Genomic DNA, 56,970 nt, shown 5'->3' with positions numbered 1-56,970 from the left:
CCCCTGGGGTGTCCGGGGCGCGGGCTGGGTGGGAGAGCCTGGAGGCAATCCAACTTAGGGTCGCTAAGCCTCACCCCAACCTTGGACCGGAGAGAAGACACGGGTTGAGAGGTGAACTCGCCTGCCGAGAGCTACGGCGACCAAGTGGCGGAGCCTGGACCTGAGCTGGGTTCTTCTGATAGCAACTGGTCACTTGCGAGGGGAGGGGTGTCCTTGCTGACCTGGTTGTCACTCAGCTGCGAGCAACCCCCCGCTTTAAACTAAGGGACACCTTTTGGTTCCCCCTAGCATTTTCAGAGTGAGAGGAGAGACTTGGAGCCCTGCTTCACGGAGCAAAACACTCGCTTACCTAATAGTCCCTGGTACATAGTATTATCATAAGTATTATGATTATCCCAGTTTACAAATGACAAAAAAGAACGTGAGAGGTGAAGTAAATCAGGACTGGACCAAAACCCTTGTTCATTCGGGGTGGGATTGGAGGCTTCTGGTGACAGTTTCTGACTGCATCAAGGATTTTTTAGTCCACAGCTGAGGTCTGATCGGGTCCAAAGGGGTTCTGAAGTTCCCTGACACGGATTTGAGGCCCCCCTCCACTGTTTAGACTAGCCCAGTCCAATAGAAATTAAAAATGAGCCACAAATGCGAGTCACATATGTAATTTCAAATTTTCTAGTAGCCACATTAGAAAAATAAAGAGGTCATAAGTTTAGTGATATTTTTATTTAACTTCATATATCCAAGATATTATTCCAACATATAATCAATGTAAGAAATTATTAATGAGATATCCCTCTTTTTTCGTACTAGGTTTTAAAAATCTTTTGTGTGTTTTACACTTACAGCACATCTCAATTTGGACTAGCGACATGCAGATTTAATCTATCTCCCTTAAGACAAATCCACAAGCCACTTAAAACTAGATTTCTCGTGGGTGGTGACAACACTGAGAGAGGAAGGAAACAGGCTTAATTTCTTGGGTCCTGTCTACACCCATGATTCTCTAACTTTAGAATCATGTGGAGGGTTTGGTCACTAAGTCTGGGATGGAGCCCAAGAATGTGTTTCTTACAAGTTCCCAAGTGATGCTGACGTTGCTCGTCCAGATACCACACTTTGAGAAATGCTAGCCTACATCGACCTCATGGCTCTCAAACTTGGCTCCATGTTAGAAGCACCTGGGTAGCTTTACTGATGCCAAGGCCTCTATCAGATTCTGATTTATTTGGCATAAGGGTGCCTCAGGTAATTTTAATATGCAAGAAAGTTAGAGAACCCAGGCCTACACTTAAGCAGTTCTGTCAACTCTACATACTTAATTCTTAGCTCCCCTGCCAGGGATTAAGAACAGGTTCTTGGCGTTTCTATTTTCCACTTTGGCAGTGCTGGCTCTTTCCTGCTTTTCTCTCCGTACCTCCCAGAGTCACGGTCAACCATGTGGTCAGTGTGCTGATGATGGGGTCAGGGGTGGGTCCTTGGGCTGAGCTACTGTTGGGGTGCAGTGCTGTGTGAGCTAGACCCAGGGCATACAGAATTGGACAAATCCAGGAGTTTAAACAATGATTCTAAAAGTCTTTCCTGGGTCTCAGCGCACCTCTAAGAAGCTGATACACTAACACCGCAGAATATACTGCACAGATGCAGTCTTACAGCTTATCTTGAATCCCATCCAGGGGAGCCTTGGACCCCTTGTCTTGGGACAGAGGGAAATTAAGGAGGGCTTGCCAACTGACAGCCATAAGCCCTACTGCAAACAGGTGTTGCTTGCTGTCCCCTCCTGCCCCCCACCAATTAAAGTTTTCTAAATAGTCACAATTAAAGTTTGGTAGATTTCTCTCTTAAAGCCTGGACTTCCAGTTGCTTTGGGGTTTTTTTTTTGTTTGTTTGTTTGTTTTTTATTTTTTTGGCCGCACCATGGGGCTTGTGGGATCTTGGTTCCCAGACCAGGGATTGAACGCAGGCCTTGGGCAGTGAAAGCACAGAATCTTAACCACGGGACCACCAGGGAATTCCCTCCAGTTGCTTTTGGAAAGCAGAAGCTTGACACCACTGAGCTCACTCACTCATAGCACTGGTGATATGGAAGAACACCGACCTGCCTGTTGAAATGAGGCATTTGTTTTACAGCACACCCTGTCTCTCTCTTAATATCTGCCTAAGGTCTGTAGGCATGTGAGGTTTGCAATTGCTAGGCAGATTATAAATGGCCTTGCATGCCCTACTAAGGAGCTTGAACCAACACCACTCCCTTTTTTTTGTAGCCATTGTTTATGTCCCCAGGGCGGGAACAACCTCTTATCACCTCTGTCTAGCCAGCACCCTGCGCGGGGCATGTGGTTTGGCACCAATAAATGTTGACGAAATCTGGAAAGGGTGGGCATGAGTTCGTTTGTCCCAACGCCGCAGTTCGCGCCCGCGTCGCCAGGGGGCACTAGGGCCCCGGCCGGGCAGGGGGAGATAGGGGACATTCTGCATTCCGACCGGCGCCTCCGGCGACTTTCTCAAGCCTTGCTCTTCTCGCCGCGCTCCCGCCCCACCCACCCCACCGCAGACGAAGAGGACCCAGAAAAAAGCAGCCTGCACTGCCCAGAAAGAAGGGGCTTTATTGGGGAGTGGGGACAGCCGAGGAGGTGACCCCTATATAACAGTCAAGGCCGGAAGGAGAGGCTAGCTCCGTTTGCAGTTAGGTGGAGAAGGGCGGGGCAGTTTTACTGGCGGGGTTGTGATAGTGGTGTTTCCCAATTGGGACTAACAGTTTTATGGAAGATTCTGGTCAATTTCACAAAGTCAGGTTCGAGGAGGGGCTGATCGATTGCGTCTTTCCTGGCTCAGACCTGTAGCCCCTCTCTAGGTCTTCCGCCGATCCGGAGGGCACTCCTGGGCGCCCCTGCCTGGGTCCTGTGACGGGCATGTTACCTTCGTCCGGGGACCCCAGCCGGCTCGAACCTCAAGGCTTCGGCTCCTCCTGGAGAGAGGGGCCAGACCGAAGGCATGCCTCGGGGGCCCGCGCACCGCGAGTGGGGACACCCAGGCCCCGGGTGGGGCAGTTTGGGCCCCAGGACCACCGCCTTCTCGACACCCCTGGGCCACGTCCGGGACTTTGGGTCCTAGCGCAGAGTGACTTCCCAGGGGGTCCTTTCCCCAGCCCAGCGTTCTCGCACGCAGAGGGTTGGGGTGGGGGGCAGCGACAAACGCCTGAGGCAGGAGGGGAAAGGGGTTCCCACCTGCTCCAGACAGTTCTCCGAAGCCTTTCTGCGGGGAGGCCAGATCACCGCCAGCTTTCCGTCGCCCCTGCTCGCTGCGGGGGAAGGGGCGCTCAGCCGAGATTGCCCCTCCTCTCACCAGCTGGAGGCGGCCAGGACGAAGGAGAGCGGCCGCGCCCCTTAAACACACACAGGCGTTCACCCCCCTCCTCCCCATGGAGGCCTCCATCATGAGGGAGGAGGGAGGAACCCGAGGCAAGAGAGAGGCAAACAAACCCAGGGTGGGGAGGTAGGAACCCGAAAATTCAGAGGGAGGATCCAGGTGTGCCAGAACCCAGGGAGGGTTCCCTGGAACCCGACAAAGACATGTGGGATCCTCCTCCCTTCCCCCACCACGAGCCTAGGGGGGCTGGATCTGGGAGTCCGACGGGGGCCGGGGGTGTGGAGCATAGGGATGGGCAGCCCAGAAGAGGTGAGTTGAGAGGGGCCCGAGGAGTCTGGGAGCCAGGAAGGGGGACCCTGAGGATCAGAGGGCCACTGGAGTTGGGCAGTCGGTGAGAGCGGCTGGAGCCCTGGGAATTCCCAGCGTAGGGGCGCCAGTGGCTTACCAGTTAGGCTGGGCGCGGGCTCCTTGAACTCGGCGGTGCCGTAGACGCTGAGGCGCTGGCGCTGCAGTTCCCGCTCGCGCTCATTCACCTCGCGCACCTCCTGCTCCAGCAGCGATGGTGCGATGGGCGGCGGGGCGCGGGCCAGCACCGGACACCGGCTCTGCACGACTGAACGTGGCCGGCCTCCGGACTCAGGCAGCCGCTGCGGGTCCGCGCTGCCCTCCGCCGCCAGCGAGGAGCCGCACCCGCCGGCAGCCTCGAAGAAGCGCTTGAGCTCGCCCAGCGGCTGAGGCGGCTGCCGGGCGCGCTGCTTTGGGACCTCGGGACGCGCTAGCGCCGCCTGCCGATGGGCCTCCCGCTCGATGTCTCGCTGCATCTGCGCGCCCGCCCGAGCGCGCTCCAAGGCGCGCGGGAGCGCGGAGCCGGGGCCCGGCAGGCTGAGCACCGGCCGCACACGCAGTTCGACGAGTTCGCGGCCCGCGCGACCTGGGCTCAGGCCCCGGCTCCGGCGCAGGCTCTCCTCGCGTTCGCAGCTGCGCCGGATTTCGCGCTCGATGGGCGTCTCCATGAGCGGCTGCTCTGGGGGCTGTTGTGGGGTCTCGGAGCGCAGTAGAAAACGCAGCTGGGGGGATTCCGAGTTTGACTCAGAGGAGGTTTCCGGACCTTGAGAGGGACACTGCTCCAGGAGCCCCGCGCCTCGCGCTTCACACGGTTCAGCGTCGTCGCTGCCTCGCCCAGGACTCTCAAAGCCCTCAGCTGCGGTCGGTCCAGGGCGCTCTGCCTCCTGCCCCGCTGATGGCCCGAGGACTTCGCTCTCTTGCTCGGGGGTCTCCGCGCCCTGGTCTGGGGAGGGCACGGGGACCTCGCCTCCTGGCCTGGGGACCTCGGTATCCTGCTCTGCGGCAGGCCCGGGAATATCTCTGTCTAACCCGGGGGGCTCAGGGCCCCGCTCTTCGGACGACCCCAGGGCTTCGCTCTCCGGCCCGAGGGCCTCGGTGTCCAGGGTTGGGAGCAGCTGGGAAGCCTTAGCTCCCAGCGCTGGAGTTTTGATGCCCAGAGCTGGGACACACTGCCCTGCGCGGCACCTGCAGTCGCCGTCCGCGGGTTCCAAGGCGTAGCCTGCACCGGCCGCTTCTCTGACCCGCCCCTGGCCTCCAAGAACTGTCCCCGGGGGCAGGGCCGGGCAACGCCCCCTGCACCTGCAGGCAGGACTCCGGGCTCCGCCCTGGCCCCGCCCTCGAGACGGGGGCGCCTCAGCTGGGCGCTGGATTTCTTCCACTAGCACGCCTCAAGTCAGCTCAGGGCATTGGCCCGTTTAAAAGAGGACTTCCCTAGACCTAGCCCGCTACCTGGGACGCCAGTCTGGGTGCAGTGTTCACTCAGGGGGCGCCACCCTAGAACCTTTTCGGCCTCACGTCCCCGGCATTGCCAGGAGGCTTGGCCCTAGCTGCACGCCTGGCTGGGCCTCTGAACGCTGTCCTCTGGTGGGGTGTCCCCCGAAGCCATCTTTCCAGGGCCTTGCCTGTCCCGCGCAGCAGCAACGCCCACGGCCTCTGGGCTGTCCTTCCACCTTCCACCCCTGCAGCGCACAGCTCGGGCTGGAGGGGGCGCCAGGAACCGCCTCACCGCCCGCCCCAGTCTCCCTCCCGGTGCCTGGGTTCAGCAAGGTTCCGAGCGGTGAGCCAGCGCCCGCGCCAAGCCCAGAGGGCCCTTCCCCTCACCCTCTCCAGGAAAAGTACGCGAGGCGTCCACCGCCAAGTGCACTCCCAGATCGAGGGACGAGGGAGGGACGCACACACAGAACGCCCAGGGCTCAGCAGAGCGGCTAAGGTTTGAAAGGCGGTCACCTTGGACCCAGGCGACTGGGAAGGCTCAGAGAGGTATCCAGACTTGCGGGAGGAAGTTGCTCCCTGCAGCTGGGGCCAGATTGTGACGTTCAAGGCCAGGATCGATGCCGGGAGCAGGCGACCTACCCCCAGGGACATTTTCCACTCTCTTCCCCTGGGCTCTCTCCAAAACCTGCCTCCACCCCCCACCATTTTAGGGTGACCAGTAAGAAAGATATAGTTACCTAAAGAAAGTGGGGGGCTACCCAGCCTCAGGAGCCCCAATAATCCCCCAACTCTCTGCCTACCCTGGTGACTCCCCTTTCTGTCCACCCTCCCACTCTACTCTCTCCTTGATCCCAATCTCAAGCTGCTACCCTCCTCCCTCTGACCATCTGACCTCCTTCCTTCCTCTGACTCTGTTGACCCAGTTGGAATCAGGCCCACCTGATTCCCGCCCACTCAGAACCTAAGTGTCAGCCTTCTCCAAGGCTCAGTTTCCTTGTCTGTAAAATGGGAATAATAGTGCTTACTCCCTCGGGAGGTGATGAGGATGAAAACTATACTTCTGGAATGAGTTGTCTCTACAGTGGACTCTATCACCTCCTGTCCCTCTTCTAGCCATGCTTACTGGGCTCTTGGTTCCACCATGCCACTGAACCTTCTCTGTCCAAGGACCTCCGTGACCTCCATTTGCCAGACCTGATCACTGGCTCCTCCCTGATTCCCTCTCCATTAGCTCCTTGGTCTTGGAGGACACCATCCTCTCCTGATTTCCCTCCTACCTCCCAGGCACCCCTTCTCAGACTTCTGGTTCACCTGCATCAATGGGCTTCCTTCCCCTCTGGCTTCCATTGGGTTTGGCTGATGGGAGAGAGGTGAGTGAGGTCAGGATGTTTATCCCATGCCCCCTTCCTCCAAGCTTTGTTGGCTGTGTCCCTCCACAGCAGGCAGCAGCTCCACATAGCTCTCTCCCTCCAGGTCCATGGGGTGGTAACAGCTCCTGGCTGTGGCGAATCCAGGGTATGCACTATGCCTTGATTATTTCCTTCTACTGAGTTCTCATCAATTACTTGGTTCAAGTACACAGTCTCTTTCCTGCCAACACTCAGACCTTGACAAACTCCAATGTCATGCTTTAAATACCACCTCTATGCTGATGTCTCCCAAATTTATGTCTCTAGCTCTGACTTCTCCCCTGGGTTTTGGACTCATATCCAACAGTCCCTAGTCTAATAGATATGCCAAAATGAACACTTTAGAAACTGAACTCTTGGTTTCCCCCAACTCTATTCCTCTCTACTATGTATAGCAACTCACTCATTCTGTTTTTCATGCCCAAAATGTAGAAGTCAGCCTCAATTTCTCTTTTTCCCTCAGCCCCTGCCCCAATCCATTCATATATTGGATTGCTGTTTGCTCTGCCTCCAAAATGTATTCTGAATTCGTCCACTTCTCGCCACCCTTGTCCCAGACATTCACTGTCCTCCAGTGACTCCCCACCAGACTTAGAAGAAAAATCCAAATTCCCTACCCTGGCTCAGAAGGCCCTTCCCACTTCTCAGATCTCATCTCCTGACATCTCCCTTGATCACTTCTCCATCCCAGCCTTCATGCTTTCCTCAAACCCCCCAGCTGCATTCCCACCCCCAGGGCCTTTGCACTTGCCTTTCCCTCTGCTTGGAATGACTCATCACATGGTTGGCTTCTGCTATTCAGGTCTTGGTTCTTCAGAGAAGTGGTCTCTGATCACCCAGCCTACATCAAACACAGCTCTTCTTTAACCCTATCCCTGTTATTTTCTGTAACTCACCCAATACTGCAGTTATCATCAATTACCTTTATTTCTTCCTTTATTTGTATATTATCTGTCTCCCCCAACCCCAGGCTGCAAAGTGAGCTGCATTACAGCATTTTCTGTTTGTCATGCTCACCCAACTCCCCCACGCCTAAAACAGTGCCTGACACATAACACTTGTTTAAGAATGTTCCCAACGCTGGGAACAAAGAGATAAACCAGACCTGGAAGTTGCAGTTGAGCTTGGGAGACAGACACAATTATAAACAGAACAATCTTGCCTCAAGGTGGAACGCAGGACAAGGGTACAAAGGGAAGCCTATATATTATACATCCAAATGGTTAACAGTTATAAAATCAAACTACAAGCAATGAAGTAAAAAATATTCTCTCCTCCAAAAGGTGGAAACAACCTAAATGTCCATCAACAGGTGAATGGATAAACAAAATGTGATCCATCCATACAATGGAATATTACTTAGCCATAGAAAGGAAAGAAGCACTGATTCATGCTACAATGTGGATGAACCTTGAAAACATTATGCTCAGTGAAAGAAGCCAGACACCAAAGGCCACATACTGTATGATCCCATTGATAGAAAATGTCCAAAATAGGTAAATCTATAGAGACAGATGCAGATCGGTGGTTGCCAGGAGCTGGGGGTAGGAGGGAATGGGGAGTGACTGCTTAATGGGTACCGGCTTTCCTTCTGGGGTGAGGAAAATTTCTGGAACGAGACAGTGGCAAAAGTTGCACAACACTGTGAATGTACTGAATGCCACCAATTGTAAATTTTGTCGTGTGTATTTTACCGCAATTAAAAACTAATTTTAAAAAATATGTTCTCTCGGGGCTTCCCTGGTGGCGCAGTGGTTGAGAGTCCGCCTGCCGGTGCAGGGGACGCGGGTTCGTGCCCCGGTCCCGGGAAGATCCCACATGCCGCGGAGCGGCTGGGCCCGTGAGCCACAACTACTGAGCCTGCGCGTCCGGAGCCTGTGCTCTGCAGCAAGAGAGGCCGCGACAGTGAGAGCCCCGCGTACCGCAAAAAAAAAAAAAAAAAAAATGTTCTCTCAGGGGAATTTCCTGATGGTCCAGTAGTTAGGACTCGGCCCTTTCACTGCCGAGGCTCGGGTTCAATCCCTGGTCGAGAAATAGATCCTGCAAGCCGTGTGGCCTAGGAGTTTTGTACTTGAATGTGGGACACAGGAAAACCCCAGCCCTCAGTCTGGCCCCTTTTGCTTCCCACCCCCAACTGTCCTACACAGCGAGGAGCCTTGTGCACGCACCTAGGGAGCCCCTCCCACATGCCCATGCTGTTTCCTCACCCCTCTGCCCACAGCTGCCCTTGGCCACTTCTTGGACACCCTGCGTAGGATCTAGAGCAGGGAGGGACGATTTAGCTGGGTACATTCCCTTTGCCCCATGGGGAGCAGACCCTCTAAAGCAAGGGGCCCAGGGGACTTCCCTGGCGGCCAAGTGGTTAAGACTCCGTGCTTCCATGCAGGGGGTTTGATCCCTGGTCGGGGAACTAAGATCCTGCATGCAGTGCGGTGTGGCCACAAAAAAATAAAAAACAAAAATAAATGAATTTAAAATTTTAAAAAGTAAATAAGTCAAGCAAAGAGCCCAGGACAAGGGCTCTTCTCATTGAGGTTTATGTCAGAATTGCCCAGTGCGACCAGGGCTGTGATAAGGGAAGCACTGGGGACTGCAGGATACCAGCCTGGAGAGTAAAAATGATTTCCCCAAGAGAGTGGTTGGATGAAACTTATAATCAGCTGAGAAAAGGGGTGCTGGCCCTTTAAGAATGGGATGTGGGGTAGAACAGGGACCCTCAAGATTTAGGTAGGAAGCTCTCTAGACCTTTCCCATCACCACACTCCCCCAATAGTTATCACATCTAAGGGGTGTCCAGGGTCCTGGAGGCTGTTTGATCTAATTCTCTTATTCTCCCAAAGGGGAAACCGAAGCCTAGAAACCTAGGGGAAGTTGCCCAGAGTTGTCCAGAGCCCAGACGTTCTGGTTCCCATGGGGCACAGGCTCTGGTCTCCAGAATCCTCTAGCTGGATCAGCCCTTCCTCCTCGCCCCAGAACCAGGGTCCAAGAAGGGAGGGCAGTTAGCCTGTAAAAGTATCCCTTGTGTGGTGTTCAACAGTACTCAAAGGCGGGTGACCCTTGGTGGGCAACTGGACTAGAAAGGTCTAGGGTGGCAAGTGGAGGTGCCATTGTCTGAGGGGGTCAGGGACTGCAAACGTCCGTCCACCCGCTAGACCACACATGTGAGAGTGTGTTTGCCAGGAGGCAGCTGAGTGCAGCAACGAGGCCACTGGCTGGTAAATAATTGATCAGGACAGCTGATAGTACCTCCCCAGAACTGCCCCGCCAGCCCCCGGCCCCCCTCGCCCCGGCCCATGCGTCTCCCGCCTCCTGGCCCAAACCAGCTGGACCAGCTCTCCCAGTGCCCGCCTGCAGCCCCCCCCCACTCCCGACAGCCAAGTCACAGCCTCCAGGGCACCTTTCGGCAAGCGGGTGGTGGGTCCTGGACTCAGGGACCAGAACGTGGGCTTCTGGGCAGAGATGGCCCTGCAAAGCCAGGTGTGGTCTCCGGCCACACCCATGTAAGTGTCTGGGGTCAGGGGGGCCAGTGGGCAGGGCCTGGGAGGGGCTCATGGAAGACACTGGCCTTTCCACGGAGCAGGGGAGGTGAGAGCTCCAGCTAGCCTCTCCTAAGGGGGCCAGGGAGAGTGAAGGGCGGCCGGCAGCCAGCCCCCCAGGCTCTTCAATGCCCCCCCTCCCCAGAAAGTCGGGTGGGAGGTGTGAACCCTCACCCCCTTCTTTTTTGGGGACTTTCCGCTGGCAGGCCCAAGCCCAAAGTCCAGCCTGGGGGGTGGGGCTATTACTTGGGTGAGGGGCAGGGAATGTCAAGGTCTCTGACTCCTATGTTTTGCCTCTAGAATCATCCCTCAGTGTCCAGGGTGGGAGGAAATGCTTGAGATCCAACAGGAAAAAGTTAACAGCTCCCAAACTGGGAAAGAGAATGGGAAAATGGAAATGATCACCTGCTTAATGAAATGACCACCACCTGTTCTTGGTGGGGCAAAAAGCCACCACTGTGAATGTTCTTCTCGCAGAGTTAGAGACAAGCAACATCTAACGAAATGTGCAGATTATTTTAATATTCGAGGTGTGAGGGCTTTTGAAAGTAAGAGGGTGGAGGGGCTCCAGAGGTTTGTAAAGAGTTCTGCAAAAGGGGCTCCCCCCAGGGACCCCAATTTGGTTCTTCACTCTTTTGGGTTCCCCGTTGCATTATTCACCAACTACAAACCTGGTTGCCTAGCAATGGGAATCTGATCCTCCCCCCAGCAAGGAAGAGGCAGGGAGATTACATCTTGGGGGTGGGAGAGCAGAGGGGGGACTTTAGCCTTCCCCCCAGGGGCAAACTTATTAACAGGGGGTCTGAGCTTCCTTTGGGATACCTTGGAAAGCATGACTTCAGCATCCCGCCCCAACTGGAATTGGGGACACCCCAGTCAGATCTCTTGTCTCCTGGCCGTCAAGAAGAGGATGCCTAGACTTCCCTCTTCCCCACAGTGTTCCCAGTATTTGGGATCTGAGAGCCTTGAGTTCCAATCCTGACTCAGGGACATTAGACAAGTCTTTTTGCCACTTCCTGGAGCCCCAGTATTCTCATCCGTCAAATGGGGACAGTACTACTATTGGTACTTACCTTCTAAGATGGTAGAGAGGGTTAAATAAGTTACTGTGAGTAAAGCATTTAACAGTGCCTGGCACCTGGTGTGCACTGGCTAATGGTTGGCTGATTTTCTTCTCAGTTGGAATGTCAACTCAGCAAAAAGTTGACTACAGTGTCTCAAGATCAGGGCAGGGAGGGGGAGGGGGAGGTGGCTGTGGGAGCCTAGCGAAAGCCCCATAGAGCACTTAGAGTGCTATAGATAGTAAGTGCTAAATGTGAACTCACTATTATACCTTCATGGTGAGGCCAGAGAAGATCTGGGAGGCCCCACCAGAGTTTGGGCAACGAGGTTAGTTAGTGGTCAACTTAATAAATGTTTGAGGGCTTGCTCTGTGCCCACCCTGGGCTAAGCGTCAGGGCCAACAGGCAGACAGATATATCCTTCTAGTTATTGGCCTGTGAAGTACCTGCACACAGTCAGTGCTCAATGCATGTCTCTGATGAGAGGCTGATGTAATGATGACTGTCCCTGAAGTGCCCTGCAGTACCAGTCAGCCTCCAGCTTCCAGGGGGAGCCCAAACGGACTAGGGGTGGCCCTGGTGGCTGGGAATTGGGGATCCTGGGGTGCTTTGAGGAGGACAACAATGGGGGTAATCGCAGGTTAAACCTTAAACGGCGAGTCCCCCTCCCCCTCCTCCCAGTTCAGAGTCCAGCACTTGGCAGTGTGACCTGGTGACCCTTGCCCCCAGGGATGGTGGCTTGCAGGTGGAGGAGGCAACTCCGGAGTTACCATGGCAATGGCATGTGTCCATGGTGGGATGGACACTTTTCTCCCCAGACTCCCTCACCCCCCAGCACTTAAGGGATGCTGTGTAGGAGCCAAGGTCCAGAAAGGACCTTGTTCGGGTTTGGTGGGATTCGAGAGTTTCTGGGAATGGTTATTATAATTAATCAAAAACAATATTAGTCGTGGGAATTATTTAAATTTTTTTCTTTTTGGCTGAGCTACACAGCTTGTGGGATCTTAGTTCCCCGTCCAGGGATTGAACCTGGGCCCTCGGCAGAGAGAGCACGGAATCCTAACCACCGGACCACCAGGGAATTCCCTAAAATTATTATTAATAATAAACTATGCTACTGTTTTTGGAGCACTAAGTCCTAAGTTTTTTCCTGCATGGATACTTCCTTGCAAGGCCATCTCTCTCTGCAAGGTGAAGGTCAACCTATCCTGGTCCATTTTACAGATGGGGAAACTGAGGCTCAGAGAGGTGTTGTCAAGCCTAGGAAGGGATTTAGCTCAGTCTGTCATGGTCTCTGCTCCCTCTCCCTCACAGAACCCCTGCCCTCTGCCCCGACCCCTCCCAGGTGCCAAGGGGAAAGAGAGGAAAGTGCTGGGTTTTGGTTGGCTTCCAAGCAGCTCAGGGATCTTGGCTCAGAGAGGGGTATTCGAGGGGTGAGCCTGCTGAGGTGTGGGCCCCTGGGAGACCCCTTTGGCAGCCGCCTCCCTCTCCCCGCAGGCCCATGGCAGAGAGCTCCCTCTACCGGCAGCGGCTAGAGGTCATCGCGGTAAGTGAAGCCCTACCAGTGCGGTCAGCCTGGAGCCCTGGGCAACCCTAGCCTTGCCCCAAGCCCTTTCCTCTCCTCCCTCCTATCACAGGGAGCAGGCCTAGGGCTCTGAAGGTGCGGGAAGCACCCTCAGCTCCAGCCTTTCTCGGGGCGCCCCACCTAAATCCTCAGGCCCCTCCGCTCCCCAGTTTCTCTGATCACTGACACCCCTAGAATGGAGAGCTGCGAACTCCGCACTCTTGAAATCTATAGCATCCGATGCTCCATTCTTGAACCCCGGTCTCCAAGATACCCCATGTCTGAACCCCATCTCTCAGACCCCCATATCTGAACCTCATCTCTCTAAACTCCCATATTTAAATCTCCATCTCTGTGGACCACATCTCTCTGAACCCCTCATCTCACTAACCCCCATCTCTCTGGACCCCTTCTCTACATCCTAGTCTCGCTGGATCCCCATGACTGCACCTCCATTTCCGACCCCCCCATCTCACTAGCCCCCTCCCTTTGATCTTCATATCTGGACCCCCATCTCTCTGAATCCCGTCCCTCTTAACCCCATATCTCAGACACCCCCTACCCCCGGATTCCCATTCCAAGGCCCTCCCACCCACAGACCCCAGTTCCGCGCGGGCGAGGCCTCTGCAGCATCCCGGGCGCGGCCGGCCCCGCCCCCGCCGGCCCCGCCCCCACCCGCTGCTGAGTCAGGGCCTCCGCAGCCCCCTCCCGGCCCGGGGCCCAGACTTGTGTTCCGCCCCCGGCGCGGCTTGCAGTCCCGGGAGTCCCGGGAGCCCCGGGAGCCCCCGGGAGCCCGGCGGAGGAGGGAGGGAGGAAGGGGGGAAGGCGGCCCCGCCCGGCCTCACCCGGCCCGCGGGCAGCTCCGGGTCCTCTGTGCGCAGGAGAAGCGGCGGCTGCAGGAGGAGATCAGCGCCGCGCGCCGGGAGCTGGAGGAGGAGAAACTCCGTGTGGAGCGGCTCAAGGTTGGGGGCGGGCAAGGGCGCCTGCTTAGCCCGGGCAATGAAGTGGGGGTGTCTGTGAGAGTCAGTTCTGGGAACCAAAGGAGGCTCTGTCTAAACATGGGGGGGCATTGGTTCCAGCTTTGGGGGTGGGCGTCCTCCCCAGCTTGGGAGAGTGGGTGGTTGTGATGGGGACATTTGTTCCACCTTTGGGAAGAGTATGGGGACAATGGAGGTGTTTGTTCCTCTTTGGGGTAGGGAGGGGCTAATAGGGACATTGAGTTCCCCTTTGGGGGTGTTTGTCCCATTCTGGAAAGGTTGGGGAGATCGATGGGTGTTTTTTTTCCAGCGTGGGAAAGCTATAGGTTGGTAACGGGGTGTCTGCCCCACCTGGCATCGTTGGGGCACGTATCCCAGCCTGAGGGAGAAATGTCTGTCCCATCTGGGTGGTCGTAGGGCAATAAGAAATCTGCCCAGGGTGGGACATCCAGAGGGGGGCGCTGCATGAGATGGGGTAGTCCATGTGCCCCTTCCCATGCCCAGAGGAAGTCTCTCCGGGAACGCTGGCTAATGGACGGGGCAGCTGAAGAGCTGGAGCAGCCCCAGGACCCTGCCTCACAGGACCCCCAGTCACCTGAGGACCAGGCTCAGGCCCGCATCCGGAACCTGGAAGGCAGCTTGTTCACGTGAGTAGGGCCCCTGCCTGACAGCTTTGCCCCAGCCTGACTAGGCCAGGCCCCTCAGCCCACTCCAATTGACACTTCGGGTGGGGTTGGTCCATAAGCCCGAGGTCCAGGCTCCCAGCAGCCCCTTCTCTTCCCCAGACTCCAGTCCCAGCTGCAGCTGTTACAAAGTGCATCCACAGGTGCCCAGCACAAGCCCACAGGCAAGCCCACCTGGCGCCGACAGGTGAGGAGCTAGGGGAGCGGGCGGTGGGAGGAGGGGGTGTGGCAAGCAGAACCCAAAGCAGGACCTCTCCAAGCACAGTTTAGATTCTGGGTCCTCTGCTCTGTGGTCTTGGGCAAGTCGCTTTCCTTGCCCAAGCCTCAGTTTCCCCATCTCTAAAATGAACATAACAACAGCACACACCTGGAAGAGGTGTGAGAGAGGGTTGGTGAGATCATAGCTTAGTACCTGGAACAGGCACAAGGGACCGTTTTGATATATGGTTGCCAATATGACCTGAGTGAGGAAAGCAGTCAGCAAATGTGGGGAAGTGTTCATGGAATTCAGTCTCAAAGGTGGGAAAGGGTCATCGTGAGATGCTCTCATGATTTGGGGCATCTACGTGGCTTTTGGAGTTTTGGGGTTTGTTTTGGTAATGCCTCTATTAAGATACAACGCAGGCCATACGACATACAGGTTTTTGAAAACCAAGACAACTTCACATTAAAATCTGGCTCTCCGTTGTTGTCCTTGAAGTCCAAAGATCCAGTAATATTTGCACCTGGCCATGGTGATGTGTGGGTTTTCCACAGTCCCCACCTCTCCCTGATGCGTTACCTTGGCTCCCAGGTGCCTGTTTCAGGACAAAAGAGGAGAGGAGACCTTTAATTGGGATAGGAAGCACTTGTTGGGTTTTTAGTCTAAGCCGGGAATTCCCTGCTAGAGACGCGCAAGACATGATTCCTGGCCCAAGAGAGCTCACGGTCGAGATGAGGAGATGGGGTGCAAAGAGTCTGTGAGGGGGGAGCCCAGGATATAGGGGAAGCTCATAAGAAGCACCTGAGTGAGGTTGGGGGCTCAGGGACGGCTTCATGGAGACAGTGACATCTATGCTGAATCTGGAAGGGAATCAGGAACACAGGCAGAGGAAACAGCCTGGACAAAGGCCTAGAGGCTGGAAAGGGGAGGGTAGGATAGGAGATCTGTGGGGTTTGGCATAGGTGGCCTGCAGGGCTGTCCTCAGCTCCCCTCCCTTGGGCTCATCTTTCCCTTGATCCCTTCCTTCACTCCACTCTAGCCACCCTGACCCTCTGTTCTATTCCTTGAACTTGCCTAAATCACTGTAGCCCCAGGGCCTTTGCATTTGCTGTCCCCTCCGCCTGGAATGCCCTTTCCTACCTTTTGACTCAAGGCTGGCTCTTCTCACCTTTCAGGCCTTTGTTCAATGTCACCTCCTCCAAGAGGCCCTTCTGCATCTTATACCTAAAGGAGGCACCCCATCACCTCCCAGGCGTTCCCCAGCCCCTTATCCTGCTTTTCTTTTCTTTTCTTTTTTTCCTATCATAGCCCTTCTCACTCCCTGAATTACAGATTTGTTTTATGTTTATTACCTGCTTCCTCCCACTGGAATGTAAGTTCCATTAGCAAAAGGCTTAAGTGTCCCTTAAGTAACCTCAGTAGCTGGCAGAGTAGGTCCCCAATACAGAGGGATTGGCTGCATGGCCACAATATTGATTGAGCACCTACTGTGTACAACGCAATGGAGCAGAGGGAGATGAGACAGGTGAGGAAGGCTGAGGTACGACAGAGGGTTTGGTCCTGAAGGTAATGGGGAGCCATCGATGGTGTTTGAGCAGGGGAGGGGTACTGGCATGCAGGAGGCTGGAAGTGGAGATGTGGGCCGGCCTGACCTTGTTTCTTCCATCCCTGCAGGGCCACCGTCCTCTATCCCAGCCCACCGTGGAGGCAGGTCCTGCAGGTGGGTGTATTGAGGTCTGGGGGTCGCAAGAGGAAGGACCTGAATCTCACTCTGTTGCCCCATCTCTCCTTTCCCCTTCTCCCCTCACGCCCCCAGGCCAGACTGATCTAAACAAGAGAGCCTCCATACCAGCCGGACCAGTGGGCACATACCCAGAGTCCCCCTCTAAGTCCAGAGACGAGTCTGTCGGGGTTCCACCAGCCCCAAGGAGGATCCCTGGGGCAGCAGTGGCCTCCTCAGAAGCCAATGGCCCCTGCCCTGGATCCAGCCCCCCTCCGGAACAGGCGCCGAGTCAGGGAGTGGCAGTGTCTGACGGGGGAGTGAATGAGGCCAAAGGGGGAGGCACGGTGAAGGTGGTCTGGGAGGGGCTGAGGGCCACGGAGGACTGTACCACGGGGGCCACAGGCCCAGAGCTGGAAGCTAAGGTGGAGGAGATGGTCATGGAGGCCATCGGGGACAGACAGGAAGCTGGACGCCGAGAGCTCCCTTCATGGGTCAGGGAGGACAGGGATATCGTGGAGGTAGTCTGGGAAGGGGTGGGAGGCACAGAGGGCAGCGACTCAGAGGCCATGGGGGAGGCGGGCAGAGGCCTGGAGGCTGCACAGACCAGCTCACTGAGGCTCCAGGAGGGACCGGGGGGAGCAGCTTCTGGAGAAGGGGAAGGTGCCCCCAGGGGCAGCGCTGATGGTGATGGGCAGGGGGGCTTTGGAGGAGAGGAGGGGTCCTTCATTTGGGTGGAGAGAGTGACCCTCGGTGAGCAGTGGGAAGAGCTGGTGGTGGAGGGGTTGGAAGGGCCAAAGGCACTGGGAAGGGAGGGAAAGGATGACAGTCCACTGGGGGCAGGCGGCAGAAGCGGGGAGGAAACGTGGGAGGCGGAGAGGAGGTGGGCAGAGGAATTAGCGGGGAAGAGAGGTAGTGAGGGAACGGCAGGCGCAGAGCCAGAAGGAGCAGAGATGTCACTGGCAGTGGAGAGGAAAGGAAGCGAGAAATCCTTGGAGCCGGAGAGGAGAGTTGAGGAAAAGGTGGAGACAGAGATGGGAGGAGGTGACGAACCACTGTCGGCAGAAAGAAAAGAAGTTGAAGGACCTCTGAGGGCAGAGAGGGAAAGAGGGGAGGAGCCATTGGGAGTACAGCAGAAAGGAGGTGAGGAAAAGTTAGAGGCAATTAAAGAACCATTGGTGACAGAAAGGAAAGAAGGTGAGGAATCACTGATGGTAGAGAGAATAGGAGGTGAGGAAGCACTGGAGGGAAAGGAAAAAAGAGACGAGGAGTCACTGAAGGTACAGAGAACGGGCGGTGAGCAGCCGTCGGAGGCAGAGAAAAAAGGAGATATATCACTGAAGGTACAGAGAACGGGCGGTGAGCAGCCGTCAGAGGCAGAGACAAAAGGAGATGAGGAACCACTGAAGGTACAGAAAACGGGCGGTGAGCAGCCATCCAAGGCAGAGACAAAAGGAGATGAGGAACCACTGAAGGTACAGAGAACGGGCGGTGAGCAGCCGTCGGAGGCAGAGACAAAAGGAGATGAGGAATCACAGAAGGCAGAGAGAATGGCAGGTGAAGAGCCATTGCAGACAGAGAAGACTCAAGGGGTCGAGGGAGATCTGAGTCCTGAAGAGCAGAGAGAGTCAGGAGGAGGAAAGGAGTGTCAGGCAGAGGAAGTGAGTGAGGAAGTGGCTCCCCTGGGGGCCAAGGAGGAGCCAAGGCCGGAGGAAGAAGGACAGCAGCCCCAGGAGAAGCAGGAAGGCTCTCCAGAAGCAGAAGCAGTGAAGCCCCAAACCTCTGATGAGGGCCAGGACCCCTCTGGGGATGCCACCCCCCTCCTGGCAGAGACCCCATCTCAGGAGCAGCCTGCTGAGTGCCAGCCACTGCTTCAGGTGGAGGAGCCCAGGGCCAACCCCAGTGCCCAGGCTGTGCCCACCTACGCGCCTGCCCAGCAGCCGGAGCCATCTGCCCCTCCTGAGGGCGAAGAGGCGAGTGGCCCTAAGCAGAAGACGTGCCAGTGTTGTGCGGTTATGTGAGCCCACGCCCTCTACCCCACTCCCAGCTCCTCTCACAGCTACCTCGGCCTCTTGGCATCAGCAGATGGTCCCAGGCGCAGACAGGGCACCACGGGACTGGTGATGGCACCTGGGAGCCAGCTGGTCCACATGTCCATCTCCACCTGGGCTCCTGGACCCCTTGCACACTGCCTGTGACCCTGGCCCCTTTCTGTGACAAAGCCTTTATACTTGAAAATAAAATGTCGAGCATTTGGACGGTGTGAGTGTGTGTGTGTTGTTGGCACAGAGCCACCTCACCGTCTCCTGGTGGGAAGTGGAGGGCTTCACTCTGCTAGAATCAAAGATTATGAATCAGTGAGAGTGTAGATATGGCTGCTGTAACAAAAAGACCTCAAGCTACAGTAGCTATCAAAACAGAAAGAATTTATTTCTCTGGGCACTTCTGATCCATGCAGTCACTCGGGAACTCTGGTTCCTTTCCATTTCTTGCTCCACCTTCACCTTGGGTATAGCCAAAGCTGGATCACAGGGCACACCAATGCTCCAGCTCATGGGAAAGGGAAGGGAATGTGGAAGAGCCTCCACGCAGACCCACTGTAGGCCCATGTCACTTCTGCTTATGTTCCACTCATAAGAACTCAGTCCATGGCTGCACCTAGCTGCAAGGGAGGCTGGGAGTGTACCCAGCTACAGTTCTGTTATAGCAGCAGGACAGATTTGGGAAGGCAGCTGCCACTCTGGATTTTATATATTTTTCTTTGCCCCCTCATCCATCCGTATATTCCCTGTAGGGCCAGGCCCTTTTCTGTAGGGGTCCTTCAATCTCAGCTCTTCCTTGGCTGGGTGTCCTCAAGCAAGTGACTCAGCTTCTCTGAGCCTCAGTGTCTTCATCTGTCAAATGAGCACCCCTCTCCCCTCCTGGGGTTGGTTCAGTCCATAACCTGGAACCGGGGGTGTGGCCCAGAAAGCCCAGCTCCTCGGGTGTGGGCAGGAAGTGTTTCTCATATCCAGAGTCCAGTGGGGCTGAGGCCTGGGGGGCCTCCGTAATCGGTACCTGCTCTATCTCCTCCACTTCCAGGATGGGCAAGTCCCCAGGGGGCTGGGCCTGGGGCACCTCCTGGGAAGAGAAGAGGCTGAGATTCCTCCCCTCATACCCGCCAATTCTCACCTACTCCCCACTGTCCGAGGTTTCCCCAATCCCCCAGAGGGCCCTGATAAGCCCAGCTTTCTGCTCACCTTCATGTGGGGCAGGCTGAAATTACTGTTGGCAGGATCAGGAACCTTCTCCCAGACCCAGTGGGGTAGTACCTTGTGCCGCAGGTGGACACACCTGGCAAGCAGGTAAGAGTCAGGGCAGGGAATCCAGGCGGCTGGACACCCATGTCCAGATCGTAGGGTCCAGGAACGTCACAGAGCCCTGAAGCATCATCCCCTTACCACATCTCTCCCCAAGCTCAGCTAACGTCCAGCTGCCCTCCCAACCTGGGCAGAGACCCATGTGTCTGACAGCCTCACCTTCTGGAGGTAGCTAGGCTCACGCCACAGCCCGTCAGGAGCAAACCCCATACGAGAAGGACAACTGGCAGAACTTTCCATTTCAGGGTGTTATCTGGAGGGAGGGGGGAGGGGCAGAAGAACATCTGGACACCAGGGAGGTGGGGAGGGGGTCAGGTAAGGCTCATGGGTGGAGCTGGGAATAGGTAAGGGAGGTGGATAAAAGGGCAGGGCCTATGAATGGGTAGGGGCTAAGGGTGGGGGAAATCTTGGGGTGGGAGTGGGGCTTGTGAAAAGGTCAAGGTCAGGGATGGGGTGAAAGGGTCAGAGACACACATTGCTTGATAATCCACAGCAGTATTTAGCAGAATCAAAATGCATCATCAACATCCCGAAGTCTAAATGTCCACCCCCTGAAGTTCAGTAATGATTATATAACCCCCTCCAATGCCCCTCCCTCCGGGACCCCTCCCATGGCAGTCCTGCCCCAGGCCCATACCTGGTAGGTGAAAGCGGAGGCTTGGACCCGGTGGGCCCTGTCCTGCGATGGTGGACGCGGTCACCCACAGCTCACAGGTACCCCAGTGAAGGTCGGGCAGGGTGATGGTCCGGGTGCTGCCACTCACTGAAGGACACACCCAGAGCGGTTGGGGAGGCAGTCAAGTCCCATCTCAGGACTTTTGCACGTGCCATGCTGTCTGCAACACTCTCCCCCAGACATCCACATGGCTCCTTCCTCATCTCCTTCAGCTCTTTGCTGCAAGGTCACCTTCTCAGTGAGGCCTTCCCTGACCGCCCCCGCCCCGCGAGTAAAATAGCGCCTGCTTCACCACTCATCTTCCTTGCTTTATTCTCTATCCACCACTTATCACCATCTGACACACTGCTTAGACCTTATTTACTTTGTCTATACCTTCATGTCCCCCATTAGAAAGTTAGCTCCACGAGGGCCATATTCCCAGCACCTGGATCAGCGCCTGCACATAAAAAGCACTCAAAAATGATATACAGGGGACTTAACCTGGTGGCACAGTGGTTTAGAATCCGCCTGCCAACGCAGGGGACACGGGTTCAAGCCCTGGTTCAAGCCCTGGTCCGGGAAGATCCCACATGCCGTGGAGCAACTAAGCCCATGCGCCACAACTACTGAGCCTGCACGCCTAGAGCCCACGCTCCGCAACAAGAGAAGCCACCACAATGAGAAGCCTGTGCACCGCAACAAAGAGTAGCTCCCGCTCGCCGCAACTAGAGAAAAGCCCGCGTGCAGCAACAAAGACCCAACGACACCAAAAGATATACAGTTGACCTTTGAACAATGCAGAGGTGAGGGGTGCCGACCCTCCACTCTTTAAAAAATCGAAGTACAGTATAATTTATAGTCCACCCTCCTTATCTGTGGTTCCTCTGTATGCCCAGTTCCACATTTGCAGATTCAACCAAACGCAGATAGTACTGGACTATTTACTATTGAAAAAAGTCATGTATAACTGGACCTGTGCGGTTCAAACCTGTTGTTCAAGGGGCAGCTGTATATTTGAATAAATAAAAGGATGCATGAAAATCATATCCCTCACCTGCACAGAATCCAGTGAAGGGAAATTCACCCCAGACGAGGGGAATACATTTGCATCTCCCGGAATTGGTTTTGTTTACTTTTTAACTGAATTGCCCTTTTTGGTTTTTAAGCCAAGAGAGGAAGCAGCTTTTTGGTTTGTCATAGGATTACAGGAGACATGAATACGGATCAAGATATACTGCCACAGAAAGATGTCCAAGTTAAATCAGGTGAGAAAAAGAAAGTTGCAAACCATCACGTTCATAAGCTTCAGGGGCCTATAACATAGTCCTCTTTTAATTATCGGTACACGTACACATAAATATATATGATTTTTAACCTAATGATATCTGTATACTTGTGCAAGGTGCAATCATGGCAAAGTATCTATGTTAAAAAAAAAAAGGCTTTATCGGTTAGAGACAAATGCTGAAGTACCAAATTATTTAGGGGTGAAATGATGCCAAAGGCTCTAGAAAAAAAAAGTGGGGGGATGAATTGAAACAAGATTGATAAAATGCAGAAAACCATTGAAACTGGATGGTGGGTACACAAGGATTTGTTATACTATTTTTCCAACTTTTTTTTTTTTTTGTGGTACGCAGGCCTCTCACTGCTGTGACCTCTCCCGTTGTGGAGCGCAGGCTCAGCGGCCATGGCTCACGGGCCCAGCCGCTCCGCGGTATGTGGGATCTTCCCGGACCGGGGCACGAACCCGTGTCCCCTGCATCGACAGGCGGACTCTCAACCACTGCGCCACCAGGGAAGCCCTTTTTCCAACTTTTGTTTGTGCTTGAAATTTTCTATAATAAAAAAGTTTAAAATTTTCAAAAAGCACAACTCCTATCTCTATGTTAACGTACACATGGCAAAATATGGAAGCTGCATTGTCAGTATCAGTGAAATGACGAGAATGACGATATACTCGAGTATACGTCAATGTGTCAGTTTTTAGAAAAAGAACAGATAACTTTGGTAATTAGAAAAAAAGGGTATTTTGAATTTTATTATTGTTCTGCTCTTTCTTTTTATTGTATCTATATGAGATGATGGATGTTAACTAAACTTATGGGAATCATTTCACAATATTCGTAAGCCAAACCGTTACACTGTATACCTTAAACTTACACGGTGATGCTGTCAACTACATCTCAATAAAACTGGAGTGGAAAGGGTAAAAAAGGTATTTTAAAAAGGAATTTGTGCTCAGAGTAAAAATTTGGCCTACACCCAAATGTATGAAAAAGAAATAAAAGTCATCTTTAGGGACTTCCCTGGTAGTCCAGTGGCTAAGACCCAATGCAGGGGACCTGGGTTCAATTCCTGGTCAGGGAACTAGATCCCACATGCCACAACTAAGACCCGACGGAGCCAAATAAATAAATTTTAAAAATCATATGTAGGGCTTCCCTGGTGGCGCAGTGGTTGAGAGTCCGCCTGCCGATGCAGGGGACACGGGTTCGTGCCCCGGTCCGGGAAGATCCCACATGCCGCGGAGCGGCTGGGCCCGTGAGCAGTGGCCGCTAAGCCTGCGTGTCCGGAGCCTGTGCTCCGCAACGGGAGAGGCCACAACAGTGAGAGGCCCGCGTACCGCAAAAAAAAAAAAAAAAAAAAAAAATCATACGTAATCCTACAGTCCCTATTGACATCGTGGGGGAATTTCTTTTCATATTTGTGCCTCTGCTTCACTCAGTGCTGGGTTTATTTTACAAAAATGGAACCCCACAAAGTTTTACAATCCTTTTTATCTTTTTCACTTAATAAAATATGACAGGCATCTTTCAATGTCAATAAATATAGATCGGAGTCTCCATTTTTAATAGCCAAATGACAGTCTATTACATTGATAGCCACCGGGGTTATTATCCACTAGGGAACCCATGATAGTGTGTGTTCTCCCAGGGGCTGAGAGGGAGCCAAAGGGGCCCATCTGGGGGTAAGGGGAGGGGTAGGCTGATGGGTGGGTCTTGTGGGGGCTGGGAACAGGGGCAGGCGGCAGTGGGGCTCACCATTCATGCAGACAGAAGGCCTGGTCCCACTCTGTGCACACAGGGTGTAGTGGGTGAGATGGCCCCGAAGTTGGTACCTTGGGACCTCTCCCCACGCTACAGCAGGGGTCCCTGGGGGGCTATCCTGGAGTCGCCAAAGCACTGGCCCTGCCAGGGGTACTGGTGAGAGAAAGTCAGCGGGTCAAGTTCTGTCAGGGTTCCAGGACCCTCCATCCTCCAGCCCCACCACTTACCTAGTTCCTCTCTGAACTTCCAGACTGAGGGGGCAGGGGCCAAGCCCCAAGGAGAGACTGCTGTCACCGTGATTTGGTAGGGCACCCCTCCTTCGAAATCCCCTGAGTGGGGGAGGAGCAAAGACCAGTTAGAGTTGGCTCCCCTCCCCGACTCATTTCTTATTTTGTAGGAATCTTCATTCGTGTCCCCAGAAGGACACCTTGATATAAGACTTTGAATAAATGTAACTGATCTGGGAGGCAACCCCAGAAAACACCAATAGGGCAGTGGGGAAGTGAAGCAGGGAAGGAGAATCACCCAGTAAATATGTGTTAGAGAACAAGTTCCCAACATGGCCAACCAAGGCTCAGTCCTGCTGGTGAACTCTGTGTGGCAGCAGAGAGCACAATCCTGAGCACCGTCCCACCCGAGGAGGGTGGGAGCTGGGGTATTTATCCATCAACCATTATCAGTCATTGGTAGAGGGCCGCATCTGAGGGGCTTTGATTCCCCGGCACTTCCAGCTGTCCAGGCAGGCAAAATGCTTCAGATCAGAAAAAGCCCTCAGGCCAGGAATGCAGGTGCCAGAGGCTGGGAGATAGTCAAATGCTGGACTCTGAGTGCGGCCCTGACACCGCCCATCACAGTTAAGTAAGGCTCCTGAAATCCCTTCTCAAAACCTAATGCTATTTAAAAAAAACAAAAAAAACAAAAAACCTAATGCTGCCATATGGGCTTCCCCAACTGGGAATTTTCCAGAATTGGGGCTCCTCTTCTTTTGTCCATATATACTTATGGGTCTTGGGACTCTGTGCTAAATCTCTCGCTCAATGCCTTCCCATGCTCTCCCAAGTTCTTTACACCAAGGACAGACTCCCCAGTGTTAAATCTCCGCCTAGAACTTATTGCTAGACCTGAGACTTGAGTATCTGATAGTCCCATGGACAATTCCACTTGGATGAGCATATGAGGTGCAACATATCCAAACGGGTCCCCAAAATTCTGCTCTAAGACTCCCCAACAAGAATCTGCCTGCTTCTCTCCCTTCCTTGGTCCCCACCTGGTCCAGTTCCCACCATGTCCCACCTGGACATACACAGTCCCTTCTCCTGGGTCTCTTACCTCCAACCCTTGCCCTCCCAGTCTGTTCCTCCCACAGCAGCCAGGGGGCGCCTGTAAGCACCTGAGTCAGGACACATCCTTCCTCTGCACAGAACCCTCTGTGGCTCCCACCTGACTCAGAGAAAAAGCCAAAGTTCTCCCCATGACCCACAAGGCTTTGCACACTCTGCCCCATCACCTCCCTGCCCTCACCTCCTCCCACTTTCCCCCGTGCTCATTCCACTCCAGCCACACTGGCCTCCTCACTGCTGCTCTAACACATCAGGCACAATCCTGCCCCAGGGCCTTTGCACTGTTTGTTCCCTCTTGCTTTTCCCTTAGACATCCTCATGGCTCTCTGTCTCGCCTCCTTCAGGTCTTAGTTCAAATGGCACTTTCCCAGAGAGACCTTTTCTACCTTTTTTTTCTGACGTAGCTATCCTCCCTCCTCTCCCTTACCCTGATTTACTTTGCCCCAATTACATTACAGATGCACTTGTTTTTTGTTTCATTGGGTGCCTGCCCTACAAGATGAGGATGGAGATGTTGGTGGGGATGAGGGTGGGGATGCTGCTGAGAGGAGAGTAGGGTGATGGTTCAGGGTTTAGCTTCAGGAGCCTGACTATGTGGTTCAAATCCTGGTTCTACCACGTACTTGCTGTATGGCCTCAGGTGAGTTGCTTAACCTCTCTGGGCCTTTTTCTTTATCTGTATGATAATAGCAGAAACCTACTTTATAAGGAAGTTTGAATGATTTAATGCTTATGGTAAATGCCAATACACATCAGCGGCCATCACTGTGTACCAGTGTCTCGAACGTGGCCTGGCACACAGTAGGTAGTCAATGAATATTTCTTGCATGAATTAATGATACTTTAACACTCTCTTCTGCAAATCCAGCCATCAGTCCACTCTCCAACAGCTGAAATGGGAACCCAGGTGTCCTGGGGCCTCACCTGGCAACACAGCACTGAGGTTTCCAGGAGGAAGCCAGACCCAGTTGAGATGCTCCAGGGGGTCACCATCTCGAGCCCAGTCCACCACATGCTCCTGCGGCCCCCCGGACCCCTGTTGCCAAGTCACCAGCAGATCCGAGCTTACAGGGATGATGCTGACCACCACACCACGAGGGGCAAAGCCTGGACCTAGAGGATAAGGAGGAGAAGAAAGCTCAGCTGTCCACTCGGGAAGTCCCCTCTTGCACCTCCAGGGCATTGCTCAGAGGAAGCTCACAGCCTCTTACCCAAGCAGGCCAAAGAGAGGTTGGTAGGAGGCTCCCAGCTTGTGGCGTTGATGGCGGACACCCCAGCCCACTCCGCTTGAGTGGGGATGGAGATGTTGCAACATGAGGTCTCCTCCTGGATCACCTCCTGATCTTTAATCTGGAACCAGACTCTGTAGCTCACCTGCACGCAGTGCCCTGAGGCCTGAGGGATGAGGGGAAGAAGTGGTTAATATCTCCCATTTACCGGGCACGTACTGTGCTTCTCAGTGAGGTCACCTGACGAACCAGTCTGTGAAATATTTTTGTTTCACTCTAAGATGAAGAAACCGAGTCTCAAGAGTGGCTCAGTGGCAGAGGTGGAATTAGAATACAGCTCCTGGGCCAGAACTAGGGTGAGGTGAGTGAGGCGCTCACCTCGGCGGCAAAACAAGAGGATACCAAAAATCCAATCAAGATGAATTATATGTTAATGCAAAATTTAAAAAAATTATTTTTTATTTTTCAGTATAGTTGTAGTTGAAGGACAGTTGTATTACAATGTTGTGTTAATTACTGCTGTACAGCAAAGTGAGTCAGTTATCCATATGTATACATTCTTTTTCATATTCTGTTCCATTATGGTTTATCCAGGGTATTGAATATAGTTCCCTGTGCTATACAGTAGGACCCTGTTGTACGCAATATTTTAATCAATCAAATTTAATGCAGGGATTTTCCTGGCGGTCCAGTGGTTAAGTCTCTGTGCTTCCAATGCAGGGGGCGTGGGTTTGATCCCTGGTCGGGGAACTAAGATCCCACATGAGGCTCGGCGCGGTCAAAAAAAATTTTTTTTATTAAAAACAATTAATGCAAAAAAGAAAAACCATGACAAACAAATTATCAAGATTTTAACTAGGACTTCCCTGGTGGCACAGTGGTTAAGAATCCGCCTGCCAATGCAGGGGACACGGGTTCAAGCCCTGGTCCGGGAAGATCCCACATACCACGGAGCAACTAAGCCCGTGCGCCACAACTACTGAGCCTGCGCTCTAGAGCCTGCGACCCAGAACTACCGAGCCTGTGTGCCACAACTACTGAAGCCCGCGCGCCTAGAGCCCATGCTCTGCAACAAGAGGAGCCACTGCAATGAGAAGCCCGCGCACCGCCAACAAAGAGTAGTCCCTGCTCGCCGCAACTAGAGAAAGCCCACACGCAGCAACGAAGACCCAATGCAGCCAAAAATATAAATAAAATAAATAATAAATAAATAAATAAATAAATAAAGATTTTAACTAAAGACAGGCAGGATCTGACCATGCACTTACATGACCCTGTCTTCCCTCACCTTACCTTAGTCTGTCTTGTGCAGTTCTCAGGGACTGCAAAATTCCCACTGTTGTATAGAGGAATAATTATGTATAGCAAAGAGGATAGTACCCTCCAGAGTGCTTTGGGGAAACCTGTGAGAATATTTGGTTGCCTCAATGATTGGTATTTGATGGGCAAGAGCCAGGGACACTACCCTCTCCTAGAAATAAAAAAAATGTCCCACGTCCCTTGTGACTTTTGAAGGTCATCCCAACTGGAAGCTTCTGTAGATGAAAAACCCTGTCTAATAATTTTAACCGATCCTAGAACCAAACACATTTTGATGTATAAATACAAAACCTTTTGGGACCTGGTTTTAACATTCATTAATTATATTTTGAAATATTCTGAACATATGGGGACTTTCTAAGCACTTTTTATTATCTATTTCCAGCACAATCTGTGTTCTGATCAGAGAATTTTTCAATGTGCCCAGCATCACCTCATCCCTTTGAAGTCCTTGGAAACCAGCTCAATAGCCTAGCATGTGGATGATTTTGGTAAATGTCCTGTTTGCATATGGAAAGAACGCATGTTCTGATGTTTCCTCTGTGAGTCCATTAGGTTGTTTGTTATGCATATGTTCAGATTCTCTGGATCTTGACTTGTTTTTCCATCTGCTCGTTATGAAATTACTTAGAGGGCTATGTTAAAATCTCCCACGACGGTTGTGGATTCATAAGTTCTCCTTGTAGTTCTATCAATTTTTACTTTATGTATTTCAAAGCCACGTTATGAGGTACGTAGAGATTTAGTATTCATATCATACTGGTGAACTGAATATTTTGCCATTATGTAGTAGCCTTATTTCCCCTTTATTTTCTACTGAATATTACAATACACTGTACACTGTATGCTATAATACAATACACTGTATTATACACATTTTAAAATATATGTATATATGGGTTATATTAGCTATGTATTTCATTTCAGTATAGTAAGGGGGCATTACAAAGTATGTGTTATAAAGCAGAGGCACGAGGGACGTCCCTGGCAGTCCAGTGGTTAAGACTCTGCACTTCCAATGCAGGGGGCACAGGTCTGATCCCCGGTTGGGGAACTAAGATCCCACATGCTGTGCAGCATGGCAAAAAAAGTAAGAAAAAAAATGAATTAAAAAAATAATAAAAGAGGCACTGAAACTGTGAATTAAGGTTTGAAAGCCAAAGAACCTCAGCTCTGCCACGTAGCTGTTGTTTGGTTTGGGGTAGCCTCTCTATGTCTCATTTTCTCATCTGTAAAGTTAGTTAATGTAAATAAGTGTTGTAGGCGAGGACCTGGCACATAGTAAGAGCTCTGTGAGTATTATGCATGGTTAAAGTTAGTGATATTAGATTGTGTGGCCCAAGAAAGTATGAGCCCTGTTGTTCTGTTTCTTGCCATATTTACTGTGAGCCAGGGCCTTGCAATGTCTGGAACACGGTAGGTGCTCAGGAGATTTGCCTCAGTGAGGACTGTTCCACTCTTGTCTGTCATCTCACAATGCCCTTTAACACTAGCGTCAAAGTCCTTAGCGTATTCTGCTATATTTTGTGGAGCTGAGCCTAGTCTTGCTAAATCTTTGCACCTGGTGTCCCCCCTGACTGGAACACTTGTACCCACCTTCACGTCTCAGCTCAGATCTCCTAGATTCAGCCAACGTTGGTGGAGTCTTTCTCTGCACCCAGCACTATGCCAGGACCTCTCTGAGCATCCCCTCCTTGAAGCCCTGAAGCAACCTCAAGAGGGCAGCATAGTAACCTTTGTCTTGTTTGCATCATTGTTTTGGGGGGGTTTTTTGGTTTGGCTTGTTTTTTTGTTTGTTTTCTTGGTTTGTTTGTTTGTTTTTTGCCCCACTGCTCAGCAGGATCTTCGTTCCCAACCAGACACTGAACCCAGGCCCTCGGCAGAGAAAGCCCAGAGTCCTAACCACAGGACCACCAGGGAACTCCCTACAACATTGTTTTTTGGTTTTTCAATATTTATTTATTTGGCTGTGTCGGGTCTTAGTTGCGGCATGCAGGATCTTCATTGCAGCATGTGGGATCTTTAGCTGCAGCGTGTGGGATCTCGTTCCCTGACCAGGGATCAAACCCGGGCCCCCTGCACTGGGAGTGCGGAACCTTAGCCACTGGACCACCAGGGAAGTCCTCTACATCACTGTTATTTGGGGTTTCCCGACATGTGCAGAGACACGGTCCTCACAACTCACCTTCCACAGAAGCAGGGGTTCCTGTCCGCCTGGTGCCCCACAGATGTTCCCTGATATCCACACATCTTTTGGAGCTGGCCAGGATGAAAAAAGGAGAGACCATGTGACTAAGTTCTAGCCAATGAGATATGAGATGAAAGATTCGTGCAACTTTGGGGTTGTGGTCTTAAAGTGCAAGGGCAGGCTCCCCGACTCCTGGGGTCCCACTGCGCTGGAGTTGTCTTCAATTTTTTTTTTTGCTGTGTGAGCTTAGGAAAGTTGCTTAACCTCACTGAGGTTCAGCTTTCCCAACTATAAAATGTGACAAATGAGAATGGCATGATTGGCCAGACTTCCAGGAGAGGGACTGAGGGTGTAGGGGTAAGCCCAGAGATCCTCACCAGAGGGTGGTGTCTGGAAGGACAGAATGGGGCTCCACTCGCTCCACAGATCCTCTTCTTCCTCCACGTGACAGCGGCCAGATACCTTATAGCCAGTGGCTAGCTCCAGGTCCTGGATATCAACAGGGGTCAGGGGTATGGATTTCACTTCAGGCTCCAGCTGGGGGAGAGACAGGGGAGAGTGATGAGGCTGAAGACTGAATTGAAAGTACCTGGCCTTATACGTCAATAGGATGACCAATACTGTCCTGCTTTGCCTGGGATCAAGTGGGTTCCTAGGACACAGGGCTTTTGGTTTTAAAATTGGGACAATCCCTGGAAAAAAGAGACAAGTTGATTATCCTCTGTGCCAGGTATAGCAGTAGGTGGTAAATTCTATTATTAATATTATTCTCATTTTACAGATGAGGAAAACTGAGGCCAAGAGCGGGGAAGTGACATACCCAAGGTAACATAGCTGGTGAGTTGGCGGAGCTGAGATTCATACCCAGGCAGTTAGACTGTAAAGTCTGCATCTTAGCATTGCTCTGAATTGCATGAATATTCACAGTGACAACAACTCTGCTCTATATTGTAGTGTTTTGCATGAAAAGCTGTAACCGAGACAGTGGGTTATCCCCAATATCCATTCTCCCCTTCTTCCTTCGGAAATAGAACCCTTGAGTATCTGTCAGGAACATGTGTGTCAAGAATAAAGACTACATTTCCCAGTCTCCCTTGCAATCAGGTGAGACCATGTGACTAAGTTCTGGCCAATGAGATACGAGATGAGAAAATACTTGCAACTTTGGTGCTGTGCTCTTAAAGTGCATGGGCAGGCTCCCCAACTCCTGGGGTCCCATTGCACTGGAGTTGTCTTCCATTTTTTTTTTGCTGTGTGAACCTGGGAAAGTTGTTTAACCTCTCTGAGGTTCAGCTTCCCCAACTATAAAATAGAGATCTTAAAAGCATCTACTATATAGGGAGGTTGGTACTCATCAAGATAATCCATGCAGATTGCTTAGTTTGGGCCCTGATGCGTGGCAGGTGCTCAGAAATGTGAGCTACTTTTATTACTTTTGAGCGTTTACTGAAAACCAGGCTCTGTTCATCATCTGTAAAATGGGTAGGCATAAAACACATCTACCTCAAAGAGTTCTTGTAAGGATTCAATAGACAGCTTAGAACAGCGTATGGCACACAGTAGATGCTAAGTGTCTGCTGTTAACCTCTTATTTTAAGGTTAACGTGAGCTATTTGAGGATTTTTATTCATTCGCAAAAATGTTAGAGGAAGTTTACTGAGTTTCTCAAAAATTCCAAGTGGAAGGAATTCCCTGGAGGCCCAGTGGTTAGGACTCCTTGCTTTCACTACCGAGGGCCCGGGTTCAATCCCTGGTCGAGGAACTAAGATCCCGCAAGCACAACCTCGCGGAGTGGCCAAAAAAAAAAAAAAAAAAAAAAAAATTCCAAGTGGAATTTGGATTGGGACTGCATGGAATTTATAGATTATCTTGGGGGAACATTTTTTAGCTGAACAAGATGCATGTACAGGCCTTCTGTGAGGAATGTGGACAGACTCCAGGGCCAGCTGAGGAATGAGCTCTGAGCTAGGTGTCTGATTTGGGAATGATGTCCCAGGCCCCGCCCAGAGTAGGGTGGGGGAAAAGGGTCCCTGACACTCACCAGCATCCAGGCCATCTCCTGGCATCTTCGGTAGTAGAACTGGCAGACCAAGACCTTATGGGGTGGCCACATAGGAGGGGCCCATTGGACAGTGGCCTCTAGGGGGTCATCCTCTGAGAAGTCCACATCAGGGTACAGTTGGGGGGCATCTGGCTTCACTGAGGAAGAGGAGGTACATTGAGCCAGGGCCTCCAAGACCACCCACCCCACACATAGCAAACCCCCACTCCCGCCTGTTACTTCGGGTCTCGAGGTTCACGAAGACTGGGGGCCAGAGAGGTTGGCCTGCCTTGGCCGCCCAGACAAGGAGTTCGTCAGACGTGGTGAGCTGTTCCCGTGGAATGGTCACCCAGCTCTGCCCAGTGGGCACTGCCACAGTCCAGGTTTTGTTGGAATGGCTGTGAGGAGAGATGTGAGAATCGGGGCAGCATACGGTGGGCTGGGCCCAGAGCCGCAATGATAACATATCTTCTGCCTGGGTTCAAATCCCAGTTCTCCTGCTTCAGAGCTGTGTGACCTTGAGCAAGCAATTTAACTTCTCTGTGCCTCAGCTTCCTCATCTACAAAACGAGGGTGATAAAACTGCCTCCTGAGGGACTTGCCTGGTGGTCCAGTGGCTCAGACTCGGTGCTCCCAATGACCACGGTTCGATCCCCGGTTAGGGAACTAGATCCCGCCTGCCCCAACGAAGATCAGTGTGCCGCAACTAAGACCCGGCACAGCCAAATAAATAAATAAATAAATGTCTTTTTTTAAAAGTGCTTGCTGAAAGGGCTGGATAGGGGAGGGGAACAATGAGATGAGAAATGGACTGCATTTAGAACAGCAAGTGTCAGGGGCACAATACATGTTATAGGAGCACTGGTTATTCTGTTTACTGAGCACCTATTACATATACGCACGTTTACTTCTATGCAACTGTTCAGTCAGCAAATATATACTTCTGTTGTAGAAGCTGGGAATAGGACTATGACCAAAGCAGGCAAGGATCCGCTATCCGGAGCTGGTGTTCCAGTGGGGGAGGCAAATGAGAAACTCATAAATATATAACTGATGGTGGTATAAGCGATACAGAGAACAATAAAGCAGGGTGAGATGGATTCGGTGTGATGACAGGATGAAGAGTGACGGTGCTATTTTAGGAAAGGTGGTCAGGAAAGCTCTCTGATGAGACATTTGAATAAAGGCCTGAAGGATGTGGTGTGGAACAACCACAGCAATACCTCAGGAAGAGCATTTTAGGAAGAGGGAGCAGCTGGTGCAAAGCTCCTGTGGCCAAACTGTGCCTGGCGTTCTACGAAGAACAGTGAGGAGGAGGCTTGTACTCTGGAGTAGAGTGAGTGAGCGAGAAAGTAGGAGGAGGTGAGGACAGGGAGGTGACAGGCAAATTATACAGGGCCTGATGGGCTGCAGGAAGGATTTCGGCTTTTACCCTGAGTGAGGTGGGAGCCCTGGAGGGCTGTGAGCTGGGGAGGGACATGCCCTGATTCAGAAGTTCACAGGTGCGGGACTTCCCTGGTGGTCCAGTGGTTAAGAATCCGCCTGCCGATGCAGGGGACAGGGGTTCCAGGCCTGGTCCGTTAAGATCCCACATGCCCCGCAGAGCAACTAAGCCCGCGAGCCACAAATACTGAGCCTGTGTGCCACAACTACTGAATACTGCACGCCTAGAGCCTCTGCTCCGCAACAAGAGAAGCCACTGCGACGAGAAGCCCACGCACCGCAAAGAAGAGCAGCCCCAAATCGCCATAACTAGAGAAAGCCCGCGCACAGCAATGAAGACCCAATGCAGCCAAAAATAAAATAAATAAATTAAAAAAAAAAAAAAAAAGACTCCGTGCTCCCAATTCAGGGGGCCCGGGTTCGATCCCTGGTCAGGGAACTAGATCCTGCATGCCGCAACTAAGATCCCACATGCTGCAACTAAAACCCAGAACAGCCAAATAAATAAATAAAGAAATATTTTTTAAAAATAAAACAGAAGTTCACAGGTGTCCTCTGGATGCTTTGGTGGAGAACAGACTGTGGGGCTAAGGGTGGAAACTGAGTCCAGGGAGGAGGTGACCGCACGGTCCAGGCCAGCGATGATGGGAACTGGACTATGGAGGGTGCTGAGGAAGTGAGGAGTGCCAGATTCTGGATAATGTAGAAGGTAGAGCTGGCAAGGCCTGCTGTGGGTGACAGAGAGAGAGAGAGGAGTTGAGGACATCCCAAAAGGTTGGATTTCAAAGGTTCAAATCAAGGCCTTCAGAAAAAAACAACAAAAACACATGCGTTATGTTATGTTGCTGGTAGGAACATAAAACGGCGTAGCTGTTGCGGAAAACAGTTAGGTGGTTCCTCAAAAAGTTAAACACAGAACTGCCATATGACCCAGCCATTTTACTCCTAGGCATATACCCCAAAGAACAGAAAACAGGACTCAAAAACTTGTACACATTATGTTCAAAGCAGTGCTAGTCACGATCGCCCAATTGCAATTGCCCAATGGTGGAAACAACCCAAATGTCCATCAACAGATGAGTGGATGAACATAGTATATCCGTCCAGTGGAATATTGTTCAGCCACAAAAAGGAACGAAGTTCTGATTTGCTACGACATACATGAACCTGAAAAACATGCTAAGTGAAAGAAGCCAGATACAAAAGACCACATGCCACATGATCCCATTTATGTGAAATGTCCAGAACAGGCAAATTCAGAGACAGAAAGTAGATCAGTAGTTGCCAGGGAATAGGAAGTGACTGCTGTTGGGGATGGAACTTCGTTTTGGGGTGATGGACATGTTTCGGAACTAGATAGAGGCACTGGTGGCACAACATTGCGAACGTACTCAAGGCCACTGAACCGCTCACTTGCAAATGGTTAATTTCATGTTATGTGAATTTCACCTCGTTAAAAAAAAAAGCGGAAGACCTTCTCTTACTCCCTCATCCTCTACCAATTTAAAACCCTAGCCCCCGCCCCCCTTCTGGACATGGGTGGTGGTGATGGTTGCATAACAACGTGACTGTACTTAATTCCACTGAACTGTACACTTAAAAAAGGCTGAGAAAAAAAGCTGGTAAATTTTATGTGTATTTTACCATCGTTTAAAAAAAAAAAGACCAGCCTCCCATCCCAGTTCCCATCTTCAAATGTTCCTTTCCCTCTCCTCTCACTTAGCCAAATTTGAAATGAATTTGTGTTTCCAGGTGTGATTCATTGTGAAGCAACATCAGTCACCCCCTCAGAATGTGGGCTCCACAAGGCTTTCTGTGTCTCTTTCACTGCTGCATCCCTGGCACCAGACCAAATGATCTTTTCATATGCTCAGAGAGGTTTAGCTATTTGCCTAAGGTCACACAGCAATAAAAAACAGCTTCTGATCATTAAGCATTTTCTTTCCCAAGTGCCTAACTCATTGAATTCTCAGAACCAGCCTTGAGAGGCAGGTTCCATTATTATCACTACTTGATAGAGGAAGAAACAGAGGCTCAGAGAGGGAAAGTGACTGGTCCAGGGTAACACAGCAAGGACATGAGGGAACCTGGAAGTGAAGGGCTTGAGAGTGGGGCAGGGCTGGGGGGTGCGGGTGGGCAGGACTAATGGGTCCTCTCAACCTGAGAAGTCTAGAACCTGAGTGGTCACGCTTCCAAAGCCTCTGTTTCCCCAAATCACTCCATTGTACTCACTACTTCTGGCTCTGGAGGTACAGCGTGGAAGGGGCTCCCAGGTCCCCAAGAGGCTCCCATGAGCAGTTCAAGTCGCCCAAGGGTCCAAATCCATAGCACTGCAATGGCCCAGGGCTGCCTGGAGAGGGAGGAGGGAGGGTCCGAGGGAAGGGGGCCAATTCCCCAAGCCGCCCTCACACCCCAGAACTTGAACTCCCCCCACCCCTTACGGAAGTGATCAGCAGGAAGGGGGCGTTGGGCACCGCTCCCCAGGCTTCGGGCATAACTCCTCCCCTCCCTCTACCAGCTACATCCTGTTATCACCCGAAGAGCCCTTCCCCCTACCACCCCCCAACCCCGGACCCCGGCTCCCACCTCGCTGCCGCCCATTCCCCAGCTCCTCTCATCGCCCGGTCCCTGTCCCGGGGGGGAGCAGAGTGGCATCCGGCCCTTTGTCATTCATTCCACAAACTTGCGGTTCACCCTGGAGGACGTGCGTTTCCGCGGAGCGCGGCGGCAGAGCGCCGACACGAGTTCGCTCCGTAACTCACCCTGGGGCCGAGTCCTGCAGAACAGCAGCATCAACAGAGGCAGCAAAACCAGCTTCGGCCGCCGCCGCGGCGGGAAGGGAGCGACCCGGGTTCCCCGCATGGCGTCCCCGCGCCCCCAGTCCGGCCCGGCCCTGCCCGGCCCAGCGCTGCAGCGCCGCCCGATTATCTCTCGGGGTCCAGCGCCCGAACAGCAAAGGGAAGCGGAGCCGCCCCTCCCAGCCGCCTCCGCACCTTGCGCTTCGGCTTCCCGCCCCTTCGCTGCACCGGAAAGTCCCTCGCGGGGGCTGAGGAGGGGTAGTAGGGGGTGGGCGGCGCTGAGGCGTGGCCGAGCTCCGCAGACACCTGCCCCTCCTCTCCCCCAACAGGCTGCCGAGTCCTTTGGAACTTTTTATCTTTGGGGTTGGAGAAGGTTCTGATCCGCTCTGCCCACTGAGCTTCCCACCCCAGGATATGAAGGGAACCCAGGGGTCCCTCCACCAACCCTGGGGTCCGCAGCTTTAGAACCCCCAGCAGGCGAGGTCGGAGGAAGAGGGGCTGGCAGACAGGGGGACGGGAGCGGGCAAAGGCTGGAATGGGGTGGTGGTATAATTGGGGCTGGCAAGGGGACAGTGGCCACAGTTGGGACAGGAGAGAGTCACAGTTTGGGTAAGGGTCTCGGTGTGGCCAGTTTGGGTAGAGTAGGGGCATCCTTTGCAGCGGGAGACGGTATAGGACAGGAAAGGCGTGATATGGGCTGCGGAGAGGTCAGGGTCCCCATTTGGCCAGGTAGGGGCACAGCTTGCTCAGGGTCAGGATTGGGTGGGGGGGACGCTGTCCAAGTCCACAGTGCCTGACCTCTGAGACTTGCTGATGAATGAATGCATGAGGGGCCAGAAACAGGTGCCCAGCTGGATACCGGTTAGGTGGATGGCAGGGCTGGGGCGTTCACCCTGGTGCTGCCTGGCTGCCCAGTTGCCCTTCTAGCAGAGGCTGCTGATTTCACTCTCGCCACACCCGCATTTGCAGCAGTTGCTGGAGAGGCCAGCCAGGACATTGCGGCTGCCCCGCAGAGCCCCTGGGGTGCCCTGCCAGCCCGGTCAGCCTCTATAGAAGGCCTGGAGGGACTTGGTCAGGGCCAGCCACTCGCTGGAGGCCACTGCCTCATCCAGCTCGCCGTCTGCATCGGAATCTGCGTCTGGGAAGGCATCCCTTGCAAAAGATGAAAAGAGTTAGTGCTTGGGACTCTGTCAAACCCAGAGTCCAGGCTCCTGGCTGGTCCAGCTACTTCTCTGTTCTTGTGACTCAGCCTCCTGTGTAAAGATTTTGATTCCATTCAGGCCTGGGTTCCCGCTTTGATGGGCAGCTTACTCAACCTCATTGAGCTTGACTTTCCTCTTCTGTCGTATCTTTTCCCCTACTATTTACTCACTGAGGACCTGATGGTTAAGAACGTGTGTTTGGGAGCTGAACTGACTGAGCACCAGTCCCATTATCATCTCTCAGCTTCCGTTTCCTTGTCGGCAAAACGGGGATAATAACTCCTACCTTCCAGGGTTTTATACAGAGTAGATGATTCAATTAATACCCATTAAAAAAAAAACAAAAAAAACTTAGCATAGTGTCTGGCACATGGTAGGCACTCAACTTTGTCCTGATCTGTTTTCACTGAATTTTACCGCTTAACAAACCTGCAAGGTACGGGGGCTGTGCCTCCCTTTTGCAGATAAAGAGGATCAGGGGAGGAAAGCAACTTGGTAGGAGGGTCACCTACTAGGTGGCAAGTCTAGCCTTGTACTCACCACACCCCTCACACTCCCTTCTCTGAAGGCTTGGAAAGCACTTTAGTTTCGGCTTCTGAAAGGCACTTCCCAGTGTTGTGCAAAGAGCAGCCTTGCCTAATGCAGGGCACAGGGCTCCCAAGTAGCAGCAGACTTTTAGCTGGTGTGGATGGCTTGCTGCCCCTCCCCCATCCGGCTCCCCCAGCCTTGACACAGCTTTGAGGGCCTGGCCCATCTCCCCAGCTGCATGTGGTGGAGGAGGGACTCTCCTGCCCCAGCCCCTCATCTCACCTCTGTCCCTGGCTCCTTGGACCCATCTTGTGTCCTGTCAACGCCCCTAACACACACACAGCACCTCCCCAGCCTCACCCATAGCTTCACAGGCCAGGATGTCTGACCTCTCCACCAGGAGCCCCCACAGGTGAAGATGAATTCACGGCCGCAAAGCTTCACTCCGTAGGGTGCCGCCTGGGCCTCGGTCCACAGCTCCCCAGCCAGCACCCCCATGGCCAGCAGCAGCAGCAGAGGACGTTTGGCCATGCTGGACAGGACTGCCTGAGATGTGAGAGGTGGCACAGCAAGGCAGCTTCCTGTGGTTGGTGCCTCCACCGCCTCCTGGCCCCCCATTTATACATCTTAGCTCCCCCCTCCTGTCATGCCTGTCATGGGGGAGCGAAGTGACCTCCTTTATCTCCACTAGCAGAGAGGAGGCAGGCACGTGGCCCCCTCCACCCCTCCAGCACTGACCTTTCCCGTTTCCCAGACCAAGCGATAACCTTTCACCAGGGATGGGGTGACGTGGTCCAGCTCACTGTCATCTTCAACAGAGAGAGGTGAGAAGGCCTCCACTTAGCAGAGACCAGGAACCCAGACCCCCACCAGACCGGGAGAGAGGGCACAGCCAGCCCCCCATCACCACCATACTGCTAGGGTCCCAGGCCTTCTCCATAATAACAAGAATAATGAGTGCTTACACAGTATGCACTGTGGGGCCAGGCACTGCTCTAAATATGTATATTTGTTTAATTGATTTAATCCTCCCAACAGCCTATGATAATAGTTCTCATTTGAGCAAGCCTCAGAATCTCCTGGAGGGCTTGTTAAAACACACATCACTGGGCCCTATGTGCAGAGTGTCTGAAAATCTGCATTGGCAACAAATTTCCAGGCCATGCTAATGCTGCTGGTCCAGAAACCACACTTTTTTTTTTAAACTTTTTATTTTATATTGGAGTATAGCCAATTCATAATGTTGTGATAGTTTCAGGCGCACAGCAAAGGGCCTCAGCTATACATACACATGTATCCATTCTCCCCCAAACTCCCCTCCCATCCAGGCTGCCACATAACATTGAGCAGAGTTCCCTGTGCTCTACAGTAGGTCCTTGTTCAGAAACCACACCTTTAAGAGCCACTGGACTATGAGACTGTCTCCAGGTTACAGGTGAGGATACAGAAGAGTGACCTAAGGTGCCCAAGATCAGCTAGTAAGTGGAGGTGGGAGTTGGGGTTCAAACAGAGCCTCTGGTTCCAGAGCTCATGCTCTCCAAGGGAAAAAAAATTTTTTTTTAATTTTTATTGGAATATAGTTGATTTACAATGTTGTGTTAGTTTCAGGTGCACAGCAAAGTGAATCAGTTATACATACACATATATCCACTGTTTTTTTAGATTCTTTTCCCATATAGGCCATTACAGAGTATTGAGTAGAGTTCCCTGTTCTATACAGTAGGTTCTTATTAGTTATCTATTTTATTTATAGTAGTGCGTGTATGTCAGTCCCAATCTCCAAATGTATCCCTCCCCCTAGGGAAAATTTTTAAGGATTAAAAAACAATGTTGGGACTACCCTGGTGGTGCAGTTGTTAGGAATCTGCCTGCCAATGCAGGGGACACGGGTTCGAGCCCTGGTCCGGGAAGATCCCACATGCCACAGAGCAACTAAGCCCGTGCACCACAACTACTGAGCCCGCGCACCTAGAGCCCATGCTCCCCAACAAGAGAAGCCACTGCAATAAGGCCGCGAACCGCAACGAAGAGTAGCCCCCGCTCGCCGCAACTAGAGAAAGCCTGCGTGCAGCAACAGACCCAATGCAGCCAAAAATAAATAAGTACATTTATTTTTTTAAAAATTGTTATGGGGGGGGCTTCCCTGGTGGCGCAGTGGTTGAGAGTCCGCCTGCCGATGCAGGGGGCACGGGTTCGTGCCCTGATCCGGGAAGATCCCACATGCCGCGGAGCGGCTGGGACCGTGAGCCATGGCCACTGAGCCTGCGCGTCCGGAGCCTGTGCTCCACGACAGGAGAGGCCACAACAGTGAGAGGCCCGCGTACCACAAAAAAAAATAAAAAAATAAAAAAAAAATAAAAAAAATTGTTATGGGAACAGAGTTTCAGTTTCACAGATGAAAAGGGTTGTAGAGATGGATGATAGTGATGGTTGCACGACCATGTGAATGTACTTTATGTCGTTGAACTGGACACTTAAAATGGTTAAGATGGTACGTTTCATGTTATGTGTATGTTACCATAATTTTAAATATAATTTTTAAACGTTTCACTAATATCATATACAGAGAGGAACTGTCGTGTGCTGGGCAATGTTTAACAGTGGGCTTTCCGGATACAAATGAACTTATTTACAAAACAGAAATAGACCCACAGACAGAAGACAAACTTATCATTACCAAAGAGGAAAGGGGTGGGGGAGGGATAAATTAGGAGGTTGGGATTAACATATACACACTACTATATATAAAATAGATAACCAACAAGGACCTACTGTATGGCACAGGGAACTATACTCAATATTTTGTAATAACCTATAAGGGAAAAAATCTGAAAAAGAATATATATATATATATATATATATATATATATATATATATATATATACACAGATGTATATAAATGTGTGTATAACTGAATCACTGTTCTATACATCTGAAACTAACACAACATTGTAAATTAACTATGCTTCAATTTTTTAAATAATTTTTAAAAAATATTTATTTATTTGACTGCACCAAGCCTTAGTTGCAGCACGCGGGATCTTTAGTTGTGGCATGCGGGATCTAGTTCTCTGACCAGGATCGAACCCGGGTCCCTTGCATTGGGAGCACGGAGCCTTAGCCACTGGACCACCAGGGAAGTCCCTATACTTCAATTTTTTAAAAATAGGGGCTTCCCTGGTGGCGCTAGTGGTTGAGAACCTGCCTGCCAATGCAGGGAACACGGGTTCGAGCCCTGGTCTGGGAAGATCCCACATGCCGCGGAGCAACTGGGCCCGTGAGCCACAACTACTGAGCCTGCGCGTCTGGAGCCTGTGCTCTGCAACAAGAGAGGCCGAGACAGTGAAAGGCCCGCGCACCGCGATGAAGAGTGGACCCCGCTCACCGCAACTAGAGAAAGCCCTCGCACAGAAACGACGACCCAACACTGCCAAAAATAAATAAATAAATTTATTTTAAAAAAAAATAAATTATTTTATTTTATTTATTTTTGGTTGCGTTGGGTCTTCATTACTGCACACGGGTTTTCTCTAGTTGCTGCGAGCGGGGGCTACTCTTCGTTGCGGTGCGCGGGCCTTTCATTGCGGTGACTTCTCTTGCTGCAGAGCATGGGGGCTCTAGGTGTGCAGGCTTCAGTAGTTGCGGCTCGTGGGCTCTAGAGCACGGGCTCAGTAGTTGTGGCACACGGGATTAGTTGCTCCGCGGCATGTGGGATCTTCCCAGACCAGGGATTGAACCCATATCCCCTGCATTGGCAGGCAGATTCTTAACCACTGCGCCACCAGAGAAGCCCCCTATACTTCAATTTTTAAAAATATTAAAAAATAACAAAACAAAACAAGTAAACCCCAATGGGCTCTCCGGGAAAAAAAAAAAAAAAAAAAAGGCCCTGACTTACAGCAGTTACAGGTTTCTGGCCAATTTCAAGCTACCAGTGTGATATTGCCAAATTCCTGAAAAGGTAACAATCAGTTTTCACAAGTCAGTATAAGCCGGCTCCAGGACACCACCAAAATGTGAAAAACATTGCAAATTGCATTTAAAAAAATAATGATTTTTTTAAACATCCATGTCATCATTACCCAGATCAAGAAGAAGGACAGTGCCAGCACCACAGATGTCAACCCCCACCCCCACCCCGCATCCCCGGTCACAATTTCTTCCCTACAGAGGTGACTTCAGCCATCACCACTTCTTTGTTTTTTATTCGTTTTGTGTTTTGTTTTTTTTTTCACCGTGCCACATGGTTTATGCGATCTTAGTTCCCCAAGCAGGGGTTGAACCCAGACCCTCTGCAGTGAGGGCTCGGAGTCCTAACCACTGGACCTCCAGGGAATTCCCTGCTCTTAATTAGTTTTAACACCAACCTGGGCATCTCTGAAACAGATAACTGAATCTCTGAAACATAACTGAGTCTATTTCTTTTTTTTTTCCCTTTTTTTTCATTCTAATAAATTGAACTTTTTATCAAAGTTCATACAGATCTGGGCACATACAGAAAAGTGCCCAGATCATCAGTGGACACCTGGAAGAATTTTCACAAACTGAACACACTTCTGCATCCACCCCTCAGGTCCAGAAACGGAACATTCCCAGCCTCCATCCAGAGCAGGGAAATTAAACTCCACCGTCTGGGAGGAGGAGTATGGAAGAATTTGTGGACGTATGTTAAAACTATACTAACTAATAAATGCTTTGAGTGAGATGCTTTGAGGCTATGCAAAGATCCTGTTTCCCGGTCCACCCACTGATATTAGCATTCACTGGTGGATCGTGTGCATTTGCTATTATTTATTATTTGGATTCTTCTATAAGGAAGAGTTGTTTCATCTCCACTTATTTACTTGTGCAATTATTTGTTTATACCAATATGGACTCATGAATAGTTATTTTTATTCTTTGGGTTAAAATTCAATACTATTATTATTTATTTCACCACCCAAATTGTTCCAGCTTTGGCCATTGGGAGCTCTTTCAGTTGGTCTCTGCTCTAAGCATTTTCTTTCAGGCACTGCTCTTTTGACATGACTATCTCTCTCTGTCTCTGTCTCTCTGTCTCTCTGTCTGTCTGTCTGTCTCTCTCTCTCTCTCTCTATATATATATATATTTTTTTTTTTTTTAAGTACTTCCTTACTGTCTGGCACCACAAGATGTTCCAGGCTCATGTTCCATTTCCCCTGCCCCAGTCCTAGTATCAGCCATTTTCCCAAGGAGCCTGTGTTCCCTTTACTGGAGAGTGGCATTGAGAAGCCAAGACCTGGATGCTGAGTCTGCTCATTGCTACTGAGGGTGGGAGTTGTTGTTGCTTCTGGGCCTTCTCAGCTGATAGCATCACTTTAAAAAAAAAATATTGAGGTAAAATTCATATGAAATAAAATTGACCTTTTTTTTTTTTTTTTTGCGGTACACGGGCCCCTCACTGTTGCGGCCTCTCCCGTTGCGGAGCACAGGCTCCGGACGCGCAGGCTCAGCGGCCATGGCTCACGGGCCCAGCCGCTCCGCGGCATGTGGGATCTTCCCGGACTGGGGCACGAACCCGTGTCCCCTGCATCGGCAGGCGGACTCTCAACCACTGCATCACCAGGGAAGCCCAAAATTGACCATTTTAATGTTACATGTACATGCATGTTCATAGTAGAACTCGTCACAATAGCCAAAAAGTGGAAACAACCCTGATGCCCATCAACAGATGACTGGATAAACAAAATATGGTCCATCCATACAATGGAATATCACTCAGCCTAGAAAGGAACGAAGCAATGACACATGCTACAATGTGGATGAACCTTGAAAGCATTATGATGAATGAAAGAAGCCAGACACCAAAGGTCACATAGTGGATAATTCCATTTATAGAAGATGTCTGGAATAGGCACACCCATAGAGACAGAACGCAGACTAGTGGTTGCCAAGGGTTGGGAGGAGGGAGGAATCAGGAGTAATTCCTACTGGTGTGTCTCTGAGGTGACGAAAACATTTTGGATCTAGACAGAGGTGGTGGTTACACATTATGAATATACTAAATACCACTGAATTGTTCACTTTACCACGGTTAATCTTATATGTCAATTTCACCTCAATTTATTTGTTTATTTGTTTTGTTTTTTTGTTTTTTGTTTTTTGCCACACCGTGCAGCTTGTGGAGCTTCCCCAATGAGGGATCGGAACTGTACCCCCTGCAGTGGAAGTGCAGTTCTATTTAATTATTTATATTATATATTTTTAAATTTCACCTCAATTTACAAAGAACAACAATAAGGGCTCTGGTGATGGGCAGAGCGGGGTTCGAATCCCATGTCTGCCTAGTTCCTGCTGTGTGACCTTCGGCAAGTCACTTAAGCTCTCTGTGCCTTGGTTTCCTCACCTGTAAAACAAGGAGGATTCAATGAGTGCGTCAAATTCTTAAAACAGTCTGTGGCATGCAGTAAGTGCTGTTTAACTAAATGTTTTTTTTTTAATTTTTATTTTTATTTTGGCTGTGTTGGGTCTTTGTTGATGCACGAGGGCTTTCTCTAGTTGTGGCGATCGGGGGCTACTCTTCATTGTGGTGTGTGGGCTTCTCATTGTGGTGGCTTCTCTTGTTGTGAAGTGTGGTCTCTAGGCGTGTGGGCTTCAGTAGTTGCGGCACATGGGTTCAGTAGTTGTGGCTCGCGGGCTCTAGAGCTCAGGCTCAGTAGTTGTGGCGCACGGGCTTAGTTGCTCCTCAGCATGTGGAATCTTCCCAGACCAGGGCTCGAATCCGTGTCCCCTGCATTGGCAGGCGGGTTCTTATCCACCGTGCCACCAGGGAAGCCCCTTAAATATTATGTCTACTTGACACATCCCTTTTGTATTTGAACTTTATTCCTTTGTCCTTTTCTTCATGACAGACTCCTGGCCTTGGTTGCCCCCAAGGCCAAGGACAACGCTCCAGAAGACAGGAGTCATATCTGACTGTACTGCTTCAAAAGGGCTGATGAATAATATGTTCCCCTCCTCTGCCTCTTCTCCTGGCCACTCTCTACGGATGTACCCTTCTGCCCTTTTCTCCATAACCCCAATCCTGGCCCAGGGGTTGCTGATGAACAAACACGTCAGGAAATATTTGTTGCCTGACTGTTTGACTTTAACTGACTGTCCCAGAACCAGAAACTTCTTTTGTGCCTCACACAGAATCAGAATTTTGAGCCCATCACGGCTGAGTGCAAATCCCACTTCCTGCGAGCAAGGCGCTGCACCTCTATGAGTTCATTGGGAAGATGTAGATAATAAGCGTATCTACTTTATGGGGTTGTTTGAGGACTTGGGTGAAATTATGCAAAGCGCTTAGCACTGGGCATAACACCCAAGTGCAGAGGGTTGAATGGTGATCACCTCCTGGTGATATATCGCAGGACCTGTGAACGTGATCTTATTTGGAAAAAAGGATCTTTGTGGATATAATTAAGGACTCTGAAATGAGATCATCCTGGATTATCTGGGTGGGCCCTAAATCCGATGACAAGTGTTAATAGACAGAGACAGAAGAGAAAAGGCCAAGTGAAGATAGAAGCAGAGATTGGAGTGATGTAGCCAAAGAGGCCAAGTCATGCCAAGAGCCACCAAAAGCTGCAAGAGAACGAAAGATCCTCCCCTAGAGCCTTGGGCGCGAGCCACAGCTCTGCTGACACTTTGATTTCAGACTTCTGGCCTGCAAAACTGTGAGCAAATAAATTTCCATTGCTGTAAGCCACCCAATTGTGGTGAACTGTTACAGCAGCCATAGGAAACTCATGTATAAGAATTGGGAAATGTTATCTGCTACCAATATCATTATTGTTACTGTCATCATCACCATCACCACCATTATCATGGGCAGTATAAAAATGTACTTCAGGGACTTCCCTCGTGGCACAGTGGTTAAGAATCTGCCTGCCAGGGCTTTCCTGGTGGCGCAGTGGTTGAGAGTCCGCCTGCCGATGCAGGGGACACGGATTCGTGCCCCGGTCCGGGAAGATCCCACATGCCACAGAGCAACGAAGCTCATGTGCCACAACTACTGAGCCTGCAGTCCAGAGCGTGATCCACAACTAGTGAGCCCACGTGCCACAGCTACTGAAGCCCGTGCGCCTAGAGCCTATGCTCCGCAACAAGAGAAGCCAGCGCAATGAGACGCCCGCGCACCACAATGAAGAGTAGCCCCCGCTCGCCGCAACTAGAGAAAGCCCGTGTGCAGCAACTAAGACCCAACACAGCCAAAATAAATAAATAAATTTGTATTAAAAAAAACACCCACAACCCAGATCTTTAAAAAAAAAGCACTCAAATCTTACCAATCAATCCTAAATAAAGCCATTCTCCTAATTTGTTAACTAATTTTATTTATTTTTATTTTTTTATTTATTTAATTTTTGGCTGTACCAGGTCTTAGTTGCAGCACGCGGGATCTTTTAGTTGCGGCATGCGGGCTCATAGTTGCCATATGCGGACTTCTTAGTTGTGGTATGTGAACTCTTAGCTGCGGCATGCATGTGGGATCTAGTTCCCCGACCAGGGATCAAACCCGGGCCCGCTGCTTTGGGAGTGTGGAGTCTTACCCACTGGACTACCAGGGAAGTCCAGTTAATTTTATTTTTGAACAGTTCATACATTCATGGGCTTCAAAAAACGAAAAGTATAAGGTTTATGCTGCAGTATCTCCCTCCTAAGTCTTAGGTCCCCTCTCTTCACCCACAGGTAACCCACTGCTCTTGATTTCCTATCTTTCTGGAATTTCTGTGCACATATGAAAAGAAATATGAATACAAGTCCTTATCCCTCCACCCCCTCCAACACACACACACACACCTGCTTTTACATTAAAGGTAGCATTAAAATGTTGGGTTTTTTATTGTGGTAAAATATATATAACATAAAATATACCATTTTAGCCATTTTTAAGTATAAAGTTCAGTGGCATTAAGTACATTCACATTGTCATGCAATTATCACCATCATCCATCTCCAGAAATTTTTCATCTTCCCAAACTGAATCTCTGTACCCAGTTAAACAGGTACTCCCCATTCCTCCCTCTCCCAGCTCCTGGTAACCACCATTCCACATTTTGTCTCTATGAATTTGCTTTTTCAAGGTACACGGCAAATTGGAACGACACAGGACTTTCCCTTTTGTGTCTAGATTCTTGCATTTAGCGTCGTCATTCAAGGTTCATCCATGTGGTAGAATGTGTCAGAATTTCAGTTCAAGGTAACATGTTTTACATATTCTTCTGCACCTTCCTCCTCCACACCCCCCCCCAACTTAACAACAAATGCTGGAGTGCTCCCCTTTCCAAAGCTCTCTTTATGCACCCTTGTCATTTTCTACAGCCGGATGGTATTTTGCCATGTAGATACCCCATAGTTAATTTCACTGCCAGAGACAGACAGTTTTTTATTCGTTTGTTCTTAGGTTAACACTGCAGTGAAGAACCTTGCACAAATGTCATTTCACACGTATGCAAGTGTATCTGTATATAAATTCTGCGATGTGAGATTTCTGGCTCGAAGATTATGTGCATTTGTAATTTTTACAGATATTACCAGATTTCCTTCCTTGAGGGTTAGATTAATTCACACTCCCTCCAGCAATGGATAAGAGTCCTGTTTCCCTTCAGCTTCACCAACAGAATATTATCAAACTTTGGATTTTTGCCAAAAGAACAAGTGAAAAGTGGTATCTCAGAGTAGAGAAAATTTGCATTTGCCTAACCACAAGCAAGACGGAACATGTTTCCATATTTCCATGTGTTTAAGAGCTATTTATAGTTTTCTTTTTCCTCTCTGGTCACCTTCCTTGTCCATTATTCTTCCAGGTTGTTGATCTTTTCCTTCCTGATTTCTAGGAGTTGTTTTTTTTTTTAATTTTTTTTCTGTTTTTAAAAAATTAGTTAATTATTTTTGGCTGCGTTGGGTCTTGGTTGCTACGAGCCGGCTTTCTCTAGTTGCCACGAGCAGGGTATACTCTTTGTTGCAGTACATGGGCTTCTCACTGAGGTGTCTTCTCTTTGTTGCAGAGCACGGTCTCTAGGCGCACAGGCTTCAGTAGTTGTGGCATGTGGGCTCAGTAGTTGTGGTGCACGGGCTTAGTTGCTCCATGGCATGTGGGATCTTCCTGGACCAGGGCTGAAACCCGTGTCCCCTGCATTGGCAGGTGGATTCTTAACCACTGGGCCACCAGAGAAGTCCCTTCTTTTGTTTTGTTTTGTTTTGTTTTGTTGGCCACTCCATGCAGCTTGCAGGATCTCAGTTCCCTGACCAGGGATTGAACCCGGTCCACAGCAGTGAAAGCCCGGAATCCTAACCACTAGGCCACCAGAACTCCCCTAGCAGTTCTTATATGTTAAGGAAGCTTACCATATGGTTATGAAATGTGTAGTAACTATTTTTTCCCGATTTGTCATTTCTCTAAACTCTTAAGATTACTGACCACTAACATTTATTGAGGATTTGCTACATGTCTGGCTTTGTCCTAGGTTCTTTAAACACACCATCTCTGTTCAACCTTATTGACACCATTTTTCATCTCTAAATACTACAACACACATTTTCCTACATAATATAATGCCATTTTCACATCTAACAAAATATACAGTCATTCTTCAGTATCATCTTACACCAAAGCGAATGTTAGCATTTCCCCGAATCTCTGAAATATCTGTTCAGAGTTGGTTTAGAGCAGTGCTGGCCAATAGCACTTTCTCTGATGATGAGAATGTGTTTTCCCATATAGTAGTCACTAGCTACATGTGGCTGTTGAGCGCTTAAAATGTTTCCTGTGAGACTGAGGAACTGAATTCTTCATTGTATTTTATTTTACTTTCTTTAAGTTTTAATAGCCACATGGAAAATTACAGGCCAATATCCCTGATGAAGCTAGATGCAAAAACTCTCAACAAAATATTAGCAAATCAGGGACTTCCTGGCAGTCCAGTGGTTAAGACTCTGAGCTTCCACTGCAGGGACTAGGGTCCGACCCCTGGTCGGGAACCAAGATCCTGCATGCCCTGTGGCTCGGCCAAAAAAGAAAAAAAAAAAATTAGCAAATCAAATTCAACAATACATTAAAGGGATCATACACCATGATCGAGTGGGATTTATTCTAGGGATGCAAAGAGGTTCAACACCTGTAAATTAATCAGCGTGATAAACCACATTAACAAAATGAAGGATAAAAATCGTGTGATCATCTCAATAGAGGCAGAAAAAATATCTGACAAAATTCAATATCCTTTCCTGATAAAAACTCTCAGCAAACTGCTATTCAGAGGAAATGTACTTAATGTAACAAAGGCCATATATGACAAGCCCACAACTAACATCATACTCAACACTGAGTTTTTCCTCTAAAATTAGGAACAAGACAAGGCTGCCCACTCACTACTTCTATTCAACATAGCACTGGAAGTCCTAGCCAGAGCAGTTAGGCAAGAAAAAGAAATAAAAGGCATCCCCTCCCGTAAAAATAGTCACACAGGACTAGCAATTACCATATAAGACAGTGCAGGTATAGAATATGACTTCCTCACCCAAATACATCTCACCTGTACTCACTCCATTATTCCCCTCCCACTTGGCCCTCAGCCTTTTGCAGTGTGATATCTGCCCCCCGGCAAATTGCCACTGAACCCAGGTCTCACCCCAGCCCCGCTTCTCCCCAGATTCTATTGTATCTTCATTGGTTCATGCAAAGCCCTCACCAGTTTAATTTCTGTCCCCTCCCTCCCAGATCCCCAATTCCTTGCCCTTCCCAAACCTTTGCCAGCATCCCTAAAGCATTTGCTATGTGTTCTTAAGCTGGTAGATACTCTTAATAATAGGATGTATCATTTTGTGTGTTTATACTTTTACTTTATATGCTTATACAAGTATGCTGTAATTTGCAAAATGACATTGTGTACTAGATCTCCATCTGTATCCTTTTCAGTGATACATTGTGGGATTTTTTGGTTTATTTTGTTTTTACTTTTTTTTCTTTTTTTTAACAAGATTGAAAGCATTTATTAACTTCTTTCCTTCAGCCTCCTCTCAACAAAAAGTTGTCTTTCCAGAGTTGGGGGGGCGGGGAATAGGTTGACACAGGTTCATGTAGATATGCATACACCCCAAGCATTTTCTCTAAAAGCCCAATTATTTAGGGCATTGTCTCTCAGATCTTTGTTATTTTTAAATCTCAGGCCATTCCTTTCTTTTACAAATCTTCTTTTCAGTGCCTCCAGAAATCTTCCATGCATGAAAATTGTCTTCATGCATCAGATTCATGGATATATCTGCACAGTGTTTACATATCAAACATAAATAAATAAATAAATATATTTCTTTTACCCTACTGTGTACGTAGTTTGAAAAGTTAGAAGAACCACCCTGGGATTCCCTGGTGGCGCAGTGGTTAAGAATCCGCCTGCCAATGCAGGGCACATGGGTTCAAGTCCTGGTCCGGGAAGATCCCACATGCCTCGGAGCAACTAAGCCCGTGTGCCACAACTACTAAGCCTGCACTCTAGAGCCCGCGAGCCACAACTACTGAGCCCACGTGCCACAACTACTGAAGCCCGTGCGCCTAGAGCCCACGCTCTGCAACAAGAGAAGCCACCGCAATGAGAAGCCCGCTCACCGCAATGGAGAGTAGCCCCCGCTCGCCGCAACTAGAGAAAGCCCGCACATAGCAACAAAGACCCAACACAGCCAAAAATAAATAAATTTTTAAAATTTAAAAAAAAAAAAAGAAGAACAAGCCTGCTAATCATTCACTACACCTCATGTTTAATAAGCAGAAATGCACAGGCTTTTAAGATGAATTTCCAGCATAACAGAAGGACATCTTGTTTGCATTTCAATGCACCAAGTGTCAGATTCTTTTTCATTACTCACTGGCACATTAATGGATGGCTCTTAATTTCTTTTTTTCTCTCTTTTAGCAAAACTCCGTGAAGACCTCTCACTCTTGGGTCAGGAGCAAGGTTGCCTTATTTTAAAATGCTATAGTGTCTGCGTTTCACCGCATCAGCATCACATTTTTTAAGAGCTACTTTGTTGCTTTCACTGTTAGATTAGTACTCTATCATTCAGCATTCTTATTTCATCTTTGTAGTCCCTGAGGGATGGACACCTACATTGCTTCCAACTTCCTGCTTCAATGAGCATTCTTATCTGGTGCAAAACTCAGTGAATATAAAAACTTGGAAGAGAATTACCAAAGTTGTAGTTCTCTCAATTTAACAGGGATCCAATAACTGGCTTAAACAAGAGAGAATGTTTGTCTCTGCTGGCAGACAGCCTGAGGACCCTGGGTCCTTCTGTCAGTTGCTCCACCATCCTCCAGGGCAGTATCTCCAAGGACATTTGGCTGTGTCTGGAGACATCCTCGGTTGTCACACCTGGCAAAGGGAGGGGTTGGGGAGGTTGTGTGCTCCTGGCATGTAGTGAGTGGTGGCCAGGTATGCTGCTCAATACTCTACAGTGCACAAAATATCCCCCTGCGACAAAGAACAATTTGGCCTCAAATGTCGATGATGTCGCCTGCCCTACAATAGTCCCCACTCTTTTATTTTTTTCTTTTTTGGCCGCACTGCGAGGCATGCAGGACCTTAGTTCCCCGACCAGGGATGGAACCTGTGCCCTCTGCAGTGGGAGCGTGGAGTCTTAATCACTGGATCACCAGGGAAGTCCCCCACTCCTTTTTGTCATGACTGACGCGTTGAAGACACCGGGACAGTTGTCCTGTAGCACACTCCACCCTTGGGGTTTGTCAGTTGCTTCCTGATGTCATTTAACTTGTTCCTCTATGCTTCCCATTTCCTGCAAACTGGATGTTAGGTCAAGAGACCTGATCAGAGTCAAGTTTAACATTTTGGCAAGATGTGTCCCAGGGGAAGCTGTGAACTTCCATTGGTATCACATCAGGAGGCCCCAGGGGCCCAAGGGTCCCTCTACTGTGATGCTCAGCTTCACTGCAGCTAACACTGGTGACAGTCTCGCCTCTGTGATGAAGTCTGCATCCCTACACCTAGTGAACCCTGGGCGTATCTTGCTCCCCAACATCTTCTCACCCGATGTTTGAGAACACCCATCGATGAACACTGCCCAAATCAATTATTTCATTGGCTTCTGCAAAATGGTGATTGTTCTAATTCTCTCATTCCTTCCAGTTTTTTTGGCCATGCCACACAGCTTGCAGGATCTTAGTTTCCCAAGCAGGGATGGGGCCAGGGATCAAACCCAGGCCCCCTGCCGTGGAAGCGCGAAGTCCTAACCGCTGGATCGCCAGGGAATTCTCTCCTTCCACATTTTTTAGCTGGCATTCTTAGACTGTTTGGTGACCATGAAAAGTTACTACTGGGAAGGCAAGATCGTGCTTAATTCCTTACTTTTAATTACCAACATTTTCGGAAAGGAGTTGGTTGAGAGCTACTTCCAATGGGTTAATAAGTGTGTGTGTGTTTTAACTTTCAAATCGAGGTATAACATACATAAAGTGCACAGATCTTAAAGGGAGAGCTCAGGGAATTTTTACAGCTATATACCCGTGCAACCACCACCAGATAAAAATATAGAGCATTTCTAATCCCACACTGCCTTCCCTGCCATTAAGTTTTATAATGAGTAATTTTAATTGAAGAAATGATTTCCAGGCTTGATCGTACCCATCTTGGGGGTTCAAGGACTTCAGGAAGGTGGGGAAATGGGTGAGAAGTAAAAATAGGGCTTCTTGGCACTCCCCCACCCAACGTGGCTGGCTCTGGCACCCAAACCTGTCTCACAGAAGTAGCTGCAAGGGTCGAGCAACTTGTTTTGCCAGTCAGGGTTTATCTCGGGCACCTCCTGCCTGGAAGTCTCATTAATTCTTGGGGCTCAGCTAGCATTTCCAAGCAGACGGGGACTGCCCCTTCTAGTCTTCCATCGAGGGTCACACCCAGGGGCAGAAAAGCACACTGGAAAGTCCCAGAGAAGGAGACAGGCTGTCTGGGTTCTGCTACCTTCAGTTACATGATCCTAGAGGAGGTATTTTCCCTTCTGAGCCTTTGTTTGCTTACCTGTCAAGTGGGGGGAATATTCCGCTTTGCTGGGTTCTTGGGAGGATTTCGGCAGAATCATCAGACTACCTTTACATTTCTGACCTCACCTCTTGGCACTTTCCTCTTTACTAATTCCACCCCTGCCAGATGTTTTTTCCAGTCCCCAGGCCTTTGCTTCTGCAGTTCCCTCCACCTCCGTCTTGTGGGGCTTGCTTGCTTTCTACAACTCAGGTGCAGTTCGAATGAGCCCCTCCTCAGGTTACGTGGGCTACAGCGGTCTCTCTTATCACGCACACTCTAATGTTGCTTTTTTTGAGTCTTTGTTGTTGTTGTTTTTTAAATCGAAGTATAGTTGATTTACAATGTTGTGTTAGTTTCAGGTGTAGAGCAAAGTTATTCATATATATATACACTTTCTTAGATCCTTTTCCCTTATAGGTTATTACAAAATATTGAGTATAGTTCCCTGTGCTATTTTATCAGTCCTTTCTGATTATTTTCTACATAGTAGCGCCTCACAGCTCTTACGAACCTATCTTGAGTATTAATTTCACTGCTTATTGTGTCTCCTCCTGTAGTAGAATGCAGAGTCTAGGGACTTGTCTGCTTTTTTCACTTTTACAGGCAGGGCCTTGCCTGAGGAAAGTGTAATGTTCGTTGAACCAGGAAACATAAACCCAGAGAGGTGGAGCCACTTTCTCATTTGTCACACAGCAAAATCTGCATTAGAACTTCAGGCTCTGAGCCTTTGCTTTCTTTTCCCTTCCTCTTTGGTGGGGATTAGGACACAAAACTTAAGGGTTGTCAAAAAAATTAGTCATCGAGATATTTTTAAGAGTCAAAATTGGGAATTCCCTGGCGGTCCAGTGGTTAGGACTCTGCGCTTTCACTGCGGTAGGGCCGGGGTTCAATCCCTGGTCTGGGAACTAAGATCCTGGCCAGCTGTGCCGCCGCCAGGAAAAAAAAAAAGTAGAAAGAAGCAAGCTGTGTGTCGCTGCCAGGAAAAAAAAAAAAATTAATGTCAACAAAAAGCAAAAGATAAGATTCGACCTTGCACTCGCATGACTCACCCCGCCCTAATCCCAGTCCTGGCAGATCCCGTCTTTATTTAAAATTTTGCTATTCTGTTCACCATGGATTTATTTTTTTCCCATTAGATATTTTAAAAATATTGCAATACTTCATTAGAATGTTATTCATCTTGATGATTGAGGTTTTCCACCCAAGACGCTCACCGTAGTACAAGCCCCGCTTCTGTCTCTTCTCCTCCCCTAGAGAAACTGAGGCACGGAGGACTCGGGGTGGGAGTGGGGTAAGGATGGGGGAGCTGTGTGGGGTCGGTTGAGCAACCCGAGCTGCCCCGGGAGGGGCTGGACGGTGACCTTTGCTTATCGCCCGCGGAATAAGCAGCTAATTAAGTCTCCCTCGCCTGCGGGAGACCTTTCCCAGGTCGGCCCGCGCCTCCTGCAGGGCCGAGACAGCCGCGGTAGCCCCGGCAGCGGTGACCTTTCCGGGTCCAATGGGGCGGGGAGGCGGGAGAGAGCGGGATGGATTTAGGCGGAAATGGTGGCGGTGGGTATCGCGGCCCTGGGATCGAACCCCGCCCGCCTCGGCTCCCCACGTTCATCCTACCACCGTAGGGTAATAGGGGAAGGGAGAGAGCGCCCGGTGACGTCATCGAACCCCGAGCCCGGCCTCCGCCGCCAACATCACAGACAAGCAGCGCAGCGTCACCGCATTCCTCCCGTGACGTCAGCGCGCAAGGCCAAGAACTGGCCCATAGGGGAAGGGAGAAGTCTGAAGGAAGGTCTTTACTTTCTCGCACTTCATATTTGGTAAGGCGTTTAAAGTACGCAGAAACGGACTACCACTCCCATCTGGCCTTGCGTGCTGCGCATGCGCACAACTTCCAGCGAGAGAGCGCGGCAAACCTTTGGGCTAGATTGACGTCCCTTTAGTCGAACCAAAAGGCAAGTTTTACGGCCGCAAACCAGTCCCGACCTTACAGGCCCCACCCCTTTATTCTTAGCCCGCAGCTTCCTTGAGGGAGTGACGGGCTCCTCTGCCTTTGAAGGCTTAGTTTCCCTTGATGGACATTCACACCGATGAATCAGAGCGTCGGGAAGTCGAGAGGATGTTGAAAGACGTGCCTTGGAGCCAATAGCTTAGCGGCAGGGCCTGGCGCCATCCAATCACTTTTCCCAGTGCCGCCAATCACCCTGGACCCCGCCCCCAACGCGTGACGTAAGTAGGGTGGGTAGCAACAGTTGCCCCGGTGAGGGAAACGGAGGCGCCATAGCCACGGTAGTCGTGGCGACCAAGCAACCCGGCAACGCGAGTCAACAACAACAACCGACCGGCCGACCCCCACCCCCACCCCCCCGGCCCGGCCCGGGGACCCCGGCACGTTCTGTCCCCCTCCCAACATCGCCTCCGAGACCTGTGGAAAGCCCTTCCGCGGACAGAAGTAGGGAGAAGCCGAGGTAACCCGTGCGGCCCCAGGGTGGCGGTCCAGGCCGGGGAGGACAGCGAGGCCCGGGCGGCGGGTGTCTCTGTAATCATAATCTTGGGGGAAGGGGCGGGCGGTCAAAATGGCGGCGGCGACTGTCGGGGCCGTGGGGGAGGGGGCTGGGGCCCGGCTGGGGCTACACCACCCGCCCCCGGGCCCCGCAGCCCGGCCCCCGCGAGGGGCGGGCGCTCGCAGGCAGACGGCGAGTGGAGGTAGGCCGGCCAGCCGGGGCGGGGGGCTTTTATATGTCGGGAGGCACAAGGGGGCGGGACTGGGAGGGCTGGGCCAATGGGAACGAGGGAGGGGCGAGGCGGGACCGAAGTGAGTGGGCGGGGCCAGGTCATAAGGTGTGGGCGGGACCGGCCGGTGCCCCGGGAACTGGGTGGGGCAGCTGCCCCCTAGGCGTTTCTGCTCGCGTAAGCGATGGAAGCCACCTGTGCCTTGTCACTTTAGAACCTGCCAGGACTCAAGTGTGTACCACATGTGAGGCCTCAGTTTTCTATCCTGTAAAGTGGGGAGAATCACTGCCATCGCCTCTTTTTTGCATTTCAGGGACTCCTAATTCCTTTCAGGAATTTCTCTAGGGCTCATTCTTGAACTTTTTACTCCTATCTACTTTTTCTGAATGTTTTTTATAGATTAACTGTTAGTCTTGATTTCAATATTGCTGTTCGCTCCTAAATCTGCCTTCTCTCTGAGAAGAGATGAAGGTAGACAATTTCATGAAGCTGTGGGATAGGGGTATGGCTTTAGTCTGGACGATTTGGTTCGCAGAAAGCGAAGCCCATGGCAGAGAGGAGTGATCTTGGGTGACTGAGTTAGAAGAACAGAAACTTGATTGCTTCTATGTGGGCAGCTCTAAGATCTAAGATTTCGTCTTGTCCCTGGGCAGGGGGCTTGTTCCTGGAGATGGGACCATTCCTAGCTGTTCTGCCCATTCTGGTCTTCCTTTGAGGAAGGAAGTAAATGATGGAGTAAAGGGCGCCTGAGGAAGTTTCTGACGCTGCTTCTCTTGGCTAGACACATGTTTTTGTGTCAGTCAAGTTGGTGTCAACTGGGTCACATGTCACTGAGGAGGTACCAGCTTACAGAGCCACGTGGGCAGGGAGCTGGGACACCGAGATCAGAGGGAAGGGGAAGTGTTCCACATTTGTTAGAGGAGAATCTGAGTGACTGCTTTGCCGGGACAAGATCTGCCAGCTTGGGCAAGAATTTTTTTTTTTTTTTTTTTTTTTAAACAGCAGCTGGGCCAAGTCCACTGTGCTTATTCTCCGTCTTGCTTTGGAGCTTGGCATCAGCAGAGCCGAGCGCATGCTGCAGCCGTTTTCTTTTCAAATCAATCAGTAAACTTCAGGGAGAAGGAACGTTTCAGGTTCTCCCAAAGCTTTCCCTCAAAAATTTGAGATAAGGCTTGGGAGTGTCACTTCTCCAGGGATTTTTCCCAGGTCAGGAAATAACCTGATCTGGGAAATATTTCTAAACTCTAGAAATAACCAAGTTGCCAGGTCATCGGTACCTGTTAGAAAGGCGAGCTCTGAGCAGAAAGTGATCTAGTCTTGTTAACTGCCCCTCCCCCTTCTTATATCTTATGCATTTGAAAGGCCCAAGCCCAGAGGGGTTCCTGAAGGGAACACTGGCTTTGGTCCCTTGTCCTTGAAACAATCAACTGCTTTCTAGCTGTATGCTCCTGGGCAAGTAACTTAACTTCTCTGGACCTTAGTTTCCTCCCATCTAAACTAGGGACAGTGATCATTGGTAATGATTTTAATCTCATATTACTATGCTGTGGATCCCATAAAAGAATACATGTTGAGCATCAAATACATAGTAATTGCTCAAACTATGTTGGCTGCTACTGTTATTATGATGGTTGTTGCTTCCTGCTCAGCCTTTGGAATTATACCATTCGCATTTATTTTTATCATTTTGAATCGGGTGACAGCCTAGTGGCTTTAAGGCTTGACTCACTTGCTGTGTGGGCCGATGACTGGGCTC

At 50.5% G+C, this 56,970-nt stretch overlaps 4 protein-coding genes across 4 annotated transcripts; 1 reads left to right on the top strand and 3 right to left on the bottom strand.

Moving 5' to 3' along the window:
* Positions 1-2,583: 2,583 nt before the first annotated feature.
* On the bottom strand, positions 2,584-4,942 carry MISP3 (MISP family member 3). The gene is made up of 3 exons (XM_065875300.1): positions 3,812-4,942; positions 3,225-3,298; positions 2,584-2,965 (listed from the first exon to the last, which is right to left on the bottom strand). The coding sequence occupies exons 1-3, from the start codon at positions 4,377-4,379 to the stop codon at positions 2,948-2,950; spliced, it is 660 nt and encodes a 219-aa protein (XP_065731372.1). The 5' UTR covers positions 4,380-4,942; the 3' UTR covers positions 2,584-2,947.
* A 5,071-nt stretch (positions 4,943-10,013) lies between these two features.
* On the top strand, positions 10,014-18,318 carry PALM3 (paralemmin 3). The gene is made up of 8 exons (XM_065875478.1): positions 10,014-10,054; positions 12,649-12,697; positions 13,597-13,677; positions 14,197-14,339; positions 14,478-14,562; positions 16,252-16,297; positions 16,394-17,511; positions 17,839-18,318. The coding sequence occupies exons 1-8, from the start codon at positions 10,014-10,016 to the stop codon at positions 18,316-18,318; spliced, it is 2,043 nt and encodes a 680-aa protein (XP_065731550.1).
* Positions 18,319-18,697: 379 nt separating this feature from the next.
* Positions 18,698-35,937, bottom strand: IL27RA (interleukin 27 receptor subunit alpha). Its single transcript, XM_065874032.1, has 14 exons — positions 35,688-35,937; positions 35,158-35,275; positions 31,723-31,880; positions 31,483-31,640; positions 29,819-29,978; positions 29,439-29,512; positions 25,916-26,099; positions 25,629-25,817; positions 23,592-23,693; positions 23,359-23,517; positions 20,294-20,419; positions 19,816-19,909; positions 19,537-19,630; positions 18,698-19,417 (listed from the first exon to the last, which is right to left on the bottom strand). The coding sequence occupies exons 1-14, from the start codon at positions 35,785-35,787 to the stop codon at positions 19,163-19,165; spliced, it is 1,971 nt and encodes a 656-aa protein (XP_065730104.1). The 5' UTR covers positions 35,788-35,937; the 3' UTR covers positions 18,698-19,162.
* Positions 35,938-36,646: 709 nt separating this feature from the next.
* RLN3 (relaxin 3) lies at positions 36,647-38,079 on the bottom strand. The gene is given in 3 exon segments (XM_065874033.1): positions 36,647-36,875; positions 37,795-37,846; positions 37,849-38,079. Coding segments are annotated over 3 exon segments (504 nt in total). The 5' UTR covers positions 38,072-38,079.
* Positions 38,080-56,970: the final 18,891 nt, after the last annotated feature.

Source organism: Phocoena phocoena, chromosome 3 (assembly GCF_963924675.1).
Source record: "Phocoena phocoena chromosome 3, mPhoPho1.1, whole genome shotgun sequence".
In the NCBI taxonomy this organism is placed as follows: Eukaryota; Metazoa; Chordata; class Mammalia; order Artiodactyla; family Phocoenidae; genus Phocoena; species Phocoena phocoena.
This window is presented reverse-complemented; position numbering and strand designations above follow the sequence as displayed.

Bases quoted from the DNA above. Each gene is read 5' to 3' on its own strand.
- MISP3 (XM_065875300.1), bottom strand. From the start codon at position 4,379: ATGGAGACGCCCATCGAGCGCGAAATCCGGCGCAGCTGCGAACGCGAG. The intron at 3,299-3,811 runs GTAAGCCACTGG...CTTCCCCCGCAG, and splicing joins GCCCGCGCCCAGCCTAACTG to CGAGCAGGGGCGACGGAAAG.
- PALM3 (XM_065875478.1), top strand. From the start codon at position 10,014: ATGGCCCTGCAAAGCCAGGTGTGGTCTCCGGCCACACCCAT. The intron at 13,678-14,196 runs GTTGGGGGCGGG...TCCCATGCCCAG, and splicing joins TCCGTGTGGAGCGGCTCAAG to AGGAAGTCTCTCCGGGAACG. The intron at 14,340-14,477 runs GTGAGTAGGGCC...TCTCTTCCCCAG, and splicing joins CTGGAAGGCAGCTTGTTCAC to ACTCCAGTCCCAGCTGCAGC.
- IL27RA (XM_065874032.1), bottom strand. From the start codon at position 35,787: ATGCGGGGAACCCGGGTCGCTCCCTTCCCGCCGCGGCGGCGGCCGAAG. The intron at 35,276-35,687 runs GTGAGTTACGGA...CTCCCTCTCCAG, and splicing joins CTGCAGGACTCGGCCCCAGG to GCAGCCCTGGGCCATTGCAG. The intron at 19,631-19,815 runs GTGAGGCTGTCA...CCTGCTTGCCAG, and splicing joins AGCCTAGCTACCTCCAGAAG to GTGTGTCCACCTGCGGCACA.